Source organism: Glandiceps talaboti, chromosome 13 (assembly GCF_964340395.1).
Source record: "Glandiceps talaboti chromosome 13, keGlaTala1.1, whole genome shotgun sequence".
Classification (NCBI taxonomy): domain Eukaryota; kingdom Metazoa; phylum Hemichordata; class Enteropneusta; family Spengelidae; genus Glandiceps; species Glandiceps talaboti.
Window position 1 is genome coordinate 7,908,969 of NC_135561.1, and position 72,089 is coordinate 7,981,057.

At 35.7% G+C, this 72,089-nt stretch overlaps 2 protein-coding genes and 1 long non-coding RNA gene across 4 annotated transcripts; all 3 read right to left on the minus strand.

The window, feature by feature from the left end:
* Window positions 1-6,130: 6,130 nt before the first annotated feature.
* On the minus strand, window positions 6,131-7,313 carry LOC144444603 (uncharacterized). Its single transcript, XR_013481859.1, has 3 exons — window positions 7,300-7,313; window positions 6,585-6,688; window positions 6,131-6,162 (listed from the first exon to the last, which is right to left on the minus strand). It is a non-coding gene; the product is annotated as an uncharacterized LOC144444603 (long non-coding RNA).
* Window positions 7,314-11,137: 3,824 nt separating this feature from the next.
* Window positions 11,138-22,361, minus strand: LOC144444758 (organic cation transporter protein-like). Of its 2 annotated transcripts, XM_078134287.1 has the most exons (10): window positions 21,926-22,361; window positions 18,016-18,119; window positions 17,141-17,295; window positions 16,600-16,771; window positions 15,965-16,157; window positions 15,459-15,544; window positions 13,281-13,489; window positions 12,426-12,534; window positions 12,112-12,321; window positions 11,138-11,711 (listed from the first exon to the last, which is right to left on the minus strand). In XM_078134287.1, exons 1-10 carry the CDS (start codon window positions 22,310-22,312, stop codon window positions 11,642-11,644), a joined length of 1,695 nt encoding a protein of 564 aa, XP_077990413.1. In that variant the 5' UTR covers window positions 22,313-22,361; the 3' UTR covers window positions 11,138-11,641. The 2 variants fall into 2 exon arrangements, with proteins under 2 accessions (XP_077990413.1, XP_077990414.1); XM_078134288.1 differs by lacking the exon at window positions 15,459-15,544 and having other exon boundaries at window positions 13,281-13,506.
* A 21,170-nt stretch (window positions 22,362-43,531) lies between these two features.
* Window positions 43,532-50,502, minus strand: LOC144445027 (organic cation transporter protein-like). The gene is made up of 8 exons (XM_078134579.1): window positions 50,113-50,502; window positions 48,783-48,886; window positions 47,468-47,622; window positions 46,621-46,792; window positions 45,916-46,048; window positions 45,420-45,505; window positions 44,768-44,986; window positions 43,532-44,069 (listed from the first exon to the last, which is right to left on the minus strand). Exons 1-8 carry the CDS (start codon window positions 50,500-50,502, stop codon window positions 43,532-43,534), a joined length of 1,797 nt encoding a protein of 598 aa, XP_077990705.1.
* Window positions 50,503-72,089: the final 21,587 nt, after the last annotated feature.

Below are 72,089 nucleotides of genomic sequence, written 5' to 3' on the forward strand. Positions count from 1 at the left end.
CTGCCCAACATTGCAACACAGTAACAACAATTACTTATCTCATTTGCATTAATATTGTTGTGATTACATGTTATTTTTTATGAATAAATGCACGCAGCAAACTCGCCCTTAGTATCGAAAGATTTATATTAAAACAAAGAGAGAAGATTTTCAATTTTGATCGAAGAAAAGATCATATGGATTTTATCTTGGCGAATTCTCCAGCATGAATTTTCGGTAGAAAGCTGGTTGTTTCACACGGAAGTTGAAGCTAACCTGCTTTGACCGACGATCTCGCCATGCATGCTTTCAGAACAAACAGAACCACACGCGAGTATCGAACGAAGTAAAAACAAGATTTTAAATTTTGAAATAGTGAAGAGATCATATGATTGCCTGCAGATGCGATCTTACGGGCAACTACAACATGTAATGTGAAGCTTTTATAGAATGTTGTAGCATAGGTCTCACCATATTAGGAGTTTTAATAAAGGCCAACAACAGAGAAGGAATTGTTACTGATCACAGCGCATCACTGAAATGCCCATACTTCGATCTTTTTTCCCTGTGTTTTTCCAGCCAATGCAGTCAGCAGATCCACAGGAAAACACAAAATAAATATACCTATGTTAATTGCTACTTCAGTAAAGACAACTGCAGAACTAATCATGAAACAATTTTTTAAAAATTAAATTCGCATCGAATTTAGACAACATTTCCTAACCAGAAACAATTCTTTTCGTTTTTGTGGCCACCACTATCGAAAAATGGCAATAATAACTTATTAAAACTAACAGGTACATCAATAATATTTTCAGGACAGATGTGCTTAGGTATTGCAAATGTATGTTCCAAATTATATTGAATTTGAAGTGTGCATTCTATATATATAGCCTAATTACCGAAAACCACTAATTACACAAATTGGTCATTAGTATTCATGGAATGTTTATCAAAACCTAACCAGTTCTTGCCATTACCCTACGGAATTTGTCTTCAAAATTCCGTTTGAATTAAGCCAGCCTTTTTGGAGAAAGCGATGACACACACACACACACACACATACAGACTTTCACTCACTAATACATGTCTTCCTTACAGAAGAAATCCTTTTTAGAAAAGAAATCCTTTTTTGCAAACAGTAATTTAATAGTTTACTGTGTATATGTCATATCCTAAACTTACCAGTAGTACGGGATGTAGATGAGAGAAGTGAGGGCTATCACAAATTGAATCTTTCTCCAGTCACCTTTGCAACCAATTGATATCACTCCCACTATTGCACTGCCGATAGACCATCCATTAGTGCAGACGAGTACTGCCATCGGTCTGTATTTTGGAGATACTATTTCCGCCACTTTAAGACAAGACAATACAAGACAATACAATATGGTACGATACGATACGATACGATACGATACTATACTATACTATACTATACTATACTATACTATAATATACTATACTATACTATACTATACAACACAACACAGCACAACACAACACAACACAACACAACACAACACAACACAACACAACACAACACAACACAACACAACACAATACAATACAATAAATAAATACAATGCAATGCAATGCAATGCAATACAATACGTTCGTGGTTCGTACAACAGTTTAATAGTGGGTTGTCACCTCAGCACTTATGTTGATGGTGAACGACAGTCCCCTCCTTAATAATTAGGTATCCGTATGTAAATATGGACGTAAATATGAATGGACCAGGCCTAAACAACAATATAGACATCGTTGGAACCATCTGTAACTCCTTATGCAAATGTTTAAATTCCACCAATGAAAAATCATTTTCATAAGTTGTAAAATTTGAATTTGTTTGGTTTAGACACTGCAGTCCCCGGAAGTGTTAGACCTGTTATCTCACGTTTGACGTCATTAGTTAATGTTGTACGATGTTGGCATGCAAATTAATGTAATAAATCAATCAATCAATCAATCAATCAATCAATCAATCAATCAATCAATCAATCAATCAATCAATCAATCAAATTTCTATAGCACTGATTTCCAGAGAATGTTCTGTTCAGTAGCGCTGAATAGCTAAAGCCCACCATATGCTTTGGTGAACAAATAAGTTGTGTTTTGAAAAAAATCCAGGCTAGGGGCTTGGCGAATGTCAAGTGGCAAAGAGTTCCATAGTTTGGGGGCGACACATGAGAATAAACGACCTCCATAGGTGATTTTCCTATAATTTGTTGTTGCAAGCAGATTCTTGTTTATAGAACGTGGAGTGCGACACGGCGTGTATATGTCTGGAGAAGATTACAAATGTACTCTGGAGTTAAGACATGAAGGGCTTTATATGTCAACAGTAAAATTAATTGTGTAATCAATCCTGAAACGAACTGGTAACCAATGTAGTTTGATGAGAACTGGAGAAATATGCCATAGAGCCATACCAGTAATACCAAGGTTGGCTAGTCTGTTAAGTAATATGCCGTGGTTGATAGTATCAAACGCTGCTGAGAGGTCAAGAAGGATGAGTAGAACATATATTCCAGAATCCAGTGATAAGCATTTGTATTTGTTTGGTTCAGACACTACAGTCCCCGGAGGTACGTGTTATCCCTTGATCAAAATCTGACGTCGTTGGCTAACTTTGTACGACGTTGGCATGCAAATTAATGCAATGCGATATCGGTTGAAATATTGAAGTATCAAGTTAAACAATCGTTAACACAACATAAACTCTGTGCATTTTAAAGTATGACATTTACAGGAAAAACTGGCCTTATAATTAGAAATTACGATTCATTAACATATAAGGTCGAAATATACGAGGCAATAAAGTGGTAAACCTCACATTTGCCGGTTGTGGAGTCTAGCCTGACTACTTTCAAAGCGAAACTGGAGAACTTTTAGTTTTATTTGATAGTATTATTGATGATCCATGTAGGCCCCATGTATTTGATAGGACACTTTTATTGTAATCTTTATTTTTCCAAGACGTAACTGGAAAGGAGAAGTGGTATAAAAAAAAGCTGTATTTCAAATTAGGCGAGCCCGGTCGCCTCCTCCCCCCATCAAAAGTTTGTCGGGCAACACAGTTACGCATGGATTTCGTCCTCGTTCATTTTTTCTTCCGTAAGGAAGACATATATTTATGGGTGGAAGTCTGTGTGTCTGTGTCTGTCTGTGTGTGTCTGTCTCTCTGTCTGTCTGTCTGTGTCATCGTTTTCTCCATAGCGGCTTGCTCAATTCAAACGAAATTTTGAAGACGCATTCTGTAGGTTAATGGCAAGACTTAAGACTTGATTAGGTATTGGTAAATATCCTGTTAATATTAATGAGCAATTCACGTAATTAATGATTTTCGGTAATTAGGCTATATCTCAAGAATGCGCGCTTCAAATTCATTATAACTTGGTACAAACATTTGCGATACCAAAGCGCACCTGTCCTGAAAATATTACTAATGTAGCTTTTAGTTTTAATAAGTTAGTGGCATATTCTCAATTGGCCACAAAAAAGAAAAAAATGGTTTCTCGTCAGGAAATGTCATCTAAAGTGGTGCGACTTTATCACCATTTTCTAAAATATGACTGGCTCAATTCAAACGAAATTTATTGCATGTGTTCTGTAGGGTAGTGACAAGAACTGATTAGGTTTCAGTAAACCCCAAGAATATTAACGAGAAATTTACATAATTAATTGTTTTTGGTAATTAGGCTATATCGAAAGAATGCACACTTCAAATTCAATATAATTTGATACATGCATTTGCGATACCAAAGTGCACTTGTCCTGAAAATATATTGATTAGGTATTGGTAAATATCCTGTTAATATTAATGAGCAATTCACGTAATTAATTATTTTTGGTAATTAGGCTATAACTCAAGAATGCACGCTTCAAATTCATTATAACTTGGTACAAACATTTGCGATACCAAAGCGCACCTGTCCTGAAAATATTACTAATGTAGCTTTTAGTTTTAATAAGTTATTGGCATATTCTCGATTGGCCACAAAAAAGAAAAAAATAGTTTCTCGTCAAGAAATGTCATCTAAAGTGGTGCGACTTTATCACCATTTTCTAAAATATGACTGGCTCAATTCAAACGAAATTTATTGCATGTGTTCTGTAGGGTAGTGACAAGAACTGATTAGGTTTCAGTAAACCCCAAGAATATTAACGAGAAATTTACATAATTAATTGTTTTTGGTAATTAGGCTATATCGAAAGAATGCACACTTCAAATTCAATATAATTTGATACATGCATTTGCGATACCAAAGTGCACTTGTCCTGAAAATATTATTGATGTGGCTTTTAGTTTTAATAAATTATTGGCATATTTTTGTCAGCCACTAAAAAGGAAAAAATAGTTTCTCGTCAGAAAATATTGTCTAAAGTGGTACAACGATGCGCTTATTTTTTTTTTACATTCTCAACAAATGGCACAGTACATGTTGTGGTTGGCCAGGAGATCACTAACAACAATGAGCAAATAGCAATCAATGAGAAAAAATAACTTATTAAATATGTTCTATTGTATTTAAACAATTGTCTGTAGGAACGACAATCTCAAAACTTTGCCCTTACGGAAGACATTCAGTTAACATCTGGTTAAATTTGGATTGGTTCATTTCATTTTTATTATGAAATTACCTTCCCTTACCTTACCTTCCCTTTTGTAGATGTTGAATATTAATTAATATCAATATATACTAATGAGAGATCAGTGTATTTCCATAAGGATGGTTTTTGGTCACGTTTGTTCTAAAATTTTCATAAGTTTAATTTCGTCGGCTAAGAATATATTTTCGTCTGCATGCGTTCTAAAATTTGCATACGTTCACTTTCGTTTGAGTTAAATAATATCAATAGATTAATGAGGTTTTCGCTTTCTACATCACACTGTATTTGCATAACCACATATTTTCGTCTGCTTTCGTTGTAACGTCCACTTTCGTCGATGTTGACTATTGTCAATAGATTAACGAGGCTCGACTTCACCCTTACCATGAATTCGGCTGGTTGTGCAGACTATTACTTGTTCTGATCACGTTGGACGACATCCTTTATTTGACGTCTTGTTTCAGTGGCAGGGCGAAATATATAGATGTCTTGTACATCTGGTGAGTATATGTAAATTGGCTCTGATACATATATATCTGCTCAGACATGCAAATAATCCATCCTCACCCTGCCATTTTCATTACATCAGTAAGCTTATGATGATAAAATGCAAATTAGTTGGGAAAGGAAACAATGTCTTTCGTCCACTTACACTGAAGACGTTCAATAATGTCAAAAAATTCAATGAGGTTTACTTTGATTTATATTCATGCTTACGTCGTATTCGCATATCAATAGTTTTTCGTCTGCATATATCATTCCATGGAGGTATAAGGGGAGAAGGATTGTGCACAGAGTGTTAAGCCAATTAACAGGCATTGTCTTTATTTTGTTCTCAACGACTGTTTGAACTCCATGATTGTTGCCGCGATGCACAGTGTCAGTATTTGTAATTTAAACACACCCATATTGATTGATAGATGCCTATTTAAAAGTCAAGCGTGGATGAGGTTAAAAGTTGCTACCCATACGCAGTCAAATGTGTTAGAAACGGCTTCTCATGGCAAGCATTTTGGTATCAAAAACTTCGACATCAGAACATTTTTAGGCGAGTTTCTCCAAAAAAATTAAATTTTCAAACATGAAAGAGCGTCAATTTCGTAACATCGTAGAAATAAAACAGGAGGACTCCTAAGCTAGATATTTAGTGGACAATAAAGTTCAGAATGCATACTTACATGTTGTGCAAGTTGACAAGCTATAACATGTACACCCGTGATCATTCGTAAACGCTTTTATAGATGAAAACTACTATTACGACTGCATAAAATATATTTGTCAACAATTACTATATTTTTCCACACAAATCGATAACATATTTCCTGGTAATACATTTTACACATATTACTATAAAGTGTTAATGGCTGATAATTAAAGACACAAAGCGATTGAAAGTCCTTGTGTTATTTACCTAGAACACAACTCATACAGACAATTCCACCAGTCAGGACAGACATCAAAAACTGTATGATGATATAACTGTAGAAATTTGGTAAGAATGCAATCACCATGTTCAAAACGGTTCCAGACATCAGGCTCAAGTATAAAATGGTTCTCCTACCATATCTAGAAAGTTATATTTTCAAAGATGTATCTCAAACCAGTCTGATATTTTCACTGACGTGTGGCGCAATATTTCAAAATTAAATACAAAATATTTGTATCATAACTATAATTAGTATTTTTCAGTTTGTATTAAATCATGCACATTAATAGTGACAGCTGGATTTTTTTAATAAAATGCATTCTATTGTTAAAACTCACAATTATCAAGTATATATCTGTTTAAAATATATTATTGCATTGGCTAATCATTTTATATATGCATATACAAAGTGAAATTAAGTATAACTTTCTAGAACTCAAGTGTATGAATAGCAAGGTATCGTCTTTTCAATCTAAAACAGAACTATATAATATATAGTTACTATATTATAATCAACAACATGTAGGAAACAATAAAGAATTATAATCAAGATCAATCTTACATATCTGCAAGTTGACCGAGGGGAAGTGTTCCAACTACAACACCAACGCCAGCTGTAGTTTTTGAAAGCTGTTTCAACCAATCTTTTTCACATACCAAGTCAAACTATATGTATACAAGAGTAGATAAACTTAACATATTGAAAATACACAATGACAATAAACGTATTCGTCATTTGTATAGTATCAACCCTGTTTAATATTCATACCACGAATGTTAGTAGTATCATACCTGTTCGAAAACAAGAAATTGCCAATCCAAAGGATAAGACATACTCGATATATTTATCTTGTACCTTCCACAGAACTTGACGAAAACTTCCATTTGTACTTGAACTCAAATACTTTTCGAAAGTAACAAATTACTCCTAAATAAATTAAGACATAGTCAACCATGACTATGTCTTAATGACTATATATATCACCATGACTATATCACCATGACATTAACGCTAAACATGATACTCAATTCTGACAATATCGGTGTAGAAGTCGAGCACTTTTCAATAAGGCCATTCATGTACATACTATGTACACTTCCATTCAGAAAAAATACAATATCCAAAGAAATTGGTGTATTTCACTCGGAATCAAATAAATGGACTGGATGTACTTGTCCCATAAATGTCTGTTGGTACTAACCTTGGACGGTAAAGAGTAGTTTAACAAATGCCATTATTATAGAATGTGATTGATAAAATTATCGTAAAATCCTACCTCCATTATCTGTGTATTCGTAAATGTAGATCTATCATATACCCATCCATTATCACAGTCGACAGCACGTTTCCCATACGAACAATCGTCAACAGAACCGTTGAAAATGGTCATTTCAGGAACATTCACATCATACCTTGCACATGAGTCCCATTCTTGCACGTCATCGTTTGTGCCGTATGGAATGGTGCATATCTTCAATGTTGAATTCTTCTCGAAGATTTGGTTGTCATACACTCTACAATAGTGAGCTGTAGAGACGCTGTAAAATGTGTTACAGAAACTATACCAGGAGTATGGGATAAGTGCGAGGAACATGAAAAATACTTGAGACTTCTGGAATTTGCCAAAGCCTCCAATTGAGTGTAATATGTTGTCAAATTCCATTTTTTGTGATAATGCACACAGAAAAAGTAGTACACAATGTTGGGTACACAGGTGGTTATAACCCTAGATTTGATCCGCTATGTAAATAATGCTAGAGGTTTCAAGCACAATGAGCCTTTTAACCGGGTAGTTTCTAAATATAGTGGTAATTTATGTATATCAGACACAATTGATACAAGAGAAAACATGTCCTCCAGAACACACGCCAAAATTATGAAGTTTACTCTTGTTGTATCTAAGGGACCGGTCAGTTTCTGCGTCCGTGGGGGAAGGGGGGTTCCGGTGGATTGGGAGGAGGGGGGTCACCCTGTTTTTTTAATTTGGCAGTGGGGGGCCACCCTGTTTTTTGAATTGGCAGTTGGGGTTCATGCTGTTTTGAAAATTGTGGATAGGAGTCTCATTGTGTTTTGGATTGTGATGTAAGAAAAAAATCGGCCCCCTCGTTAATGAGGTATTCATATGCAAATTTTGACGTAAACATGAATGGATACGGCCTACACAACAATATATACTCGTTAGTGTTGAAAATTTTTAACATCATTGGAACCATCTGCAACTCCATATGTAAATCTTTAGATTCCGCCAATGAAAAATCATTTTCATAACTTGCCAAATTTGAATTTGTTTAAATTGAATTTAAGTATAACTTTCTTGAATTCAAGTGTATGAATAGAAAGGTAATGGGTAGTTTCTAAATATAGTGGTAATTTATGTATACCAGACACAATTGATACAAGAGAAAACATGTCCTCCAGAACACACGCCAAAATTATGAAGTTTACTCTTGTTGTATCTAAGGGACCGGTCAGTTTCTGCGTCCGTGGGGGGAGGGGAGTTCCGGTGGATTGGGAGGAGGGGGGGTCACCCTGTTTTTTTAATTTGGCAGTGGGGGGCCACCCTGTTTTTTGAATTGGCAGTTGGGGTTCATGCTGTTTTGAAAATTGTGGATAGGAGTCTCATTGTGTTTTGGATTGTGATGTAAGAAAAAAATCGGCCCCCTCGTTAATGAGGTATTCATATGCAAATTTTGACGTAAACATGAATGGATACGGCCTACACAACAATATATACTCGTTAGTGTTGAAATTTTTTAACATCATTGGAACCATCTGCAACTCCATATGTAAATCTTTAGATTCCGCCAATGAAAAATCATTTTCATAACTTGCCAAATTTGAATTTGTTTAAATTGAATTTAAGTATAACTTTCTTGAATTCAAGTGTATGAATAGAAAGGTAATGTCTTTTCAATCTAAAACAGTCAGGAACACAGAACTATATAATATCCAGTTACTTATATTATAATCAACAACATGTAGGAAACAATAAAGAATTATAATCAAGATCAATCTTAAATATCTGCAAGTTGACCGAGGGGAAGTGTTCCAACTACAACACCAACGCCAGCTGTAGTTTTTGAAAGCTGTTTCAACCAATCTTTTTCACATACCAAGTCAAACTATATGTATACAAGAGTAGATAAACTTAACATAATGAAAATCCACAATGAAAATAAACGTATTCGTCATTTGTATAGTATCGACCCTGTTTAATATTAATACCACGAATGTTAGTAGTATCATACCTTTTCGAAAACACAAAATTGCCAATTCAAAGGATAAGACATACTCTATACATTTATCTTGTACTTTCCACAGAACTTGATGTAAGCTTCCATTTGTACAACTCAAATACTTTTCGTAAGTAACAAATTACTCCTAAAATAAATTCAGACATAGCCAGCTATGTATCACACTGAAATTCAAGTTAAATGTGTATTTCATTCTAAACATGATATTCAATCCTGACAATTTTGGTGTAGATACCGAGCACTTTTCAATAAGGCCATGTACATACTATGTACACTCCCATAACAAAACTACCACCATTCAGAAAAAATACAATATCCAAACAAAATGGCATATTTCCCTCTGAATCAAATAAATGGACTGGATATACTTATCCCATAGATGTCTGCTGGTACTATCCTTGGAGGGTAAAGAGTAGTTTAACAACCGTTATTATTAGCTCGCGCAGCGGCAGCGAAGCTGCCGCGTAGCGACTCAGTGACTAGTACGCATGCGCGTCGTATATACTATGCGAAAAAATTGGCGGTTCTCCCAGGGATGCATTGCGGCGCGCAGTGACTACGCATGCGCCTTCCATATACTACGTGCATTCTCCACGCGCGCGCTACCGTATCATCGTATAGCATAGACGACATAACATCACCATGCATTGCAATATTGTAACAGTAGGCCTGTTGGCACGATTATCGTAATATTATAACGAGTATCGAGGCATCACTGTACCTCAAGGATAAATTGTTACACTATTTGGAGGTTTGTTGCACGGCGGTACGCGATACGGACCACTGATGACATAGCGCAGTTTAATTTCCGGGTTGTGGAAGTGTGATTTTGACATTTATATTATCGATAATTGATTTTTTTTACATGTTCTAAAAAGAATAACTACTTTCCTATGTCTGTTGGTACAGTAACTTTCCTAAATCATCGAGTTGAATTGAGAAATCGTGATGTTCGGCAGGTGTCTTTCTGTCTGCAATTACATGGTTTTTGAGTGGGTTTAGTTTCGCTGTTGGAGATGGTGGCGTTGTGCCCTTTGATTATGGTAGCCATGTTTGGCATACAGCTATAACTGACTTTGACATTGTTTCTGTTGAATATTTTGCGTAACTTGGAGTCTGCTGGGAAATGTTTTGGGATTAGGTTGAGGAATCGTTTGGTGTATATATATATATATATATATATATATATATATATATATATATATATATATATATATATATATATATATATATATATATATATATATATATATATATATATATATATATATATATGAAGTGGGTATGGTAAGGTATGTCCAGTACATGAAATGAGCATATTTTATAGGACACACACAAAAAATAAATATCAATCAAACAACTTTATTATCATGTATTTCCAAATTCATCAGTTCACAATTCTTATTTTATTATGATTCAGAGTAGCTTATGTTTTTAACAGAGTTCAACACACCAGTTCAAAATTCTTGCCCAAAAAATTAATTTTGCCCTTTTAGATCAGAATCTATATTCTCATTTGCATAAGGTTGACCATTCCAGGAAGTTACATTGCACATTTAATGAATTGGGCAGTTTCACAGATTGGGTGTAACATACATACATACATACATACATACATACATACATACATACATACATACATACATACATACATACATACATATATACACACACATACGGTGAATAGAAAGGTTTGTCTTTTCAATCTAAAACATTCAGGAAAACAGAACTATATAATCCATAGTTATTTATCTTATAATCAACAACATGTAGGAAACAATTAGGAAACATAATCAAGATAATTAATCTTGATTATTAAAGCTTTCTCTGAAGAATTGTTTCATATAAAATCCTTGGTCATGCTTCTATGGTTTGTTAAGATCGTTAAATGTGTATTAATTAATCAGTGGAATATCACATTATGGTGCAGTGCATATACAAATAGTTAATTAACCAGCTGAGATTAGCGTTTAAAGCCAGAGGTGTTTCTGTTAATTATAAAGTATAAACACTTGTAAAGGACATAAACCACATAAGGTATAACCTATAGCCATCTATCAAATATGTACATGTATTTAAGTCAGCCTTAACTTTCGAGGAGGCTGAATACACAGTATATCAATGTCTGCTAAATTCGACTCCTACTACTTGTCAATGTCAAAAGATACGTGAAGTATTCCCAAGTCATAATAATAACTTAACTCTTGAGTCTTTTTAATTTAGGGTTATCCAACTTAAGATATCACAAAAAAAATAAACGATCAGCTACTTAGTCATATAATACTTAAAGAAAACGTCAATGTTCCGATAAGCCATTTTTAACTTGCATGCTGTATACAACACTTTTGCATACATATTTCGAAGTTATGTCATGGGTGTGCTTATTGTATCATTGAGTAGTAACCTCCTTTCGTTGTTTCTCTCAGATCGTCTCCTATGAAGAGATAAAATAAAGAGAACTTGAATAAAGCAATACTAGGTAACCCACATATAATATCATATCATCATAATGATGATGATAATGCTACCGATAAAAGAGCCGTTTGAATAATGTGCAAAACATGCCAAAAAATAACATCAATCCATCAACACATACAGTCAATCCATCAACACATACATTATGGGAAGGTTGAGTGAAATGGTTTTCTGTACCAGAGACTAAATGATGTATTTCGTCATTACCAATTATACTGGTTACCATTGTTAGAAAATCAAAGATTGTACTATCAAAACATTCATTTGAACAAATATGTCATATTACGTAACATGAAGAGTTGGCAACAATAATGCTTCAGACATAGATTTGTTTAATGGAAAACATCACAACAACTTACAATTTTGATGCCTTTATATTTTGCAATGTTTCTGGAAGGTTGATATTTGAGGTTTCCGGAAGTAACAGTATAAATAAACCAGACAAGACACACAAAACGGCCATTATGATGTATGTTGAAAAATAGTATATATCAATAAGGTATACAATGTATGGAACCACCATTACTCCAATATCACATCCTTCAGATGTTATAGCCGCTCCTGCATTCCTAAAAGACCAATCAAAATGTTGTCATTTTTACTGTGATTTCAATGAATACTGGCAATCGAACAGAATGTGATCATGAATGCATAAAATTTCATATTTGCCTACCTTAGGGTAGTCGGGTATATCTCCATACGCACTGTCGCTGAGGTTAAATGTGCCACTGTTTCAGACATCTTTGCAACAGTAATAATGACAATTTTGATTATCACGTTGCCTGTTTCATCAATAAAAAAATAAAATACAAAATTGAAAACAAAGAATCCTTGTATTACTGAGTAGATGGAACCCTTTGTGTGATCATTATATCTAGATATGTTATTCTAGTCATGAGTTGTAAGGCATATAGGTAACTCTTGCAAGATGTAGCCTTTAGTGTTTCACTCAGGGGGAATCAGTATGCTTTTGACACAGAGCTAGCCCTAGTTCAACTCTAGACTAACAATAACAGAGACACAATAAACACAGCAGGATCCTTTACCCAACCACATTGAATATTGATAATCATTGTTGTTCTTTCACACCACAGTAAACCGGTTTCTAATGAACACATTACACATGTACTTCATAATATAAATAGCTTCAATTTTTTTTGGAAATTCTAACTGATAATCAACAGTTCAACTACTTCTACATCCCCACTGTACACCTCACCATATGATTGTTTCTTTTGCATTTGAGGTTGTCGGAATGTGTGTTAAAATGTCATGTTACATGAGTGAAAACGAACACGACACCACTTAATGAAACAGAACTAAAATTCATATGTGGACGAATTTGATGACCGAGATCAAATTTCGAGGCAGAAATCAAGTGCCTTGTCTATAGGCTTCGAGTTAATTCGAGTTAAAAGATATTCCTTCATACATGATTCCAACTGAGAACCTAGAAAGATAACATTTTAATGAATTTTCTCCTGGGTATGGTATCTAGGATTAGTATGATAAACTAGTACATGTATACCTATGAATGCAGTCGAGAACCATAACACACCAGTTAAAATCATCGTTGTGCACAGTAACCATCGTCTGGGAAGATAGGAAAGTAACCACAATCCTAGCAGAATACCAGGTATCTCCACTAAACATGACAACATATACAGTGTGTATATTTCGCCGCAGAAGTAATTTGAGTTAAAAGATATCCCTCCATACATGATACCAATTGAAAACCTGGAAAGAGAATATTTCTATTTTTGAGAGAGAGAGAGAGAGAGAGAGAGAGAGAGAGAGAGAGAGCGAGAGAGAGAGAGATTGAGAGAGAGAGAGAGAGAAGATTGACAAAACCTACGTGTATTAAAAATACACCAAATCTATGTTGTTTAATTGCAATTTTAATTGAATAATGATTCGTAAATACCTTCATAAAAGTAACAATACATTCATTGTTGAGATGTGACCTTTATCTAGCTCTTTTTGCCTTATTCTAATCTCAATTTAATAGCTGGACACACTTATTCTTACATGTAAAACAGTCGCTTTTCTTTCCCTTCTTAATATTAACTAGATTTCTATGCATACCATTAGAATGTACTTTAAAATAGTGATGATAATAATGTTATTAGCTCCGCTGTCAAAGACAGTCAGCGGAGCTATAGGGGTAGATTCATGTCTGACCTTTGACTGCCTGTTGTCCGTCTGCCGTTCGTCAACTTTTTTGTATTTCAAAAAAAATCTTCTTTTCCAAAACTAATGGGCCTACTGAGCTGGAATTTCGTGTGAAGGTGGCTTAAAATGGCCAGATTTAATTTTGTTCAAGATCATTTCACCAGATCATAAGTATGCAAATTAAGTCAATAATAGGACTTTTTGATAAAAATACTTTAAAGCTCTTCTTCTCTAAAAACAACTCAGCCAATTTAGCTGAAATTTGGTGTGAAAGTGTCTTAAAATGCCAAGATCTAGTTTTGTTGAAGAGAATTTGACTGAGTATAATTATGTATTAAAATTAGATCTAAAGTAGGACTTTTTGATAAAAATAATTTTAAAAACTTCTCAAAAGAAACTACTTGGCCAATTGAGCTGAAATTTGGTGTGAAGGTGTTTTAAAATGGTCAGATCTAGTTTTGTTGAAGGGAATTTGACTGGATCATAAATATGCAAATTAGGTCTGAAATAGTACTTTTTGGTAAAGATATTTTTAAAAAGGTTCATCTTCGAATAACTTGAGTTGAAATTTGGGTTGAGGGTAACTTAAAATGCCCAGATCTAATTTTGTTCCTGAAAATTTGACCGTGTCATAAATACGGATATTAGGTCTAAAGGGCCTATTCAGGAACATAATATGTGACATGGTCTTAGGACAGGAAAACAGTCCCTTACTCTTCCTAACTCCCTAAGCTGTACACATGCAATCCATTGTGCTGCTCTTGTCAGCACACTGGATTATTCAGCAAATATATACCAACATATACCTTTGACAATTTCTCAATTACATGGCTTATTAACTTGGGAAAATGTTAATGGGAATCTTGCCCAAGGATTTAGCTTTTCAGAAACAAACGGAAGCAGCAAGTCTTACCATTTGACCATTATGATTCCATACTTAATATTGTACCTCTGCATTTTACTAATCGAGAAAATGAATCAATAACATAATCATAATACTGGTGTTAAACGGTTTTATAACACATCATCTGCGTGAGTCGTGTTGCGATTGGTCAATGCCCTGTCACGTGGTATGCGTAATTTGAATACTGTTGCCCAGGAAATGACGGTCTATTGCCCCATAGTGCAATAGTTCCATGAATGAAAAGTCGAGTGGAGTATTGCCCGCCCATTGCGCATGCGTGAGCGTCTTCCTTGCAGACGACGGGTCTGTAGTGTCAGGTTTATTATAAAGGTATGAATGAGATGTGTTATAAAACAAATGTCGACTGACCTCTTGTTCGGGCAATAGCATACGTCAGTTCCCCCCTCGGGCCTGTCGATCACCTCAACATCAACCTATTTCCCTTAGGCTTCGCCCTCGGGAAATAGGTTGATGTTGAGGTGATCGACAGGCCCTCGCGGTGAACAGACGTATGCTATTGCCCTCACGGCCAGTCGACATTTGTATAATATCCACTCGTGTAAGCAGGACTATGACATAGATTAGAATGGTACATATATATGAGGGGAGTATAAAAATGCCTATGCTTACATATAGAAACACATATTAATAGTGTTTCTTCTCAGTTCAGAGGATCGAAAAATGTCTACCACTGTAGATCCAACAATCACCCCTATCTGAAATGAAAACACTTTATGAAATGGCTTACAGTTATAATGCAAGATATCTGAGGTGTTTTATTACTACAAACATATATATTAATTGAAATGTTTTTATGTTTTACAAAGTCAATATTAGATTTCAATGCAATGTATTGTTTGTACAGTTTCTAAATAAATACTCTCACAAAACATCACTCTGAATGTAATGTAATTCTTCATGCTAAACTGTACTCACACTAACACAAACACACACATCCATCCACACACAAACACACACACACACACACACACACACACAATCAAACACATACATACATACATACATACATACATACATACATACATACATACATACATACATACACACATCCATTTACACACACACACACACACACACACACACACACACACACACACACACACACCATGACCTACCCTTTCTGTGCTAGCATTTGCCATTTCTTCCTTGCTGGTATTTTCAACCTTTTTTCCATTCGTACTGTTCTGACTCATGATAATTTCACATTCGTAAGTTTTGTTATTCCAGCGAGCTATTTCCCGGATTACTTTACCAGCTTCTTCTGTTCTTTCTTTTTGAATTAGCCATCTTGCAGACTCCTTGATTATCCTGTATTCATGTGAAATAAGATGAATGCTTGATTACCAAATGATTAATATGTAAAAGGTTGAATGATTGCATTACACAATTCAAACTATATGAGACTTTTTAAGTCATTTCCATATGTCTGCACAGATCAAGTTTGTAGTTTGTGATCAACAATGAATGACATGTTAGTTTTTCCTTTGAAAAATATATTAGCAAAACTGTCTAATATGGGCCAAATTTCCCAAACTCTAACTTGCAATAACTGTACCAAATGTCATGTTATACCAATTTATATGTACACAGACGACAAAAACGCACACGCACACGCACATGCACACGCAGGCACACATGTACAACCACACATGCACATACCTCACAATTGTTTCCTTCTCCTTACAAAAGGATGGCCCAACTTTTTAACTGTTATTCAGCAAAGAGTATTTTAATAGTATCCTCAACTTACCAATAGTATGGGATGTAGATGAGAGAAGTGAGAGCTATCACAAGTTGAATCTTTCTCCAGTCACCATGGCAACCAATTGATATCACTCCCACAATTGCACCACCGATAGACCACCCAATCTTGACGATGGTTACTGCCATCGGTCTGTATTTTGGAGACACTATTTCCGCCACTTTAATACAATAAAATTCATATAAAGTACACAACTATGCGAAATAAAATACAATACAATGCAATACCATACAATGCAATGCAATACAGTGCAATACAATACAATACAATACAATACAATACAATACAATACAATACAATACAATACAATACAATATATGCGTACCAGCATAATTGCATGCGTTCATGTGTGCGTACGTACGTACAATAGTTTATTACGACTGAAAACATATATTTGCCAACATTTATGATATTATTCTACAAAATTGGCAACACATTTCCGGGTAATACATTTTACACATATTAGTATAAAGTGTTAATGGATGATAATTAAAGATGAGGAACGGTTGACAGTCCTTGTGTTATTTACCTAGAACACAGCTCATACTGTTAATTCCAGCAGTCAGGGCAGACATCAAACACTGAACGATGAGAACACTGTAGAAATTTGGCAAGAATGCAATCACCAAGTTCAAAACTGTTCCAGACATCAGGCTCAAGTATAAAATGATTTTCCTACCATATCTGAAAAAAGTTATTTTTTTCAAAAAATATAATATTTTATTTCAAATCAGTCTGATATTTTCGAAATATTTCAAAAAGTAAATATCAAATGAAATATATATTCTTCACTATGACACATTTGTACCATAACTATAAATAATATTATTTTTTTACTTTGCCATAAATTATGCAGATTAGTAAGGAAGTTGACTTCCAATAGAAGTATTCTATTATTCTCATCTCGTCAAAACTTAATGTTCATCTTAAATAAAACTCAGAATGACAAAAAAGTAGCTGTTTGAAAAACGAAATTCCATTGGTTAATGGTAAAATTAAGTATAACTTTCTAGAAATTAGTATGTATGAATAGAAAGGTATTGTTTTTTCAATCTAAAACAGTCAAGAAAAAAATATGTATATAATATTTGGTATCTTATATTAGTATCAAGACGTGTCGGAAACAATAGGGAACTTGCAATCCAGACTGAGCATGCTCAGACTCAAAGGACTCTGGGATTATCTGTGGTTATCGTAATACCTAATCTGGAGCTACCAATAAAAAACCTCCAACAATTTTCAGGGTAACTAAGAATTGATCATTCGTGGTTGCAAACAATGTAACAGTATTGTTTACACTATACCAATTCATTAGTATTTATTGTCATATTTCCCATGATGCAACATTCAACATGGCGGGTTTGCAAGTTCCCTATTAGGAAAGATAATCAAGATAACTCTTACACATCTGAAAGTAGACCGATGGGAATTGCTCCAACCACAATACCGATGCCAGTTGTAGTCTTTGAAAGCTGTTTTAACCAATCATCTTCACATACCAAGTCAAACTATATGTAAGCAAGAGTAGCTACACTTAAACCTTAAAACCTTAAAACTTAAACGATATACAGTTTGTACTACTTTCTGGTACCATTCACAGCAGACGAAAACTTGCATTTGTACAAGTCAAATATTTCTAGCCAGTATCAAATGGCACCAAATAAATTCATACGTAATCAACTATGTGGCACCCTGAAATTCAAGTTTAATTTGATATTTCATTCGAAACGCATGATGTTTCAATCCTGACAATATGGACGTAGATACCGGGCACTTTTATTCCTTATTATTCCCATGTAATGTTAATACTCTGCGTGTTACGATATACTATCATACCTGCTCAAAAACACGAAATTGGCATTGCAAAGGATGCGATATGCTCATTATATGTATCTGGTACCTTCCACAAATTTGTCGAAATTTAAACATGCCTTTGTACTACTCAATATACTTCTCTTAAGTTACAAAATACTCCTAGTAGTAAGCTAATAAGCTTTCTCAACCCTTCAAACACCACTCAGCCTAACTACCATTTCTGTTTTGGAAAATAACTTTATATTCACTTTATATTAATCATAGCTAAACTTGAGTTGATCTGTTCGACAGCCTACATTTACAGAGCACCACATGTTGTAAAGATCAAGTTCGTTGCATATTCCTTTCAGTCTGTTGATAGTGGTAACATTAAACCACGAATTGTGAGAAGTGTGTTGCACCAGCTGTATTCTTTAATATTAAGAAATATTCACACTATGATTAAATTCAGCCACATCTGTTCCTGTTTATACTACACACAACACATTACATTATTAAAACAATATGCAAACTGAATGCCTCTCGTAAGCTTAATGAATTTTCAGTTAATAAATGGTTGTTGGCCTTCATTGTTGATATACTGTAAATTCTTAAATCATAATAGTATGTACAATGTCGGAATAGATAGACAATGGTATGCAAAAAACATCAATTCAGCCTTAGAATTGTCAGGATTCCCAAAAACATCAAACTATTTTTTAATTATAAAACTGTAAACTATGGCAACCTATCAAATTGGTGCCAATACCAAACCACCAGCCCACGTCCTCAGTTTGCGCACATATATGATGTGCGCCAAGTCAGATGAGATTGTTGTGTATGCAGTGGCACTGTTTCCAAAAAGTCAGTGTACATGGTGTAACGTCTTCTCTCAGCACTGGAACAATACTTAACAAAAATAACAGAACCGTGTTCATTGACTGAAATTTGTGAATTTCATTGCTGTAAATGATGATTTTTGAGTGCTACTGGTTTCGAATTTAACATGTGAATCTGCCTGCAATCATGTCATTGTATTTGCAGTAAGGTTTGCGATCAAGTCGCTGTGCCTGCAATTACACCATGTTGGACGCATCGGGTACAAGGCTGTAGGCCGCTGTACTGTAACGTTTTAGCCGATGCACTTGTCAAAATCAACGTGCATAAGTCCCGGTTGAAATTGGCAATTTACATGCAAGGAGGTATTTTTTACTTGTTATTGGTTATAACCAAATTTGCCGAGTTTGATTGGTTTTGTACAACAACACAGCTGAGAGATCATGTCACGTCACGCGTCAGTCATTGCACAGAGGCCTACTAGCTATGTCTCATTTGCATATGTAAAGACACTCTTCTGTAATCAACGTTCCTGTCAATCTTCTTTACGTATGCAAATCCTTGTACATAAACATTCAGGAATGAAACCATATAAAACACACATCGCGTTAGAGTTCATGTCATTTTTTTCATTTCAAATTTATTAGTGGAAAAAATAAACGATTTTCAAAAATGATGGAACATATCATGAAGCTTCATAATGAGCAAAAAAAGGCCAAAATTCACCAACGAACCTGCATCTCATCCAGGTCATATTAACAACAAATACGAAAACAAGACTGCGAAAAACCAACCAAGGATAATAAGTCTAGGATTTTAATTTCTGTAAGACGTCAGCAATGGAATTCCATTGAAACATGTACTGTCAAACAATTCAAACAACTTACCAAAACAAAGCGAATAGCAACACCATGTAGAATCACCTATCGGTTGCCTCCCCCAACCAGTAAACTTCAAACAAATGTGGAGCACTAAAAGAAAACTTTGCTGACCTCGACTATCTAACACCGTTTTTAATAACAAACTTCTTATGAAAGCCGGTAAAGAATCGAGATCCACTTGTGATTTTATAATTTGTCTGGAGAAGATATACCCTTCACCTCTTCTGTGATTGCCCTACACTTAAACCACTGTGGAACTACATTTGTACGTCTTCAATTTAATACACATATACAAAATAGCGAACGCTGAACGTACAAATACATTTAATCGTGCTAAGCACCTAATCTACACATTCCTGGACAAGATGGACAGATGCACGCACACCATCTTTAATTAAATCCTTTCGCTAGCACTGTTTCTATAGCAGGCGACAAATCTACCAAAACCAATACAAGACTGGACCTCATTAATTACTACAAACACCAGGTTAAAAAGGAAAATAAGTTTTGAACACTGACGACATCAACACAACGAAGATTTCTTTATGTTTAATATGATCTTTGGGCAAAATAATGTCCTTACTAAATTGACAGAAGACGAACTGATTTACGAAGTGACCTTGGATGACACACAAACAAACTGCACCCAAACGCACTAGCGGATTAGTTTACTTAAATATAAAGCATAGTATAATGTAAGACCCGCCGGGTCATTCACTAGACCATGACGTATTTCTATGAGAGTATAAGATCTGCTGGACAATAAGAAGTCTCACTCGTGTTTAACTCGAATACATGTGCAATCATGAGTCATCCCACTGAGCAATTGCAACCCCGGGGGTACTCCCACCTATCGGGTATACCTATATGTGCCGCCCTTTGGGATAGGGTTTTTCACCCTCTGTCTAAAATGGAGACTGTCTTTTTAGAGCTAATGAGTCTAAAATGGGGTCCACTTTTCACAATTTTTTATTTTGTTTGGTCTAAAATGGGTCCTGGACTTTAATGAATTCTCGGCTAGTTCGGAATTTCCGGGAATTTCCCCGGGAATCGGTGACTATGAGATAGCATGCGCACCCCCTGAAATTATTGTTCTTATATATCGCCCCACAATGCATTGTTACGTTAACTACGCATGTGCAGCACTCCATTCATAATTCAACATTTGTCTAAGAAATTGAAAGGAATAAAATGAGGTATTGGTTTTGGGTCTAAAATGGGGTCTGGGGTTGACAGCATCGGCCACACACCCCTACCAGACCTGGCCAGTAGTACACCCCCCGTTGCAACCAATTAACTGGAATTAACTTGTGTACTGCTGAGGGTAGCGCGATAATACGTATGTCAGTGTGTGAGGTGATGACTTTCCTTTTGAGGACATTTCACTATCTACCCGACACAATGACTATGCAATATAACACAATGACAAACATGAAACGAACTTGGCCTTTACAATATGTGGTGCTTTGTAAATGTAGGATGTCGAACAGATCAACTCAAGTTTAATTGTGATTGATATAAAGTAAATATAAAGTAATTTCCAAAGCAGGCATTGAAGTTAGGCTGAGTTGTATTTTAATGGTTGAGAAAGCTTATATGAAAAAAGGTCCAAATCCACCATTTATCTTAATACTCTCCTAATACATCCAGACATAGTCAACTATGTGTCACCCTGAAATTCAAGTTTAATTTGGACGTACTTGTCCTATGAATGTCTGATGGTACTGCCCTTCAAATATAAACGGTACTTTAACAAACGTCATTATCATAGAATTTGAGTGACAATTATCGTAAAATCCTACCTCCATTATCTGCGTATTCGTAAATGTAGATCGATCATATACCCATCCATTATCACAGTCGATAGTACGTTTCCCATACGAACAATCGCCAAAAGAACCGTTGAAAATGGTCGTTTCAGAAACATTCACGTCATACCTTGCACATGAGTCCCATTCTTGTACATCATCGTCTGTGCCGTATGGAATGGTGCATGTCTTCAAGGTTGAATTTTTCTCAAAGACTTGGTTGTCATACACTCTACAATAATGAGCTGTAGAGACGCTGTAAAACGTGTTACAGAAACTAAACCAGGAAAATGGGATAAGTGCGAGGAACATGAAAAACACTTGAATCTTCTGGAATTTGCCAAAGCCTCCAATTGAGTGTAATATGTTGTCAAATTCCATTTCTCATGATAATGCGCACACAGAAAAGGTAGTCGGTCGATACACAGCACTGGTACAGGCCACGTAGGTCAGTGTGTGGGGTTATGACTTTCGTTTTAGAGGACGTTTCACTATCTACCCGACATAATGACTATGCATTATAATAACACAATGACAAACCTGACATGAACTTTGACTTTACAATATGTGGTGCTTTGTAAATGTTGGCTGTCGAACAGACCAACTCGAGTTTAGTTGTGATTACTATAAAGTGAATATAAAGTGATTTCCAAAACAGGCATTGAAGTTCGGTTGAATGGTGATTTAATGGTTGAGAAAGTTTATATGAAAGAAGGTCCAAACCCACCCACCTTAATACTCTCCTAGTAAATCCAGACATAGCCAACTATGTGTCATCCTGAAATTTAAGTTTAATTTGGACGTACTTGTCCCATGAATATCTGCTGGTGCTGCCCTTCAAACATAAACGGTACTTTAATAAACGTCATTATCATAGAATTTGAGTGATAATTATCTGCGTACAGGCTAGGTACAGGCCAGGCATCAACTGATTCTTTTTTATTCACATTCAGATCAAAAGATATGAATCCGTCATTATATTTGGTGCAGCTTTTCGATTATTGCCAGGTTATTTATCCCAGCGACTCCCCATTAGTTAGCTGTTTTCAAAGTCTCCATGCAACCAGTGTCTTCTGGTCTTGGAATCAGATTTGTCACATTAATTTCATTCAGGAAAAACACGTTTTGCCAACTGCAGGCACTTTTAGAATGTTGCACATGACACACACACATGTGGGAAAGTAGTCACATTTCGTGCAGTTTCAGTATTTATTGATAACACAGACCGTTTTGCACAACTAAACTATACCATTGCAATATGTTTGGGGCAAGAATGTATGAAAATGGCTTGGCTAAATCAAGTGACAGTTGCTCGTTCAAGAACAAAATGGGATATTAGTCCAAGTGCAACCTGGCTGTTGAACATTATCTTGGTGTACTTTTTTTGGAGCAGACTTATTTTCATGTTCACATTCAAGCTATCACAGAATGACTGAATGATGACTGCCTGTCTGTCTGATGATTGCAGTGAAAACTGCTGAACAGCATAAATGTTTTGATATACTAATAGCTATTCACTGACTGTCTCAATTCCGCTCAAGAATTTATTCTCCAACTCGAGACTGTTGTTATAATCATATGTCTACTTTTCTCCGACTTGAGTTTTTTTGTTGATGCTGTTTTTGACGTGCAGTGAATGTTAATTTCAATATGATCCCAGTGCCAACTTCACGTACATGATTCACTCTATCACTCGTGTAGAGAAGGCTGGAAGGGGTGCAGAGCATGACTGGTAAAGAACAACTGTGATAGCTCATTGCGCTGTGAGCCCCCATTGTCTACACTTCGATCGCGTGGAACGTTTACAATGGTTGTTACTCAGTGCTCAGCCGAGGTAGCTTTATTGAGAACTCTGACTCAGTTCAGTACCTTTCTACCAGTCGGGTTAGCCTGTCCTCGTTTGCAGCTCGTCTGTTACTGTTTAAATTTCGTCAACCCATCCTCCCTCCCATTTTCACAAATGTTTAGGAGGGTTATTTCCTTTCAACCTTTTGATATAGTTTACACATATATGTACTATTCCAGGTATGTCATTATCAACATAGTAGTGGCCCTTTTGGCAGCTCACCACTAATAAAAAAGGTGTTCCTGCCTCAGACTGCCAACCCCTGGGTTAGTGGGATTTTTCGGTTTCCTTCTAACAATATATACAATTAAAACATCATAACATTAATCATAAATGGTAATATGAATCTTGAAATGAAATAATTGGGAGAAAACGCATTATAGTGCAAGGCAATGGCTTGATTTTCGCCCATTTCTTTAGATAAATAGATAAATAGGATATATCACTTTCCAGTTCCGTTGTGCCAGCAATCGTGAGGCACCAGTCACTGTCAAAATGACAATACACCACCAGAACCTCTTTGAAAACCACTGTACCTTTATGTAAAATTTAGCTTCCTGTTTTAAAGACAGCATTTACAGTTTAGGACAAATTTACATCATTGATGGCACTACTATTTAACAATCTCTGTATGTATCATAATTTCATTTGTAAATTTCCACTTACTTGTAGTTATATCATGTCTTCAACAATTACGCAACTAAATTTGTAGTTTGGGCCGATGGCCTTGAATGTACAAAAGACTACACCAAATGTCTTTTGGTCAAAAACTTGATTAATTGACAAATAAGAGTTGAATCTAACTACCAAAGTATCTGCAAACGTACTGGCATTGCTTATTACCTGCATTAGCCTGGTATCGTGCAGGTTAGATAAAAACAACATTGTCTAGATATCCACCATCCTTGGATTTACATTCGAATTGCTTATATTTAAAAGCATATCTCAAAACTTTTTATAGTTTGCTATCGAAAATAACATGGTCCCAATACTTCATGCTACTGTTTCCGGCAAACAAACATGGAATATGCCAAATTGTCCCTGAATGACGTTAGTAGGCACATTGTATGACATCCATAAGGATATTGTACAGACAAAGTATTGTTTCATTCTAGCAATATATACAATTAGAACATCATGACGTTAATCATATAGGGTAATATCATGGAATGAAATAATTTGAAGAAAACGCATTATAGTGCAAGGCAATAGCTAGCTTTTCGCCCATTTCTTTATGTAGGAAAAATCACTTTCCAGCAATTCGGCGTTTGCAGTTTAGGACAAATTAACATCATTGATGACATTACTATTTAACAGTCTCTGTATATTCATAATTCTAAAAACGTAGAAACACCGACAACAAATAGTGAACATTATTGATATGTGGAACCATATTTGATGAGTTAAGCAAATGTGTACTTTGTCCTGAATTCTGCACTATTACACTTGCAAGTTAATTTAATTCAGAATTAGCAAAAGTGATAACCAGTACAACAATTTTACATTGCTGCTGCAATACATACTCTTATAAAATAATCTTCAGTGATTTATACAAGCTAACACAGAATTACTCAAAGAAAGTACCATGATCAGTATCCTAATTGAAGTGGTCTTGGCAATATTCATATTTCTCAGGAAGTGGATGAAGATATCATTTATTACTTTATGAGTGATTACTGTGAGTCATTTAGTAGTGATCTCCTTTCGTTACTTTTCTCGTTCAATCGACACCTATAAGAGAAAACAGCAATACATTATGTGAAGTAATTCTAATCAACTCGGCTATAATATCTTGGCATGACAATGCTATAGTAAATTATAAGTCGCTACAACTTTACAAATCGACAAAACATTCCAAAAATCAAGCCAAACAGTCAAACAAGATTTACAATTCCACGAAACGTGCAAAAAAGTTTCGGTATATATATATCAATGAAGTAATCATGGAAAAGTGTTATGAAGTAAATTTAAATTTCTTTATCAGCAATGTGTGTGTGTGTTTACTCATGTGTGTAAAATTATTATTGGAAAGCCAAAGACGATATTACATGTCAAAAATAACTTAATTGAATGCTATATTAATTGGAGATTAAACAACAATGGTGGCTACGGACATTGACTTGTTTAATATAAAGGAAACGACACAACAACTTACAATTTTGATGGCTGTACATTTTCCAATGTTTCTGGAAGGTTGATATTTGAGGTTTCCGATAGTAACAATATAAATATACCAGACAAGATACTCAAAACGCCCATAATGATGTATGTTGAATAATAGTATATATCAATGAGGTATACAACGTATGGAACCACTATTAGTCCAAAATAATATCCTCCAAATGTAATACCCATTCCAACGCTTCTATAAGAGATATGAAAACGTACAGTGTTTCAACATATAAACTGATACAAATCACGCACAAAAGATATCCATTCGAGGAATTAGATATTTGCCTACCTCAGAGTAGTCGGGTATATCTCTATACATACTGCAGATATGACAGAAAATGCAATCGTTACACACATCTTTGCAAGAGTAATGATCACAATTCTCAAAACTCCGTTATCTGACAATTTAAAAAAAAATGTAAATACAAAGAAGGTTAACGCATAGCAGAATAGCCGATAGCTAATAATTTCTTATCAACTGATGAATACATATCTTGAAGTCAGCCAAAAAAGTCATATATATAGATACAGATATAGATATAGAAATATATATATATATTTTATCAAGATTTCAACACCAGACATTCATTTAGTTATCTATCAATCAATATAATGATACGTCTATAACTGAATCGTCACACAAAACATGCTAATTTATGTATGATAAAGCAAACCATACATCCTACACGAAACACACAAGTGAGCATTTCTCTTCTTAAAATTCCGTATCTTGACAAATCCGTATACCTATGAATGCAGATGAGATCCAGAAAGCACCAGTCAAGGTCATTGATGTGCATAACAACCATCGTCTGGGCATATAGTTGAATAACCACAACGCGAGCAGATTAGCAGGTATTTCCACTAAACATGACGACATATATAGCGCGTATACTTTGCCGGAGAAGTAATTTGAGTTAAAAGACATGCCTCCATACATGATACCAACTGAAAACCTGGAAAGAGAATAATCTAATATTGAGTTTTCTTCTGGGTATGGGCTATACTACATTAGTCTAAGAATGGTCAACGGAGTAATATCAATGAGACTTGGGCCATTAATTTGGATGTTTAATTAATAAGACTGCTTTTACAATTTCATCTTATAAAAAACTATGTGAACCAACATGGACAGAGCCCGATTATTGCAAAACATGAGTAAAGGTTCTTTACTGCATATAAGAATTTAATTTGTCAACAAACTAGGCAAACAGAGGTTATCACTATGTAAATCCAGGCTATGCATACGTCTGTCGCTTCCCTACATATTGAAACTTAATTAAATAGTTAGATTACTTGCGCTTACTTTTGATTTTAAATGGTGACCTAAATCTACCCAGTTATTTTACAAGTCACTTGCTTTAAAATATGTTTTATGTTATTTTTTGAGGGGTTGGGTTGCTTCATACTGTTTTCTGAAGTAGAAAAACATATCAAAGTTGTTTTATTAATCCAAATACCTAAATAAAAACATAAAACATCCTTCTACATTTGATTTCTTTAAAGGGGATGGGGTAATTAGTTCGAATTTTATATCTAAAAAAAAAAAAAATTTGATCATGGCTTACTACTTGAAAAATCAGTGTCACACAACAGATGCCAAGTCCTTATTTACAGTTCAACGAATTGCAAAATCATAATAAATGACGTGCAAAATGTTTGTTATTACATGTACAACAAACATTTTTACACATTTGTTGGCTTTTTTGCAATGTATTAAATGACAAACATAGACTTAGACAATGTTGTTTAACATTTATACCATGATAAAATAGTTTTATCAATTAAAAATCCAAAATAAATACCCCAATTCTCATCCATGTGACCACTTTAAAGCCTGGTTAAAGTTAAAAAAACAAAAACATTACATAAACCTGTACATATTGATTACAACTCCCTCAGTCAACTTGTTTGAAAGCTTTCTATTAAATTGAAAAAGGAAACAATTACGTAATTATTTGTTTGTTTTATGAAAGTAATACTAAATTACTTCGATAGCAAAACATAATTTTGTATAGTGAAAAATCTTTGCAAATCAGTGCCTGATAGAAATATTCTTGGAAGGGACATACTAATAAACTGTATACGTTATGTACACAATTTCATTTCAGTTCCTCATAACAGTAGTTAACAATTTGACTATTATGCATAAATATCCTACTTTGTCGGGCCAATTACCGGGCCCTATTTACGTTCTTTAACCTTGAAAGATTAAAAAAACACATTGCTATATGAAATGCAATATACCCATCTCTTGTTTTTACAAGACAGGGGTCATAAATCGATGGATACGCATGTCGAGTCAATATTTTACTGCGATATAACAATATCTTTGCTTACGTATAAAAACACATATTGAAGGTATTTATTCGCAATTCAGGTGATCGAAACAGATCCAATGCAGTCATTCCCTTGGCTTCCCCTATCTGAAATGTTAAACCAAAAGGATAAGCAACAAAATAAATTACATTTGTATTCTATTAATATCGTGTTTAAGAATAAGTTTAAAATCATACGATTCATTTCTCAAAGCTATAACCTATAGCTGTGGTGACTAATTATATGATACGTGAAACATCGACTTGGCGATTATACATTTACGTTTCGTATAAATAGTAAAGTTTGAAAGGAACTCTTGTTCTCTCATATCTCTCTTTCGAAAGAATAGGCGGTCTATATATGTCTAATAACCACACACACACACACACACACACATACATACATACATACATACATACATACATACATACATACATACATACATACATACATACATACATACACACACCTTTTCTGTGTTAGCATTTTCAACTTCTCCTTTGGTAGTATTTTCACATTCTTTACCAGCTTCACTTGTATGTGGCATGTCAAGTTCATATTCATAAGTTTTGTTATTCCAGCGAGCTATTTCCTGGATTATTTTACCAGCTTCTTCTGTTCTTTCTTTTTGAATTAGCCACCGTGCAGACTCCTTGATAAGCCTTTATTCGTGTGAAATAAGATGAATCTTACTAATCTACTAAAGTGTCAATATGGATTATAACTGGGTTGGTTATTTTAAAATTTCAATTTACAAACAACTTTACTATTTTTGTACTTGAAAAACAAGAACGTAAAATAACATATATACCAAGTCCTCTTTTGCAACCCAATAAATTGCAAAAAGCTGTAAAATGTGTACCAAATATTTACTATTGTACATACAATAACAAACATATCATATACATATTTATTTAATGTTTTGCAATTTATTGAGTTACAAACAAGGACTTGGCACAAATGCATATGTTATTTCACATTCTTTTTTCAAGTAGAAAAACATAGGAAAGTTGTTTTATTAATTAAATATCCAAAACAGATACTCAATTCGCATCCATATTATGGCCACTGTGAATACATGACAATATTTTCCATACAGATGTTAACGGGTCCCTAACATGACTTGACCAAATTCCAGTTGCCAATCCTGTATATAAATATTCATACTTAACTTAGTGATGCCATATTGATAAAAGGATATTACTAGAGTTTGTTATTCATTGAGAAAATTTGACAGACAGGCAGACAGACAGACAGACAGACAGACAGACAGACAGACAGACAGACAGACAGACCTATAATATTACCTCCTAATTCGATGGATAAAACCTGAAATCCCAACTCACTGAGTGTGTTATTTCCTCTATTGTTTAAACTTTTACTATTCTAGAAACTTACCAGTGGTACGGGATGAAGACGAGGCATATTAGTGCAATCGCTAATTGAACCTTTCTCCAGTCGCCATGCCAACCAATTGACATCACTCCCAGTGTTGTACTACCAACATCCCATCCAAACTTACAGACGATTGTCACAAAAGATGTGTATTTTGAAGACACTATTTCCACCGCTTGAGCATCACAGAAAGAGAGGGCGGACAGACAGACAGACAGACAGACAGACAGACAGACAGACAGACAGAGACACAGAAAGAGACATAAGGAGACAGGTAGAGAGACAGAACTTTTCAATATTAATTCAACTATTACTACAGAACTTATGATTCACGTGATTATAAAGTACGACAATCTACAGTATGATACGTGCAACAACTGCATTGAAATAGAACATTTGCACAATACAGTTGCAATCTTTAAAGTCGGTTGTATATGTGGAAATTCTACATTATGTTGGTAACTAAATATGTACTACCAGTGTCATAAATTCATTTTTAAAAAGTACAATTTAACAACCTTCTGAGTGGTATTTACCTAGAATATTAGACACACAGTAATATCCACCAGTCAGGAATGACATCAAAAACTGGATGGCAATATAACTGGAAAAGGTGGGTAAGAATACCATCACAAGGTTCAAAACTGTCCCAGACACCAGGTTCATGTACATCGTGGGTTTCCTACCATATCTGGAAAATGATATGACAAAAAGGAATGGTGTAAGCATTACCTACTTCGAAAAATGTGGACAGGTACACAAAACTTTTGAGTTTTTTCCACAGACATTATTTGTTATTTGTGGAACTTACCCTACTAGCATATTTAGATTTCCTATTCTATGAACTAAGACATCGTTGATTTTATACTTTACGGGCTTAAGATGTAAAGTAAAAAAAGGGTACATTCAGTTTGTTTCAATACCTAGAATTCTCAGTACCTGCAATAGCATTTGATTCATGCTGGACTGTCAAACTAGCGGGTTTTCACCTAAGCACTTATACTATCAACTATGATCCCCTCGTTAATGAGATATTCATATGCAAATACGGACGTTAACCTGAAAGGAACACGACCTAAACAACAATACAGACTCATTAGTCTTTTGACAATATTTAACGTCATTGAAACCATCTGTAATTCTATATGCAAATCTTTAGATTCCACCAATCAAAAATTGTAGCATTGCTCAGACACTGCAACAGTAGCTGGCGGTTTTAGAAGCAGGAGTTCTCTCAACTTGAGAACATTGTAGCGTCATTGGCTAACGTTGATAGACTCTGGCATGCAAATTATAATGAGATGTCCATTGAAATATTGAAGTATCAGGTTAAACCATCCTTAACGGACAACAAACTTTGCACTCTAGCTAGACAAAGAGTAGAACTGTGTTGATTGGCCCTTAAGGGCATTTAGAGACTTCTCTCTTAGATCCAATATTTTACTAACTTAATAATTAGAAAGTACGAACCATGAAAAATAAAAGGTCGAAATGTTCACGGAAACAAACCGTTAATCCTCATTCGACATGCGTTCGTAGGTCGCCCAGCCTGGTTGCTTTCAAAGTGGAAGTGAAGAACGGTAATGGTGCTACTTATGTTCTGCTTTAATACCATGAATTTGACAAGACATTGTTTTGTGGCAACCATTATTTGGGTACATGGAAGTTAAATTTAGCCTCTAATTTTTCCCCCACTTTCAGTTTGAACCGCCTGCATGGGAGTTGGAATTCCGAGCAAATTGGGGTATAGCCTAACGTAAGAGTTACGGATGGACAACATTAGGGGGCGCCCCGAGGCAGTATGGCCTGCGCAGTTTCCCCGACATCACTTCGATCGTTAAAGGAGATACGTTTGCAACGTCGGACGATTTGGTATATAGAAATCCGAAAGAATTTATTGCGGGAGAAGTTCACAAGCACGTACCTTACTGGAACGAGTTGACTGAATGTATTCATGATGGATCTGGTATTGTAGACTGGATAAACAATAAAATTATGATTTCAAAGTATTTTGTCCCCTTTGAAGGAGAGTTCAAGGGTATCAAATATGCTCATGAAAAGCCTTCCCCAAGAGCTTTCCAGAACAACCCCACGTGCCAACAACATGGCTCATTTATTGCTGAGACTATTGCTGATAGAATAAAATCGGGGGCTGTGTCGGTATGGGGTATAGTAGGACGTGATCCACCCCCTTACATAGTAATGCCCATTACAGTGGAACCAACGAAACCGAGAATGTGTATTGACATATTTGAATCTTTGGACACGTAGCATACCGTTTCAGTTAGACAAATTAGTGGAGGTCACTAGGTAAGGATGACTACCATTTCAAGTGTGATGACAAAAGTGGATATGACCACGTTTTGTTGGATCAAGAGGAACGTGCATATGTAGGATTTCAATGGGCAGGGGTGTGGTTTGTAAACAACACACTTCCATTTGGTTGGAAGTTGTCGGCATATGTATATCATACCATGAAGCACTGTGTAACGAATTACGCTAGATCCATAGGGGTACCTTGTATACAGTATATTGATGACAGGCATGGAGGGGCTTTACAGACAACCGAGGATAATAAAGCTATAAAATGGGATAGCCGACAGAGGGCGCAAGTGGCAGCATACCTGGTATGTAGAATAGCAATTGAGGCAGGTTATTGTTTATATATCTTGAGAAAAGTGTGTTGTACCCAGTACAATCATTGGTTATGCTAGGGTTGTTAGTGGATTCAAAAACAGTCCTTCGCTATACCAGAAAATAAGAAAATAAGATTTCTAGATTTGATAGAAAGTACATTATCAGAGAGGATGGTGGTTTTGCTGGTACTGCAGAAAATTATGGGCAAATGTATCTCTTTAATTTTGGCAATACCATGCGCGAGATTATATATTAGACAGATGGCAAATGCGTGTGGAAAAGCCAAAAATAACGCCAGATAGTTGATCCCGATTAGAGGGCAACTCCGACAAGAAATAGAGCAATGGAAAGCTATCATAGAACAAGCAGGAAAATTCAAGTGGCCAACAGAGAGCCACTTAAATTTGAAGATGTACACTGACTCCAGTAATCATAGATGGGGAGCAGTGGCGCACATTGATGGTGAAAAAGTTGTTATCGTGGCGACTTGGGAGGAAGGTGTGAAAGATGTACCAATAGTTAGAAAGGAGGCAGAAGCAGTATATAGGGCACTTATTGCCATTAAAGACCACATCGATAATAAGCGTGTCGATGTGTTTGTAGATGCATTGCCTGTAGTACAAGCATGGCGAAACGGGTTCCCTGGGGCAAGAGCTTACGGCCTTAACGAAATTCTGAAGAAAGTGTTCAATTTCGTTTTCGAGCATAATGTACGGCTTACAATGACTCATGTGGCTTCAGCTGACAATGAAGCCGACTCGCCATCACAGGATACTTCACTGTCAAATGCGATGCTGTCCGACAGTGCTTGGCATTGGGTGGAAAGTAAGTATGGTCCACATCAGGTGGATGCAATGGCAGATTGTTCAAATAAAAAGCTGCCCCGATACATAGCTCAGTTTTATCAGAATAAATGTGAAGGCGAACATCTTTCAACATGACTTTAGTAGGGCTGATAAAATATATGTGTATCCGCCATTCAGTTTAGTACGTACCCTCGGTCTTGAAGCATGTCATTGATCAAAGCTTCAATGCAACAGTGATTGTGCCGAGAGACCGTTTTCTGACATCGTATTGGCCACTAGTCAGTCGGAGAGCTGTGAACATAGTGAAGATAGCTAGTAAAGGGGAAGTCTGAATCATTCAAGCCTCTTCTAGTAAAGGCTACATAGACCACCCCTTACCGAGTGACTTATATGTCGTCACCTTTGACGGGATATCATAGAAATAGCGCCACCTAGAGTTTGTTATAGACGGAGTGCAAATAAAGTGAGGAAGCAGTAGCTATGTAAAGAAGGAAGAGAGAGGGCAACATACTACATAGTTGTATTTGGGATGATAATGTGTACAGTAATAATTAAAATTCGTTAATAAATAAAGTGGATAATATCGTAATTGTATTTGTTGGCAGTGGTTTTATGAATGTTGAGAGGTTAAATTGATTTTTTAGGCAGATTTGTTGGATTTGACGACCAAGCCAAATCATGTAAACTGCGCATCAAAGATGTTGACCTCAAGGGTGGAAGCCGACAGTCAAATCAATGTTGAAAGCATCGATCACAGAATACATGAGTTACTCGGGGAAAAATCAGATTATGAGAAACAAAAAGATAAACCCATTCAGCAATTCGAGGATTTTCTAGGAAAATTGCCGACACCTAAAGCAGTAGATGCGGCAGCTCCGGAAGATGTAGTAAGGTTTTTGGTTTTCAAAGATAACGATGCCAAGACGCAGGTACACCATCATAATTGTGTATATCTCGGACGGTCCGGCCAGATGTCATGTGATTGTCCAAAACGACTGAGAGTTGGTACAGCCAAACATATGGTATCAAAATTATCAGCTTATTTTCAAGCAATATGTTTAGGAACTCAGTTGTGTGTAGCAAACCCAGCCTGTTCGATCATGGTCCAGCGATACATCAAAAAGATATCTGAAGAGCAAGCTAAAGCACATGTCACGGTTAAGCAGGCAAATCCGTTGTTCTTGCATAAAATGATAGTTGTATTTGACCACATTCTGGCGATAATGGCGTCAACCTCATCACCAACACAGGCATATGTATACGCGAGAGATTTAACTTTCTTAAAAATGCTATTCTTCTCAGGCGATCGGACAGGGGATCTCGGGCAGGTAAAGTCACAAGAAATCCTCCGTTTTCCTGATAATTCAGGGTTGATTTTTAATCACACATTTGGCGAGACCTTAAGAGGTGCAGACACAAATATGTTTGCCATTAAGAGGTGTCGAGACATACGCCTATGCCCAGTCAATACTTTGACCAGTATATCTAGTTAGCTAGCTAGGTAGGTGTATATTTAAGCACAGGATATCTATTTCGACCAACAACACCAACGGGAAATGTCTTGAAGTCTATAAATGCACAATATAAACGTTTTCTATTTGACAATGATTTTGCAATAAAATTGTTCAAAGCAAATATTGCATCCACAGTACTCAAGCCAGGCATAAAGCCAAACTGGGCATCGGTAATAACATCTTGGTTCGATGACAATGTAAGCAAACGTTGATTGATTACAGTTGTGAAAAGTTTACCTAAATGACTTACTAAACTAATACCACGATAATTGCTGGGTTCTTTGGCATCACCCTTTTTAAACATTGGCACAATTACTGCCGATGACCAACTTTCTGGAAAAAACTTTATCTAACACACAGTTAAAGATCTTAACTAAAATTGGAACAATAAAATCTTTACATTCAATGAAAAATTCATTCATAACACAGTCTGGCCCATGGTTCTTCCCACGTTTTAACTTGCCAATAGCATTCTCTAACTCGTCCTGTGTAATATTGACCTCTAGTTCATCAAATGCAATGTTGTGTTCATCGATAGCATATTCTTCCGCAGTCTCAATGTCAACTATAGACGACTGTAGTTGTTTGAAGTACTCTGAGAGCGTCCCCAAATTAACACCTATACTACCCTTCTTCGAACGATAGAATCTTTTAAAAAATTCTGTAGGATTATGTTTTTTCAAATGAGCTAGCATATCTCCTTCAGTACGCAAATAATATCGCTTACGCTTAGCTTCTATAAATTTATATTTTCGTTTCTTTTCGTTCAAAAACGTGTGGTGCTCAGTAGTCTTACTCCTGTTGAATTGGTTGAGTGCACGTTTGTACTCTCTGTAATATCGCTTTAGCTCATCATTAAACCAATGTTTGTCAGGTACATTACGAGAAGATATATTTACATCAAAGGTATAAACATTGCTATCTGGTGTTCGAGATCGGGTAGCATAGGATTTACAGAAAGGAGTGAATATCCTACTCAGCACACTAGTGAAATTATCAACGTTACTATTCATGGTAGCTTGTGAAACAATCCCAGCTTCATTGAAAGAAGTGTGAATTTTATCGAGATTCACTCGTACTGCCTCACGACAATGTGGTGCAAGATTAGCGTTCCAATGGTACACTTCACGAACTTTCCCTGTACTGAGTTCGTTGTTCTCTACTTGTGGACACAAATAGCTGACTGCCAATTCCACATGTAGGGGCGCATGGTCAGAATATTCATTAAAGTTACACACAATAAATTTACTAACAATAGGGAAAAATGCTGGTGGGGTCAACCCATAGTACACTCATTCAACATGCCCCATTGAATATAAAGTCATTACTAGTCTAGTGCCACCTGTATGTCTACCATTCAAAATCCGCAAACCAGTAGACTTGCAGTGTGGATTAATCAGTTCTTAGCAATTAGAAAAAATTGATAAAACATGATGGTATATTTACAATCAACAACAAAAATAACTATGAATGGATGTATTCCACATAACATGTACACTTACATATCAGATAGCTGGCCGTAAAGAAGTGCTCCACACATAACACCAATACTAGATGTGGTTTTTGAAAGTTGTTTCAACCAATCATTTTCACATACCAGATCAAACTATTAGGTGCACAGAAGAGAACAATGGAAGTGTAAACCAAATCAGTAATTACTGAAAATATGTACTATGCAAAATATTAATACGTCAATAGAGTGGCTGTTACGATATATTTACTATTTCAATTTTGCACGTAAGCGCCACTAGAAATGGCTGGTGTCCATAATGCTGAAAACAATGATATAATCAAATCTAAATTGCCAACACATTGGAAAATATCAAATGAATATATCTCGTTGTTTATGTAGTTGTGTGTGTTTACAACAGACGAAACTGTGCTCTTTGACTACCAAGTTTTTTTCTGAGACTGGTGGAAGAGAATGCTTTCCAACATGCACAAAGCCTCGTAGGTGCTGCCCCAAGGAAATACAAGTCACGTAAATATCAAGGTTTTTTTGAAAGGGTGTAGAAAATACAGTTTAATCCTACCTCCATTATCTGTGTATTCGTAAATGTAGATCTATCATATACCCATCCATTATCACAGTCAATAGTACGTTTCCCATACGAACAATCGTCAACAGAACCGTTGAAAATGGTTATTTCAGGAACATTCACATCATACCTTGCACATGAGTCCCATTCTTGCACGTCATCGTCTGTGCCGTATGGAATGGTGCATATCTTCAATGTCGAATTCTTCTCAAAGATTTGGTTGTCATACACTCTACAATAGTGAGCTGTAGAGACGCTGTAAAACGTGTTACAGAAACTAAACCAGGAGAGTGGGATTAGTGAGAAGAAAATGAAAAACATTTGAGTCTTCTGGAATTTGCCAAACTCTCCAATCGAGTGTAAAATATTTTCATATTCCATTTGTCCGGATAGAGATATGAAGATGAAGTAAAAAATAATATGGTATACTCAATTGTATACATGGGACACTTTGCAAAACTTGTTATTACAGTTATGTCGAACCTTTATTTGGTCAAATCCTAAATTTAGCTTAATGCATATAACCCAAATATTCATGTATTTAACATGTTTACAAAATTTTGCATTCATCCGAGACAATATTCAACAAAAATAAAACATGTCACTCTACAAATGGAGAAACAAGTCAACAGGTCATCATATTACAATATAAATGATCTCAAATACGACATGCACATACATGCTCTTAAGTCTTGCATCTATTTACGGGTCTATTTTACCACGGAGGGGATGGATTACAATTGAATACAAAATGCAAATGACTCGAATGAAAAGCTATATCAATTCGGATTTAGTCGAGATGTAGGCTTTCTTAACAAAATGTGCATCTATTTACGGGTCTATTTTACCACGGAGGGGCTGGATTACAATTGATTAAAAATGCAAATGACTAAAATGAAAAGCTATATCAATTCGGATTTAGGCGCGATGTAGGCTTTGTTAACAAAATGATATGAATCTACTAGTTTCGCATATCAGCATACTAATTAAAAAGTCTGAGTTGCTATGTATTAGATTGAAGCGAAACAATTTGTCAAGAAACTCAACAGAACTAAGTAAGTATGTATGGTTTCTTAAGGATAAAGAAATTGACTACGACATCACGTGGAAAATTATCGCGCGCGCGAGACCGTACAACAGCTCCAGTCAGAGATGTAATCTCAGCATAACTGAAAAGTACATTATAATTTGTCAACCTCATCGCAGCACTCTAAACAAACGGAATGAACTTGTTTCGTCGTGTAGGCATAGACATAAATCATTATTGCAGAACAATTAACTATGCTAATACGCTATGTTACTAGGTAGCTATTCCCTGTTAGGAACATTAGAATAATATAATTTAACGGTAAGGAAACGCAGATACTATATTCCATTCTACCCCTGATGAGTGAGGAATACACACCTCACGAAACAGTTCTGTAGGGTCAATAGCATGTTTTTTTGTTCATATTTTCAAAACATATATATATATATATATATATATATATATATATATATATATATATATATATATATATATATATATATATATATATATATATATATATATTTAGTGGTGGATTGTTTGTGCAAACCATCATGTAAACCACAAACAATCCATCACTAATAAGAGCTATCAAAATATGTCTGGAAGTTAAAGGGGACCTCTACCTGACAGAAAAGCTATGTTTACTTCAGTATAGACACATTATATATACTGAGTATATATATACAATATACATAAGGCAGACATCTTGATGTATTACAGCCTTACGTTAACGGAATACATTTATTTTTTTTGCATTCAAGTCAGATGTCAGGGTAATTTATTTTAACACCTTTAGCTCGGATTATTATTATGTAAGTGTATTAAATGCCTATCACTTGATAAGTTGATAAATAAGACAACATTGTCTAGATATCCACCATCCTTGGATTTACATATACATTCGAATTGCTTATATTTTAACACTTTTTATAGTTTGCTATTGAAATTAACATGGTCCCAATACTTAATGCGACTATTTCCAACAATTTGAAAAAAAAGGAATATGCCAAATTGTCCAGGAATGACGCTAGTAGGCACACTGTATGACATCCCTGAGGATATTGTGCAGACAAAGTATTGGTTTCCTTTTGGCAATAGATACAATAAGAACATCATAACGTTAATCACAAAATGTAATATCATGGAATGAACTGATTTGGCGAAAACGCTTTATTCTGCAAGGCAATGGCTAGATTTCTTCCCATCTCTCTTACTTGTTGGAAAAAATAACTTTTCAGTTCTGTTGTGCCAGCAATTTTGAGGCACCGGTCACTTTCAAATTGACAATAAAGTCCCGATGTATTTATGATACAACACCACAAGAACAATCTCATGTAAAATATAGCTTCCTGTTTTAAAGACAACATTTCCAGTTTAGGACAAATTTACATCATTGATCGCATCACTATTCAACAGTCTCTGTATATTAATAATTCTAAAAACATAGCAATACCGTCAACAAACAGTACATATAATTGATGTGTGGAACCATATCTGATTTTAGCAAATGTGTACTGTGTCCTTTCTGCCAAGGAAATACAAGTCACGTAAATATCAAGGTTTTCGGAAGGTTGTAGAAAACACCATTTTATCCATTATCTGTGTATTAGTAAATGTAGATTGATCATATACCCATCCATTATCACAGTCGATAATACGTTTCCCATACGAACAATCGTCAACAGAACCGTTGAAAATGGTCATTTCATACCTTGCACATGATGAGTCCCATTATTGCACGTCATTGTCTGTGCCGTATGGAATGGTGCATATCTTCAATGTCGAATTCTTCTCAAAGATTTGGTTGTCATACACTCTACAATAATGAGCTGTAGAGACGCTGTAAAACATGTTACAGCAACTAAACCACGTATATGGTATAATTGCGATTGCTATGAACATCACCTGGGTTTTCTGAAATGTTCCAAATTCTCCGATCGACTTTAAAGTATTTTCAAATTCCATTGAGCAGTATAGATGGACCCAGACGAAGCCGTTAACATGTTTATCGATATATCTCTATTAGGCCATTGCCTGCGTTATTAGACAGCTGATTATATAACAACAGAGGAGGGGCATTTAACGCGTGTCAGCTGTCATCAATGTATTCTTCAAGTATCATTAAATAGCTGACAGATGTGAAGTTGACAAGTCCTCAATTATGCTGGTATATTGATAAAATATTCATGTAAGTCACGTGGTCACAAGTACGGATATCATGGACAATACACAATAGACGAACAAATACCTCCCCAACCATACATTGCAAACACAAACTGCACCGTATGATGTGGGGTTGAGTGAAACCTAAAGATGGACGTGTTATGTGTGTGTGTGTGTGTGTATATATATATATATATATATATATATATATATATATATATATATATATATACAGGTTTTGAAAATTTGAACCAAATTATATGCTATAGACCCTACAGAACTGTTTCATGAGGTGCGTAGTCCTCACTCATCTGTACAGCATTGTATTATATCACAAGAGAATATTATTGTTGGTCCATCAACTAAATGGTATAATTTCCGAATCTACCCCTGATGAGTGAGGACTACGCACCTCATGAAACAGTTCTGTAGGGTCTATAGCATATAATTTGGTTTCAAAACCTGTATATAATTCGCTCTACTACCCGTATTGAGCACTTTTATGTGGTTTTATCTACATCCAGTCAATTATATATATATATATATATATATATATATATATATATATATATATATATATATATATATATATATATATATAGTCAAACACAAACACACGGACAGACAAACACACGGACAGACAGACAGACAGACAGACAGACAGACAGACAGACAGACAGACAGACAGACAGACAGACAGACAGACAGACAGACTGATAGATTCATCTACAGTGATATGTCCTAATTTATATCAGGTACACCATAAGGCCATATGTTTACTTACCTTTCATCATCTCAACTCAACAGAATTGTACACAGTGTTCCCACTATATTTACCAGAAACCTTTATTTCAATGTTTGCCCTGTCGAATTTTTGTATTATTGTAATATACATATAACATTCAATGACTTTATCTCACAGCCATAAAATCAGCAGATTTCTATGAAAGAAGTCTAATCATAATTCAAATATTTCTATATTTATTATGTATATGCATACGTTCTGTTTTAAGTTCGTTGTTAAATTCATCCGATAGATGTATTAAAATTACATGAATTGAATCATTTAATTGTGCAATTGGAATTCTGTCTTCATATTGTATTTTTTGATCTCTTTACGATTCGGAAATTATACCATTTAGTTGATGGACCAACAATAATATTCTCTTGTGATATAATACAATGCTGTACAGAAACACCACAAGAGTATATCATGGATTTCACAACATCATTGCAATTATGAAGTATGAAGTATGAACGGTCATTTCAGGAACCTTCACCTCATAACTTGCGCATGAGTCATTATCGATACCGTACGGGATGATGCATATCTGAGTTTATGCTGAGTTCTTCTCAAAGATTTGGTTATCATATACTCTGCAATAATGAGCTGGAGAGACGCTGTAAAACGTGTTACAGAAACTAAACCAGGAATGGATTACTGAGAAGAAAATGAAAAACACTAGAGTCTCCTGGAATTTACTTTGTTTGGTCAAATCCGTAATTTAGCTGTATATTATCCAAATGTTCATGTACTTAACATGTCTACAAAATTTTGCATTCATCCGAGACAATATTCAACAAAGGAAAACATGTCACTCTACAAATGGAGAAACAAGTCAACAGGTCATCACATTACAATATTATTATTATTATTATTATTATTATTATTAATCTTTATTTATTAATCTCGATAACTCCATAGGTTTTTAAACCTCTTTTCGTGGAGGTCGAGATACATCAAAATACAAAATAACAACACAATTAAATACACGGCAATACAGTGCACTACAAATATTCAATACCAAACAAACACTAAAAATTGACATTGGTGACAATCAAAAGAGGAATAAAATTTCAATAGACTGTTTAAAATACATTTACAGATACAATAAGTACAATTGACTTAAAATGATTCATCCACATACTTTGTAAATAAGAAATTATAGCAATCCCTCTTAAAAACATTAACTGCATCTATTTTACGCAAATGTACAGGTAGATTATTAAAATCTTTGGCTCCTCTTACTGTAAATGACTTTTTAAAAAACTCAGTTTTGGCTCTAGGTATTTCTAAAAGGTGCTGATCAACTTAGTCTTTTACAAATGATATCAAATACGACATGTACATACATGTTCTTAAGTCAACCTAACTGTACACCTATTTACGGCCATCCGACCATCTTGTTACGCAATATATACACAAACATTTAAGTGAGTGTATATATCGACCTTGGCAATCCCAATTTTATCAGTCGCCTGATGATCGCTGAGGAAGCGTGAAACTCTGAGTAACGACTTATAACATCCTTAGTCTTTTACATTATGATGTCTGTATATATATGTTGCACAAATAATATATCAATTTATACCAAATCGACTTTTGTTAATTCAGGGAACAAATAAGTACAAATTTTGCGAAATCACGAAAATATTTATAAGAACGGGTTACATATAAATAAACGCCTAACCGCTTGTAAGTAATATATAATTTAAGTAAAAATTAAAAATAATCGAGTTTTAGTAAAGTTGATTGGCCGTTTAATGTAGCATAACCACTATAGCGGAGAAATAATTATAGAATATCATGTAATTAGCGTTAATTATTATTAAGTAGTGACCGCTTTTCGTTGCTTTTCTCATCCGATCGACTCCTACGAAAAGAAAAATAACAATAAGTGAAGAATGAGTTTGGAAAATAATGTAGCTTTATTGGGTTTTTTTGAAAATAATGTTTTTTATCAGATTAGAAATATGAGAGAAAATATATACATGTGTATAAACACACAACTTTACATTTTCGGATTTCTATTCACTCCTTTTCTGTCAGGTGATTATTTTCTTTTCCAGACATTCTGACATACGTTGTAGAACTAGTCAGTTCTATCCGTCGCATGTGTGTGTATATAGTGATGTGTATACTATTGTAACTTATCAAATCAAAAGTTGATTCGAATAGAAACGTTTTTAAAAAAATACAAATACAAAATCCACAACCGAGTCTTAGATATCGACGAATTCATAAACATAATACGAAAGTTTTCCTTTGCGTTATCAAACCACAGTGATAGCTAAAATCATGTTAATATTTTGAAATTTTACTCAGTCAACAACCAGAGAAGACATATACTCAATCGAAAAGAAGTAACAATTATGCTTCAGACGATGGTCGTTTTTTAAAGTAGAAAAAATCGCAACAACTTACAATTTTGATGGCTGCACATTTTCCAATGTTTCTGGAAGGTTGATATTTGAGGTTTCAGGAAGTAACAATACACATACACCAGACAAGATACATATCACACCCATGATGATGTATGTTGAGTAATAATATATATCAATCAGGTACACTATGTATGGAACGAACACTGATCCCACATAGTAGCCCAGGAAGACGAAACCAATTCCTGCGTTCCTAAAAAAAAAAAAAATTACATTTTGCGGTGTTTCAACGAACAAGCAAACAACAACGTACATTGTAAGACATTGAGGTGAATGACTAACTGTTTGTCTACCTCATGGGAGTCGACATAGAGGTGAATGATTAACTGTTTGCCTACCTCATGGGAGTCGACGTTGAGGTGAATGATTAGCTGTTTGCCTACCTCATGGGAGTCGACGTTGAGGTGAGTGATTAACTGTTTGTCTACCTCATGGGAGTCGATGTTGAGGTGAGTGATTAACTGTTGCCTACCTCATGGGAATCGACGTTGAGGTGAGTGATTAGCTGTTTGTCTACCTCATGGGAGTCGACGTTGAGGTGAGTGATTAGTTGTTTGCCTACCTCATGGGAGTCGACGTTGAGGTGAATGATTAGTTGTTTGCCTACCTCATGGGAGTCGACATTGAGGTGAGTGATTAACTGTTTGTCTACCTCATGGGAGTCGACGTTGAGGTGAATGATTAACTGTTTGCCTACCTCATGAGAGTCGACGCTGAGGTGAGTGATTAGCTGTTTGCCTACCTCATGGGAGTTGACGTTGAGGTGAATGATTAGTTGTTTGCCTACCTCATGGGAGTCAACACTGAGGTGAGTGATTAACTGTTTGTCTACCTCATGGGAGTCGACGTTGAGGTGAATGATTAGTTGTTTGCCTACCTCATGGGAGTCGACGTTGAGGTGAATGATTAGTTGTTTGCCTACCTCATGGGAGTCGGGTAAACCTCCATAGATACAGTGGTTGCCATTAGAAATGCCATTGTTATACACATCTTGGCTACAGTAATAACAGCAATGTTCAAAACGGCATTAGCTGAAAATCAGGAAATACAAACAACCTGGCGATCAGAACTACAATCTCGAACGTTATAGAAGTGCTAAGGTACGATCACCCTGTCCTTGCATTCATGTTGGTATGGATTCACAGGGAAGTTTATGACGTCGAAACATTGTTTATGGCACCTCTTTACGCTACATTTACATGGATACCAATTTGATGATCTGGGTGTGGACGGTCAGTCAATTATTTCTTATATAAACCATCGATCATCCAATCAATCAACATAATATTATATATCTATATATTATAGCCATCCATCCATCGACCGATCCATCCATCCATCTGTCCGTCCGTCCGTCTGTCCGTCTGTCTGTCTGTCTGTCTGTCTGTCTGTCTGTCTGCCTGTCTCTCTGACTCTCTGTCTCTCTGTCTACATTTCTCTCTCTATCAGTCTCTCTCTGTCTGTCTGTCTGTCTGTCTGTCTGTCCGTCCGTCCGACTGTCTGTCTGTGTCTAGCTGTCTAGCAATCAATAAATCACTCGACCAACCAATCTTACGATATTTGTTTTCATTCAATCACCGCAGTGCTCAGACCTGTTGAGGAAGCTAATATTCGATTTGGTCATTAATTGAACGAGCACACCGATCAATATCTCTACCCTCCTTCTTGAAATACAATAGTGTGATAAACTAACACGTGTATACCTATGAATGCAGACGAGGTCCATAACACACCAGTTAAAATCATCGTTGTACACAGTAACCATCGTCTGGGAAGATAGCCAAGTAACCACAATCCTAGCAGATTAGCAGGTATTTCCACTAAACATGACAACATATACAGAGTATATGGATTGTCAGAGAAGTAGTTTGAGTTATACGCCATCCCGCCATATAACATACCAGTGGATAACCTGTACAAACAGTATTTTGAATGATTTATTGTTTTATATAACTTTACTTTATTTCAAAGTTACAATTTCTCTATTATAGGGGTGTTATTTCTCTATTATTAGCAATACATACATTGCTATTGTATGTATGTATGTATGTATGTATGTATGTATGTATGTATGTATGTATGTGTATGTGTGTGTATGTATGAATGTATGTATGTATGTATGTATGTATGTATGTGTATGTATGTATGTATGTATGTATGTATGTATGTATGTATGTGTATGTGTGTGTATGTATGCATGTATGTATGTATGTATGTATGTATGTATGTATGTATGTATGTATGCATAATATATATAATCGCTAAATTTCTTTTTCATGTACAAGACCTAAGTGTAAACGTCTAATGACAGGAGAAATAATGTCTATACAAACATCCATGCTTACATATAAAAACAGAGATTGGTTGCATTCATTCTTAATCCGGGTGATCGGAATATATCTAGTAATGTAAATTTCGTGACTTCTGTGACCTGAAATGTTAATTTGAAAATATGATTAGTTTTGGTTAAAACATTATCATTATTATTATTATTTCAGTAAACAAATGCAACTTTTATTGAAACTGTTTGACATCAGTAGTGCAAGAGTGTGTTAATATTTGTTTGTGTTTAAATCAATGATAAATGTTAATGATAATCATAATATTAATAATAATAATAATATACTTCTTGCTCTCTTATCACACTCTCAAAGTTAACAGCTTAATATAGTCTTTGTGGTTTTCAGTCCTTTCAATTAGGAAGTAATTGTTCTATAGAGAGGTCTTTCGTATTCACAATCTCTCTATTGTAGGGATCGGAGAAGGAGTTTGTTCTATTTAAGGGCCTCAAAAAAGTAAACCAACATTGTTTCTGGAAGCATTTTTAACTTTACTCCTTACCTCATCCTTATGCGGCGTTTCAAGTTTATATTCACAAACGTTGTTATTCCAGCGAGCAATTTCCTGGATTATTTTGCCAGCTTCTTCTGTTCTTTCTTTTTGAATTAGCCATCGTGCAGACTCTTTGATAATGCTGTAATAATATGAAAACAGATATTGGGTTACCTGACCATTTAAAAGCTTAACTAAAGAAAAGATTGTGATTAACGATAAAGTGACTTTTTTGAGTGATTACTAGATTAGTTTCACAATTTATTTTGTCTGTTTGTGCAGAGTTGTTTAATCTCTTCTACATTTGGTAACCCTAGTAGAAACTGACCAATTGTACGAGGATAAAGACGATGCTTGCCATGGCTATAGCAAATTGTTTTATATGTCATGTCCACATATAGCTAGACAAAGCGATTGCCTTCCTTTACAGGAGGTCAAATGAAACCCAGCTAGTTATATTGTTTTCTTCAAACAGTGATATTGTAATCTATTGTATATACATTTACCATTCTAGAATATTGCTAGGTTTATCTTAACTTTTAGTCGGTATTTTTTTCTGTGTTGTTCAATTTTTATTGTCAGTAGCTTGACCTGTTTGTTTGTGCTTGATATGATTACGTGTAATGTTTGCTGTATTTTTTAAGAGTCCGTAAATGGGACTTGCTCCCTTTGGTCATTCTGGAAATAAAATATAAATTAAAAAAAGAAACTTACAAGTAGTAAGGAATGTAGATGAGAGACGTGAGGGCTATCACAAGTTGAACCTTTCTCCAATCACCATGGCAACCCATTGATATCACTCCCAATATTGCACTACCCATGGCCCATCCAAATTTGCAAACGGTCAAAACGAAAGGTCTATATTGTGAAGATACTATTTCCACAACTGTTTAGACAAGGAGTGACATTAAGTATAAATTACAAGTAACAATCGCAGTAGGTGTCTTTAGCACAACTGAACTGAGGTTCATTAGTGGTAATGGCGTCTTGAAATGTGTGTGTGTGTGTGTGTGTGTGTGTGTGTGTGTGTGTGTGTGTGTGTGTGTGTGTGAATGTAAATGACAACGTGAAAACCCGCCTGACCGATTGCCTTGAGATTTGTTGGAGATATTACATTGGGTGTCTAGATAAAGAATTGTTCAAATGGCAACGATCTGATCAGTACTTTTTAAGTTATATCCAAAATAGTGATTTTCTATCGAAATCGTCACACTTTCACAGTGGAAGTCTATGAGGTATAGTTATATAATGTTGCATAATCACTTGGCCAAAGTCGATGGGATGTTCCATAAGCCTGTAGGGGTGTTTTCTTGTTTGAAGTGTGCTTATTAGATAACAACTTCATACTGAACTATCAAAGTCAAGATTGTCTACAAGATCTTAATATATATAATTGTACATAATGCATAAATTAAAAACTAATGCACTTTTTCAGTTCTACGAATCGTCGGGTTAATTTACCAATAATACAGTTTAGTGTTTACAAATAACAAACTGAATAAAAGATCATTAAAGCATAAATATAGAAATAAGAATACTATTGTTAATTGGTAATATTTACCTAGAACGTGACCAACAACATAAATTCCCCCAGTAAGGAAAGACATCAGGAATTGAATGACGATAAAACTGTAGAAGTTTGGTAAGAATACGATTACAGAGTTCAAGATAGTTCCAGACAGCAGGCTCAAGTATAACGTTGGTCTCCTACCATATCTGTGAGGTACAAAACAGTCTGTATTCTTAATTAAGGTAGATTGCACCATGGGTACAAATTTCCCTGAAAATCACAGAATTCTAATTCGAAAGCTTACTACTGTTTTTTTTTAGAATAATGAAAGAAATACTGGGATCCACCGTCTTGTTTTCGCAGAGTTAATACAATATTTGGCGGCCACATTGGATTCAAAAATGACTAAATGTTGATATCAATTTGACCTCTATTTCAAAACTTTACATGGTGACCCCAGATTTTTGCCATTGGTATTACCTGAAGACAACATGGAGTCTTCTTGAACAAAGTAACAGTAAATGTTTAAGAGTTATTTCCACGGCGTATTTCATGTTAAGTTTTTAACCTCTTCTAAATTTGGCACTGCGAATTCCTATATAGAATAGCAATAATCAATTTTCTTAGAAGTGGCCAAATCAAAGAGGATTAGGAATTTATTTTGGAATTGTAATCTATAAAACAATTTTATCATGCATGGCTCTCTACTTGAAAAAATCAAGTCTGTATTTGCAAATACATACAAAAGCTAAACAATGTGTAAACAGTTTGTTATTGTGCAAATATATCAATTAAACTATTCTATTGTAATGTTAACGTCAATTCTATGATATTACAATATGCAATTCCAGACTGCAAACAGGACATTGAGAATGCAGTGCCCTCGCTCAAATTGGGGAAATCATCACCTCATAGTACCGTTTCTTAAGAACTTTATGCCTTGGTATTCTCTAGAAGTGTAAATCAGAGATTTCTTATTGTTCAGATGTCGGGAAAGGTAGCACTACTCTATGATTAACTGAGTAACCTGTAACATGTATATATACCCAAAGATACATACACACAAAAGGAAGTAGAGCGCCAACATGCCAGATTTTGGAATGGCCTCCTCTATTTCGGAATTGTTGAGTGTATAGTATGGATGTCCTCGACATTTTTACGGGTAGTGAATTATGTCATCGGATAGTTTGTTAGTTATATCGTAATACCAGGTTTGAATTGTCAATTGCAAGTACGCTACAGTAAGTAGAATACCGCGAGTTCCTTTTAAATATGCAGCAAAAATAAAGCCCAACAAATATATAAACTCATGTTATGTCCCTTTAATCTGTATATTTAAATTCAACATTTTGAACTAAACACTTACACATCTGAGAGTTGGCTATAGGAGAACGAGCCTAACATAATACCAATACCATATGTAGTTTTCGACAGTTGTTTTAACCAATCATTGTCACACACCAGGTCAAACTACAGGTACACAAGAGTAGAGTGAGCTTATGCCATGTCAGTACAGAATACACAGAGTAAAATGAGATTATTTCATGTCAGTCATCGTATGATTAAAATCAGTTACTGTTTCCAGCGTTTATATATTGTAGAATTCACTATACTGTGAAAAACGTGGCTCGTACTGTGTGTTATGCTTTCCAACTAAACTCAAATAATGTGTCTGCGAAGGTCGTTTTAGTAAATGGTTGAAGTATATAAGACCTTTCCAAAATTGCAGTGTGTAGTTAAGTGTAAATGAAACATGATGGATGGATGGATGGATGGCTGGCTGGCTGGCTGGCTGGCTGGCTGGATGGATGGATGGATGGATGGATGGATAGATATATAGATAGATAGATAGATAGATAGATAGATAGATAGATAGATAGATAGATAGATAGATAGATAGATAGATAGATAGATAGATAGATAGATAGATAGATAGATAGATAGATAGATAGATAGATAGATAGATATATTGAATGAATGAAATAATACAAAACATTAGAGACACTTGCATACATCACCGGTTGGTTTGATACGACGATGCGGATGTATACAGTAGTTGTATCAAAATCTTTCATTAACTTCTATCGTATAGATTGTCCAGATCTGTTGTGGTTATGGGCAGGGTGTATATGCAAAAGCAGACACCTAGTTAACTATATGTGTCAGTCTAAATGTTAAGACTATGGAAGTCATTACTCCAGCCAATTCGAGCGACGACTGTAGTGTTTTAAAGTCGTATCTTAGATGTATGATATACTAGTACAGTGAATTTCCCAATACCGTGCAGCTTTTCTGTTTGATATAAGCATGCAGAAACCAACAAGAAACTGCATATGCCACACTTCAATATCAAGATGGCATTTGTTTGCTACATTTAGTCTATATGAAATGAACCACATCAATGTCCATGCAGACATTTGGGTGCCAATGTTTTCTTAGTATCAAACAGTACAACGGTAAAATGTTCTTTGCGGTGTTCATTTGATGTCAATATGGTGGCGGTGGCATGTGTAGTTCAATTCACTTAGACAAAATGTAGCAAGAAACTGTACTCATACAATATTGCTATCTTAAAATGTAGCATGTACATTTTCCTATTGGTTTCTGCGTGGTTGTACATTGTATCAAACAGAAAGGCTGAACTGTTTTGAGAAATTCGCAGTAAATAACAAGTGATAATAAGCCATGAATCCTACCTCCATTATCTGTGTATTCGTAAATGTAGATATGTCATATATCCATCCATTATCACAGTCAAGAGTACCTGTCTCCCCATTCAATTGCAAGCAATCACGAGCAGAATTGTTGGAAATTTCAGAAATATTCACCCTGTACCTGGTACACGAGTCCCACATTTTCACGCCAGGTTTGGAGGTGGCATATGGGATGGTGCATATCTTCAATGTCGAGTTCTTCTCGAAGCTTTGGTTGTCGTACACTCTACAATAATGAGCTGTAGAGACGCTGTAAAACGTGTTACAGAAACTAAACCATGTGTATGGTATAATTGCAATGAATATGAATATCACCTGGGTCTGAAATTTTCCAAATTCTCCGATCGACTTTAAAATGTTTTCAAATTCCATTGAGCAGAATAGATGGGCACAGACGAAGCCGTTGACAATGTTAATCCTTAAAGTCTCTTTTAAGCCATTGCCTGTATTACTAGACAACTGAGAGTATATGTCAACCGTTAGTTGCCATCAATTTATTGTTCAAGCATAACTAAACAGTTGGCGGATGTGTGGATGACCAGTCCTCAATTATGCTGGTATATTAATCAAATAGTCATGTAAGCCACATTGTTACAATTACGGATATCATGGAACATACTCAACAAACGAGCAAATACCCCCCCACCACCACCACCACCACCACCACCACCATATATAGAAAAAAGAAACCGCAACGAATGATGTGGGGTTGCGTGAAACCTAAAGATACTACAGACAGACAGACAGACAGACAGACACACACACATACACATTGCTAGATTCATGTAAAATTATGTCATACAATTTATATCAGGTACACCATAAGGCCATGTGTGTACTTACCTTTCATCATCTCAACTCAATAGAATTGTACACAGTGTTCCCACTATATTTACTAGAAACCTTTATTTCAATGTTTGCCCTGTCGAAGTTTTGTATTATTGCAATATACATATAATATCCATTGACTTTATCTCACAGCCATAAAGTCAGCAAATTCTATGATCATAATTCAAATATTTCTATATTTATTATGTATATTTATACGTTATGTTTTAAATTCGTTGTTGAATTCATCCGATAGATGTATTAAAATTACACGAATTGAATCATTAAATTGAAGTGAATTGTATTTTATCATCTTTATTTCACATTTACTTGATATCATTTTATCTTAATTTATAGGATGTGTGTCGCTAGTTTCTGTAAAATATCCTGTCAAGAAATCTTTATACCAATTATGATGATCAATTTTTTTTAAGCAACGAATACCCTAAGGTTTGTTTAATCCGGGGTTTTAAGCTGTTGGCGCCCTCTGGTGTTTTAACCTGTTGGCGACATATTCGCACGAGCATGAACGAGAGTAGATATGAATAAAACCAAACGATATACCATACCGGTACCGGTGGTGATTTATTGCTATTATATAATATCATAACGGTATGGAGTTGGAACGAAACCTTCAGAAAATGGGAAAGCAAGCTGTAGTTTCGAGTTGAAATAAGGTGCAGGTATAGTTATATTCGAGAATGTGAATACTGGTAGAATTTGTTATTATTGTCATACCGTCTAACACGGAAAATCTCACGACACTTCAAGGACAAAGTCTCTAAACTTACATTTAAATGTCAACTATAGATCGTTCACTACAGTGAGTGCAGGGAAAGTATGTACTTTTGTTCATTTTGTACTGTCGCAAGTTCATTTGTGAATGGTCTACATTTCGTGGCAGAATTACTTATATGATCTGCCTCGCTGTGTCTGCTTTTTATGTGGCCAAGAACAGCGCAATATGCCTGTGAGCTGCCCTTATTATAATTAGGCAATAATTTTGAGGAAACATGGAACAATTCTTCGAGTTTGGAAATGTCATTTATTTCCCCAGCACAGCTAAGGAAAATATCAACATTCGGCATGGACGACTATGTGTTGCACAGGAGATTGATGGTATAGATACTTGATCCCAGATCACCTTTATCAACAAAAGTTCGACATCTTCATGTCCTTTCACAAACTTTTCAATACATTTATTTTGTTACAAAACATAGTGTGAAATTAGCTTTTCAAATGAAGTTGTTTTAAATCATGACGAACAGTTCTTATAGCTCCGAGGTCAACCAAAGCTTTGTCGTGTGGACACAGTGCCAGAAGATGTAGACGAGGATTGAGTATTGATTTTGGATTTTTAAACAATTTTATAATGGCGTGAAAATGAATATGAAACAACATAGACCAAGTGTGTGATTGTAACTCAATAAATTGCAAAAACACCTAAATATAAATGTGTAAAGTTTGTTATTGTGCGTACCTTTTTAGCTTTTTTCAATGTACACAGTTACAAACACAGACTTTGTATATGTTGTTTCACACTGATTTTCAAATAGAACGCCTTGATAAAATTGTTTTATACATTATCAATCCAAAAGAAATACCCAATCGGGTACAAATTCGGGGTATGTATCGTCGGCAACACCAATATTTGATTAGTTGGTATTTTCTGTGCACCCCTATTACGGAAACGAATTTAGTTTAACTTTAACTACAACGTGACATGGTGACAATACTTGGCATTAACAAACAGGGAACTTGCAAAACCGCCATGTTGAATGTTGCATCATGGGAAATGTTATAATGAATACTGATCAATTACAATTGTAAACAATAATGTTACATTTTTTGTAACCACAAATATTCAATTCATATTCACCATGACCATTGTAGGAGGTTTATTTTATCAGTAGCTCCAGATTAGGTATTACGATAACCACAGATAATCCCATAGTCCTTTGCGTTCCCTATTGTAACAGCTGTGACGTCACTTATTTATGTATGTATAGATTTCACTTAAGACATTATACTAAACTAATCATATTCTCATTTAAAACTAGTTCATCAAATCATACTTCATTTTTTTACTCATTTCTACCAATTGCAACCATCTAAACATCCTGTACGTTGCAGGAACTATCTACCATTTACTTCGTGTCCATAAGCTTATTTTTTAGAAATAAAAGCGAAGAAATGGATACACAGACATATCAGTTTGTGATGCACATTTATTGGTTTTTGGAGTAAATAAAATGAACCTTACAGCAATCTAAATATTTTACCCCCAATTAAATAGAATATGTTTTCAACGACAATATGTCAACCTAGCTTTACTAACTATTAATGTCATTGATTCAGATGATATATTGCTTATTAGCAATACTCTTTAGTATTCAAGCAATCTGATGAGAAAGGTTATTTAGTGCAGACGGCACAGGTAAGTTCATTTCCATCGACGTAAGGACCACATGGCATTGACCCTCCAGTCACGCAACGACTCTCAACATGGAACAAATGGCAACCGTGCGCATAAGTAGCAGTATTCGGAAGACGCTCTGCGTTGCCATCTACGCATATGAAATCGGAGTTTCGACGTGCTGCAACTGTTCGAGAGGCCATGAGATAACCGCTGTATTCCTTGGTCCAACTTTCAGGACATTCATTTCTTGCTGGCACCATAAGAACCGTACTACGATTCGGTATTCTACATACAGCACACGGTGGATCATGGTTATCTACGTGTTTTAAAGATCCAATCGTTTCTCTGTACTGCGAATGATAGAGAAAGGCGGTGGCCGTTCCTACGCCAGCCACTGTTGCGTCATATATAGGGGTAAACGGCATACACAGAAATTGCGTTCCACCTCCGTCTTGGGCCCAGTGGCTACCACCAACAAAACCTAGTTGTCAAAGTGTAGAATTGTTCATTTGTGTTAATAAAATGCATCTTAAAACATTTAATTTTGATTGTACCACAGACAATTGAATGTTAGTAACAAGCAGTCTAACACACTGTAACATGTTGTTTTTTAAATTACAATTATGACGTCACAATATTCAAATATATCATATTTCTACATTTTCCACAATCGTTAGTCTCCTTCCTAATTTTGAGATTTGGGTTGCGAAATAACTTGAAGTTATTGATCTTAATGACCACGTTTACAATTTATCTAGAATCCCCATGTCATTTGTTTATTTCTACTGAAAGTTTCCAATGTGACATGAACATCACTTGGTCCGACACAACATGAAGAAGATGCAAAAAAAAAAGTCAATAAGAAATGTTCCCAACCAGATATTCTTTGCTTGGTTTTATAGTTGATGGTAAATCATCATGAGGTTTTCAAAGGTGATTATGATGAAGAAATATTCTAAGCCTTGGTGAAGTGTGCATAACATAATTAACAACATTATTTTACAATTCTATAAATCTCCACATGATATTTAGACAGGATATACACCTCGTAAAACAAGTCATTTACCTGTTTCTGGATCAAAGAACATAATAAATGCAAATTATTCTCAATCATTTCCTAAATATAATAAATGTCATTGCACGCCGAGCAATTTGAATAGAAATTTATGGTGCTGTTCTTATTTTATTGGAAACAGTACCGGTGGTAGCCTTGACATAAAAAATGGAGACATTCTAATCCATGTTTATATCATATATGCTAATTACTTGGTGGAAACTTCATCCAAAAATAACATGTACTTGTCATTACCACGCGACATGTGTGTTCCAACTTTCACTTGAATTGAGTAAGGCGTTTGTGAAAAACTCAAGGCACAGACACATTCACATTCAACATACACACACGTACACACACATATACCCCCCCCCCACACACACACACACACATACATACATACATACATACATACATACATACACACACACACACACACACACACACACACACACACACACACACACACGTACGTACGTACATACGTACATACATACATACATACATATAAAAACTTTCTTCTTAAAACTTATTTTGATATTGTAGAACTTACCCTTGTAAACCAACTCTGCAGAGTTAGGACAGGTTGAACGCCCATATCTTATGTAGGTAGACCCTGCTTGAATGTTTATCACTGAAGTGACGTAAGATGAAATCAATATTAAAGTTGTCATATGGATCAGGAATGGGTATTTAATTACTTTCAATGTGAAACAACATATGCCAAGTCATTCTTTGAAGCTCAATGAATTGCAAAAGATCAATATATGTGTAAATTGTTGTTATTGTACATACAATTTACACACTTTTAAATATTTCGTAATTTATTTAGTCACAAACAAATAGTTGGTAGATGTTTTTCCCATTGATTGTTCAAGTAGAAAAATGTAGTAAGTTTTTTTATAAATAAACACCAACTTCTCACCCATATGACCACTTTAATATACCTGTATTGTATTATATTATATTATATTGTATTGTATTGTATTGTATTGTGTTGTGTTGTGTTGTGTTGCGTTGCGTTGCGTTGTATTGTATTGTATTGTATTGTATTGTATTGTGCAGGTGAATAGCTACAAATAAAATAAAACTTTGTACTGCACCAAAATACTTGGACAAATCCTAGCTTTCGACCTGAGTCCTCAACCCTCGTCTCTATTTAGCAATGGTAAACGGTTCTAATGTTCTGATATATATATGACTTCTTTGATTCCCCTAACAAACCAGTCTGGTTTCCTAGCCAGGATGGAAACATTCTCCCTGTCAATTCTATGTCCAGGACAGTCTTTAAGAATGTGTTTGGAAATTTCCAATGATGCACAACTAGGACGTCAGTGCTCCTGAAATGAGATTTCGATGTTCCTTCCGTTTCACCTATGTAGTCATCTGTACTGGCTGAGTTGTCAGAACCCTCACACATTATATGATAAATAGGACCACATACTTCACCAGGTAGAATTCAAACTTTAGGACGTACCAACAGTTGTCTGAGAGTACTCATAGGTTTGTAATGAAGCTGAATACCATATGATCTATGATCTATGTATGTGTTACGTAGACTGTTATCAAACATAACTCCATTGTTTTTAAATGATAACTTTAATAATGACTTGCAGAAACGCCCAATACCTTCGTCCTGAAACAGCTGTTGCAGTTCAATAGAAAAGAAGTGATCTCCAGTAATATAATAGTAGTATGATTGACTCATACGGGTAACTTTATATATATGCACGGGACAAGTTCAGGAACTGACGCAAGACTAAAGACAGAAGAAATATTAATGAGACACTTCTCTAAAGAATAAATTAATAAGAACAAGTTCCGTGTCAGAGATATACCGTGACGGGTATATACGGGTAGCGGATGCGAGATGTAATCCAATTAGAAGTCTTGAAATGGTTCAAGGCATAAAGTGTTTAATTTAATTTAATTTAATTTAAGATAACTGTACACCTGCCTTTCACCGCTGGGAGGATTTTGATAGTGCCATTCTCTGCAAATTCACTGATAGCACGACGCTCCTTTGTGGTGATATTTTGATCTAACTTCAACTGCTTGGGTTTGTTCAGTTCTCTGAGGACATTTACCCTCTGCTCAACTCGTTGGCGTTGACTTTACCACCTGTCTGGGACAATATTCTGAAGTGACGCATGCGTAAACAACGCGTGACTGCACAGAAGACCTGAGGACTCGGGTCTAAAGCTAGGATTTATCCAAGTATTGTGGTGCAGTACAAAGTTTTTAATTTATTTGTATCCGTATAGTAGTGACATGTTCAAGTTCTCAAAACTCGTCAGGAATAGTCGGTTCAATAATAAAATAACAGTAATGTTTAACATTCCGTACGTAAAGTGTACTATTTTATACAAGAATGACATTTCTGTTGTTATCCATGTCAATGTACGGATTATTGCATACTGATCCGGCGTTGCACATCAGCTAAACACATGTGCATGAGGTAAATACAAGAATTTTAGTACCAACCCCGCTGACAAACTGTTTGTGCTTCACCAACGTCACAATACTCTGCCCTGCTTCCGGGATCGGTTGTAAAACACCATGGTTTGTTTGCTCCATCCGGGTTCCTACAGTAGTTATGGTTACCAATACCAGCATATTCATATGCATCAGTAGTGAACCTATGATTGTGTGGATTTCGGTTGGTCCAGCGCTGGCAAGTACGTTTTGAAATTGTCCTAGAAACAGTGCCACGATAGTCGATGCCGTTCACTTTTGTATAACATTCATTTGCTGAAAGTAAGTAGAAAGTTTGTAAAATTATATATACTCAACCAGGCAGATTTTTAAGAGAATCGTCTGTTCGCTATTATATCATGAGATAGAGACAGACAGAGAGACAGACAGAGAGAGAGAGAGTGTGTGTGTGTGTATGTGTGTGTGTGTGTGTGTGTGTGTGTGTGTGTGTGTGTGTGTGTGTGTGCGTCACAAATAGGCACAAACCATCGTTGACAGTAATTCGCGTTGGGAAAAGTGGCTGAAGTATGTGAAGGGTATATCGTAGTCAGGTTATTAACCCTAAACCTACCACAGCCATTATTCTTCTACATGACGACCTAAAGAGTTCATTTAGTATGCAATTTATGCTGAGACACGTACTGTAGGTAGGAATTCAGGCAGTGTTTTTATGATAGGTTTACACTTCATGCAGTTGCTCACTTTTTTCATAACAGACAAATAGTCCTCATGATGCCAGCTCAGCGACAAATAATGTTCTCTTTCAAATTTAGATGCCACACAAATACACAGGTGGGTGCGTGTACGCAATCTTTTCTATTCGTGTAACCTAGAAGGCATTCTCCTTCCCAGAGCAAAATAAAATGCTACCTCTGCCGGGAAAGTAACTAGAACTTAGAAATGTATGTAGCATGGAGTATCACCGTTGCGGGTGTCATGATTAGTAAGGGCCCCAATACGTAGTATTCTCCAAAGGGACTGGTTCCAGTGTATATAGCGCCCTCACACTCACTACTACCTGGGCTTCAGTAACCATCTGTCTTAATTGGAACATTTTTACTTGTGTATACCTCATTTATTTTCCTTATTAAAAATCATACATCATAAATTAAGTCTGCGTTTCTTTAAGTCGTAAAGGTTATGTTTTTATTGGACCTACAGTCATATACTGAACTATTTAACGTGGCCATAGTAACCTATCGTGATCATAGTATCGACGGGGTGTTCTTAACTTTACAATCCCAGAACAAACTTATAAATTAGACGCGTTCATGTATGTTACACGAAATAACATATTAAACAGTCCCCTGTAGTAAATATTAATTCATTTATATTGATTCTGTATTGACAAACGTCGTCTCAGAAATGATTATTCAGGACTCTAATTCGACAGTTCAGGTTGAAATTGAGATAAAATTAGTCCGATGCCGTACAATTACAATAGAGGACAAAACAAAAGTATAAATTTGATAAATTAAAACGCACGATGATTGAAAGTTAAAGACGTTTTATCAATATCATGAACCTACTACCATGCACCGTCATGTATGAACAACGGAACATCTTATCTTTCATATTAGTTTTTAGAGAAATTCGGAAGAGGGAATAAAGGGATAGTTATTGAGTATGTATGTACCATATGGTGTTCAGACAACTCTTTGGTGTTTAGATCCATTTGCATATTGATAGGTTGTACTGGCAGATTAGTATTGTGTATTTGGAATCAATTTAGCGCAATTAGATTATTAAGAAGAACAGAAACATAGTCATAATTTCATAGTCGTTTCTTTTCACACTTTATCCATCATAATTCAGTGTCGACTGAACTACTGCACATTACTAATAAAGCAAACAATCGTACATACCACTTCGCGTGGTTGAGGATGCCAATAGGTTTTCAACTTCTTGAGATTGAGCAGCAAGCTTGTCGAGTTTAGTTGCCACAGATTCGTCAAAGTTGTCCTTTTTTCCATATCTTTTAGCTACGATAGATTCGTTCATATTATCCATGTCCTTGAGTTGATCACCAAGGGTTACATACACGTCATCTAGGCGACGATTCTGACTTTGCATTTTATTTTCGAGTGTTTGTAACCTAAACTAGGAAAAGTGAATAGTAAAAAACAAACATTTTTCTTATAAATGAATACCTTGATACCTCTAATATACACACGATATTGTGTATGTATTTGTACAACGTCTACTTTGTAAAGGTGGCGTCAGAAGATGATCGATGTAGAATAAACAATATACGAAGTTTATCAAATTTAAAGATAATTGTCAAGGCAGGATGTAATTGTTTTTTGCACCGTGACTTGTCCTTACATACATATGAAACGATCACCAAGACGACGTACAGTTGAACCTATATATAAAAAGTCACATTTCTGACATGTAATGCAATACACTACATTAGTACTAATACAAGTAAATCTACTCGTAACAGGCACACTGTTCTTAGGGCCAAACACATGATTAGTATTAATAATTAAACGACATGTACCACATCGAGTACGATCGCATGGAAATGAACCAGCCTTAACTTCCAATTCACGTTGTTCTGTATGGACCACCATATCTCTAAGACTGGTATCACGACGCCAAGCTTTTAATGGTACTTCATGAAACAATGAATTGGTAACCCTATTAGAACGTAAGATATCAAAATGCTTGTATATAATGTTTTAGTGGAAAGGGGGTGGTAAGTAAGAGCTAATATGGGACGATCGTTGTTACTCTTCTGATCATGTGATTTGATACAAGCTTCCCTAGACAAAGATGATACTTTATGTAAAGCCGCACTGGTAACAGACATAGGATAACCACGTTGATGGGAGTACGTGCAAAATTCAGCAGACCTTTCTCTGAAATCCAAATCACTACTACAAATACGACGTAAACGAAGAAATGTGAATAGTGAATGGAATCTTTACACTTATTAGGATGTGATGAACCATACTGCAAATATGAATGTGAATCAGTAGGTTTAGTATAAATAGATGTAGCTATATCATCACCATCAATCCTGAGGGAGATGTCAAGGAAATTGATAGTTAGTTCAGAAATATCATAAGTATACTGAATAGCAGGATTAAAATTACATTTGTAGTTAATAAACTGCATAAGGTCCTCAAGTTTGAGTGACGCTGCACCAACGCCGTCATCAATAAATCGTTTTGGTTTTTTTATTTGTTTTTATTTGCGGGTTCTCTGAAACTTTACAAGACTATATAAAAGGAGTACAGAAACTTAAAAGCAGGATTTAAAGTGGTACATGTACTTTGACAGAGATGAAGAAAAAAAAATAAGAACAAATTACACTGTGAGGCCTGACCATTTGTCAATAAGTTTTCCATATCTGTCATTTCTTTTGGAAATATACAGTTCAGTCTTCATTGTCATTTTAATATTCAAAATAACTAAGTTTAAGGATGGTATAGTTTTCTTAAGTTTGCAGTCAAAAATTGTTTTCTTTACAATCAGTAACAAATGATTTAGGAGTAATGAGAAGGCAGTGTTACCTAACAGAATTTGTTTAGCTGATAAATTGTGTGGGGCTCCAGTAAAAGAGCCCCCACAACATGGTAAAGCTGTTCCAGATACACCTGACACTATCACACTCAACAAAAAGGTGTAATAGAGTTTTTTTCTGTTTGTTCACAAAATGTACAAAGACTATTCTTTGTTCGATGAGGATTCATTTTGTATAATCTTATGTTTGTGAAAATCAGATTATGCACCAATTTCCATTGGAAATCTTGAAGTTTGGATTCCATAGACACTTTAAAGGGTAACAAAAATATTTCTGACCATTCTTTATATCTTTAATGGAGAACATTTGTGAAAAATACAGTAGACTCTTTGCAGGTATGAAATACCTGGATGATATGTGCTTTCTAATATCTCTAACTTTACAGCTAGATAAACGAACAAATCTATTTCTTAAGAAAAGACCAACTGGTAACTCTGGTCGAACTAGTAAAGGTTTACACTCCTTCCAATGAGATGGGATAGTGTCAAGGATACCTAGCCAAACCATAAAGTGGTTTAAGTTACAACCAAGCTCCTTGAGATCAGTTTGATTTTTAAATCTAGAATTCTCTCCAAATATGTCAGCTAAATAGACAATACCCTTCCTATACAGGTACGAGTTAAAAACTGGTTTGTTATTTATGAGAATATTGACATTATTCCAAATAATCTGCTCAGCTGGGGAGGTGGAGGAAAACGGGCTAATTTCTTGCCAACAGTGCAACATGCGCCTATAGAAATATGGAAGCCAAACAGGCAGATACTTCACATTATAATTACATCTGAAAATTATCTGACCTCCAATATCTTTAGTGAAGTAAAAGTAAAAGAGTTTCCAAGGATGATTAACCTACAGTGAGAAAATGTCGATCATGCTGAAACCACTTTCCTTTTTGTCTCCAATTAAAGTATTCCTACTGACCCTGTCTGGGCCCTTCCATAAGAATTTATGAATAATGCTATTGATCTGTTTCAAATCACTACTTTTCACATTAATTAAATTGAAGACATAAAGGAATTTAGGAATAATCAGAATTTTGATAATTTGCATTTTGCCAACCAATGTAAGTCCACTTCTTTTCCACAAATTTGTCACAGAGATTATAGACTTCAAAGGAGATGTAATATTTTCTTTGCATGCCTCATTAGCATCATAAGAAAAGTTAATTCCAACAATTTTGAGGGGGTGTTTTGGCCAGGAAATACCAAAAGGATGATCATACCGGTTCCTCCACTTCCCCAACCATATTGCTTCTGTTTTGCCATAATTAACCCCAGGACCAGATGCGAGCTGAAAATCTTTTAGCAAAGAAAAGAGATGTGAAGTAGAATTTTCATCGGCCAAAAAACAAGTAAGGTCATCTGCAAATGCAGAGTTCTTTACAGTTTCTCCCATTATATTTATACCTTGAATAGAAGCATTTTGTTCAATAGCAACAAGGAGTGGTTCCAAACTGAGAATAAAAAGTGCAGCGGAAAGGGGGTCACCCTGACGCACACCCCTTTCTATATTAAACAGGCCTGTACTGACACCTCGATTTAGGCCACACACAACTAGATGGTTTGGTATAGATAGTTTTAACCCAATTAATAACAGAGGGGCCAAAATTAAAGGTACGAAGAGATTCGAACAAAAAGTCCCATTCTAAGCTGTCAAAGGCTTTTTCAAAGTCAATGGCAAGAAGAATACCTGGAAGATTACGATGTTTTGTGTACTCCATGAATCCCTCAATAACCCGAACACAGTCCCCAATAGAGCGACCTTTTGTGAAGGCTGACTGAGACTTGCTAATTACGCTTGGCAAAACCTTTTCCAGACGTTTAGCAATGCATTTAGCACCAATTTTGTAGTCAAGGTTTATATAGATCAGGTAAGATCCCTTGATACGAGCTGAAAATAAGGTGTTCTTGATGAGACATAAATAAAAATAAATTTCATCGGTCGTTCACTTCTGCTAAGTTAAATTTGCCAACAGCTTGTGATAGAATATTCATCACATTTGTTTTCAAGCTGGGTTGGTCAACTACATGATTATTAATTGATAACCCCGCCCATATTTCATTTAGAATCAGATACGTGGCAACTCTTATCCTATAAATCCCGCTAGTAGATGCACCAGTGGACAGTTGCTGTACGGTTGGGCAACAGAAGATATGGAGCAGCTATTGCTTTTAGTTTGTATTGTGGCGATCGCCTTTACGGTAAGGTTCTCTGAAAATAATATTGCGTACTCGAATTTTGCAAACTACGACAACAATTGCTTGTTACATAGACAGAATCACTTTTCTTCTGTAACCCTAATGTTCATTTTTACGATGTAAACTACTAAAAACATGAAGCTAATACTTGAAAAACTGCCACTAGCTTTCATAAAGGTGAAGTAAAAAGCATTTGTGAATAGATGTTGATTATTTGTATATAATACATGTAATTATTTTTATTTACATTTATACTAATTTATAATCAAGAAGTGTGAGTTCTAATAATGACAAGAAAGACTGGCCGAGGAGTATACTAACACCTGCTGAGTTAGAAAACGGATCTTGACAGAAATTTGCGCCTTGCAAAATTTCTTAAAATGAGAGCATGTAACATCCAATGCACTAAAAGCCTGTTTCTGGCACTTTTCATTTTGGTATTAAATATAAGGTGAAACGTTTTTTTTGCGACGAGAAACATATATTTTACTGGTACTGGCTTCATAAATTATCCGTGGAGAATTAAAGGGGGTGAAAATATATCTTTTAATTTAACTTCCATCTGTCATTCATTAATATTTGAATTTCATGTTGGTGATTCACGTTAACTAATTATATATACAATAGGATGCTGTAATGTTAAAGTCGAGAAGGATCTACTAAACATTAATAAAAACTATCTTTATTGTAATGCACATTTCAAATATTTTTATTCCCATATTAATAAACTCATTTACGTTTATTTTTGCAGGCTACCACCTATGGCGCAGGAGGTATGTGATTTTACAGTCAAACTCTGTAATAAATTTTGTAAATCAAATCGGCTAAGGGTGTGCATTGCTATTCATATTCATAGCTCTTTTATTATTAAAAAAAAGTATCAGGTGGTTATTTTTAGCACTCCAATTTTCAGTCCATTACAGTGTTCTGCATGTCTAGTTTAGCAGGACTTCATACTCTGCTGTCCAGTGACTTGCATAGTATAGTGTTCTTTATTATGGGTTTAGCAGAGTTCGACACCCTGCACAATCTGCTGTCCATTCACTTGTATAGTATAGTGTTCTCTCTGGTGGGTTTAACATAGTTCAACACTCTGTTGTACGTTCACTTGTATAGTATAGTATTCTCTCTGGTGGGTTCAACACTCTGCTGTACGTTCACTTGTATGGTATAGTATTCTCTCTGGTGGGTTCAACACTCTGCTGTACGTTCACTTGTATGGTATAGTATTCTCTCTGGTGGGTTCAACACTCTGCTGTACATTCACTTGTATGGTATAGTATTCTCTCTGGTGGGTTCAACACTCTGCTGTACGTTCACTTGTATGGTATAGTATTCTCTCTGGTGGGTTCAACACTCTGCTGTACGTTCACTTGTATGGTATAGTATTCTCTCTGGTGGGTTCAACACTCTGCTGTACGTTCACTTGTATGGTATAGTATTCTCTCTGGTGGGTTCAACACTCTGCTGTACATTCACTTGTATGGTATAGTATTCTCTCTGGTGGGTTCAACACTCTGCTGTACGTTCACTTGTATGGTATAGTATTCTCTCTGGTGGGTTCAACACTCTGCTGTACGTTCACTTGTATAGTATAGTGTTCTCTCTGGTGGGTTTAACATGGTTCAACACTCTGCTGTACATTCACTTGTATGGTATAGTGTTCTCTCTGGTGGGTTCAACACTCTGCTGTACATTCACTTGTATGGTATAGTGTTCTCTCTGGTGGGTTTAACATGGTTCAACACTCTGCTGTACATTCACTTGTATGGTATAGTGTTCTCTCTGGTGGGTTTAACATAGTTCAACACTCTGTTGTACGTTCACTTGTATGGTATAGTATTCTCTCTGGTGGGTTCAACACTCTGCTGTACGTTCACTTGTATGGTATAGTATTCTCTCTGGTGGGTTCAACACTCTGCTGTACATTCACTTGTATGGTATAGTATTCTCTCTGGTGGGTTTAACATGGTTCAACACTCTGCTGTACATTCACTTGTATGGTATAGTGTTCTCTCTGGTGGGTTCAACACTCTGCTGTACGTTCACTTGTATGGTATAGTATTCTCTCTGGTGGGTTCAACACTCTGCTGTACATTCACTTGTATGGTATAGTATTCTCTCTGGTGGGTTCAACACTCTGCTGTACGTTCACTTGTATGGTATAGTGTTCTCTCTGGTGGGTTCAACACTCTGCTGTACATTCACTTGTATGGTATAGTATTCTCTCTGGTGGGTTCAACACTCTGCTGTACGTTCACTTGTATGGTATAGTATTCTCTCTGGTGGGTTCAACACTCTGCTGTACGTTCACTTGTATGGTATAGTATTCTCTCTGGTGGGTTCAACACTCTGCTGTACGTTCACTTGTATGGTATAGTGTTCTCTCTGGTGGGTTCAACACTCTGCTGTACGTTCACTTGTATGGTATAGTATTCTCTCTGGTGGGTTCAACACTCTGCTGTACGTTCACTTGTATGGTATAGTATTCTCTCTGGTGGGTTCAACACTCTGCTGTACATTCACTTGTATGGTATAGTATTCTCTCTGGTGGGTTTAACATGGTTCAACACTCTGCTGTACATTCACTTGTATGGTATAGTGTTCTCTCTGGTGGGTTCAACACTCTGCTGTACGTTCACTTGTATGGTATAGTATTCTCTCTGGTGGGTTCAACACTCTGCTGTACATTCACTTGTATGGTATAGTGTTCTCTCTGGTGGGTTCAACACTCTGCTGTACGTTCACTTGTATGGTATAGTATTCTCTCTGGTGGGTTCAACACTCTGCTGTACATTCACTTGTATGGTATAGTATTCTCTCTGGTGGGTTCAACACTCTGCTGTACGTTCACTTGTATGGTATAGTATTCTCTCTGGTGGGTTCAACACTCTGCTGTACATTCACTTGTATGGTATAGTATTCTCTCTGGTGGGTTCAACACTCTGCTGTACGTTCACTTGTATGGTATAGTATTCTCTCTGGTGGGTTCAACACTCTGCTGTACGTTCACTTGTATGGTATAGTGTTCTCTCTGGTGGGTTTAACATAGTTCAACACTCTGTTGTACGTTCACTTGTATGGTATAGTATTCTCTCTGGTGGGTTCAACACTCTGCTGTACGTTCACTTGTATGGTATAGTATTCTCTCTGGTGGGTTCAACACTCTGCTGTACATTCACTTGTATAGTATAGTGTTCTCTCTGGTGGGTTTAACATGGTTCAACACTCTGCTGTACATTCACTTGTATGGTATAGTGCTCTCTCTGGTGGGTTTAACATGGTTCAACACTCTACTGTACATTCACTTGTATGGTATAGTGCTCTCCATGTGATTTTTACACTGTAGCAGGGCTTCACATCCTGCTATCCACTGACTTGTATAGTGCAATGTTCTCTATGAGGGATTTTAGCATAGTTAAACACCCTTCACACCCTGTTATCCGTTGAGCTCTATGGTGCAGTGTTCTCTATGAGGGATTTCAGCAAGATTTAACTCCCTGCTATCAATAACTCAGCAATCATTGGTTATGCACACTTCTTTATATTGCCAATGTCCTCATTGAGTTCTCTTCATTCACATGGCTCTGTTAAGTAGCTGTGTTACATACATAATAACTTGATAGCTAACTGACTTGCAGACCATATGTCCTGAGACAGCTTGATATAGTACATTGGAAAAGGGAGTGATCTCCGGTAGCATAATTAATTCTTTGTAATTAACTCTATACAAGTTCAACGGCTGACACAGAACTAAAGACAAAAGAAGGGTAATGAGTCAGTTAGCCATCAAATTCTTAAGTATGTAACAGCTGTACTCCCCCACCCCACACCACCCCCACCCAACCCCCACAATAAATAATGTTCATACTGTAGTAGCTCATAATATGCATTGCGTTGTTCTGTTATTGTTTTTCTTGGCTATGACCAAGAAAGCTTCCTATGTTTGATGTTCCATCACATCTATCAACCCTCTAATAGTTTCCATCAAAGATGAACACTGAATTCATTTGTTTTTGTAGCAATTGGATTTTCATCGACATTGCCAAAAGTGCAGCCAGTGTTTGAATGGTTGTTTTCTTTGCCCCGATACCCGTTGTTGGTGATTTAATTGGTGGATAACCAATATCGTCGTTTTATTAAATTGTAATTGTGATGCCAAACTAGTGCATCAATAGGCTACATGGGCATGTTAAATGTTGTGTGCATGAATACATGTCGTATTACCCCTGCCAACAGCGTAAAAAGTAGTATATTAATAGACATTCCAATTTCCAAACTTATAAAAATGTTTTCTTGATAGAATTTGAATGAATTCATATCTCGTTAATCGACAGAACCAGCTCTGATAGGTGTGACGAATGACAACAAAATGATGGGTAGAGAAGAAGCAGATGGAAAATGGAGTTCACCACAAAGTGATAGTTGCTGCATCACCAGTGTTGCATTTATGCCTGACGGTTCACTCGTTGGTGTTGGTGCAGACAACCAATTGTACACCAAACCGGGCTATAAAGTGGGTAAGTGGCTTGGTCCTGTAGCAGATAGCGGTGACGTTATAGATGTTGCAGTAATGGATGATGGCACTCTTCTCGGTATTCAACCACCAAAGATGAAATTGGTATCTCGCGATGGCTTGAACGGGAAGTGGAAGCTTGTTCCAAAGGGACTGGGCGTGGTTCGTGTTGATGTCATGCCGGATGGTCGTATCATTGGTGTCGCTAAATCAGGAGCTCTTAAAATTCGACAGGGCTTGAAGGGTTCGTGGTCCATAGTTAAAGCTATGGGCGTGAAAGTGGATGACATTGCTGTTCAACCCAATGGTAAATTGATTGGCATTAGAAAGGATACGTGTACTCTTCATATGAGAGACATGAATGGAGAACCAGGACACTGGACAGCAGCTTTCCCAAACTCTGACTGTGCCAAGTCAATTGTATCAGCTGGAAATATTGGTAAGAAATAGTGTTCATTTTAATATATGTTTCAATGTTGTTTTTGTTTCATCGATTAATTATTTAAAGATTAGGTTTGAATTTGGTGAATAAGCGCACATTCGTCATTCTCTATAACATACAATAAACTTTCAGGGTATTTCTCTTTTCATTTGAAAAAGGAATACCATAAAACCTTTAACAAGATGTATACACTGTAACATTTGATGAACATTACACGTACAATTCCTTGCCAAAACAGAATGAAAACATATTTTATAGTTCTGCTGTAACACTTTGCCAAAGATAAACACATATGAAAGTTTGTCATCCATAATGGCAATTTTCATAATGAAAATATGGTCCATAATACAGTATTAGATGTACACGACTGCCAATAATGTCGTGATCAACAGAAATATTTTATTTTTATACTTGTCCCCAAAGCTTTTCTAACGCTCTGAAAGGAAAAGGGTTTTATGAATTTGGTCATGATAGTGTAGATAACCAAGTTTACATTTGTCTCTATGTTACACTCACTTTCAGTTGAACCGGTAGAACCACATATTTTGACGACACCAGGGGTCGTGCCACCAACTACAGAGGCTCCCGGTAAGTTTTGCTACAATATAATTTTGATAGTTTAGATGGTTTAATATCTTGGACCCTAGTCATTCTTTTTGTACATTCTACCAGCAAACTTTAAACTGGAAGAAAGATGCATCTCTCAATATTTTTTTAAAGAATGCTAAATGAAGTGTAGCAAAAAAAGATACAACTTGTCATCGATGGGGCCTACGAAACGAACAACAATAATAATTCCCTAAAGCTGACAAATTGGTTGAATGTGTAAATAAAATAATATGTAATGACTGATATAGTTAGTGCCTGGAGTGTTCGCCACCAATGCCTTTGCTACAAGTAACACCTTATTAGGAGATAGCCGTGTAAACTATCATGTAATGCCTATGCTCTCATCTGAGCCTGTGTCTCCATGTGACGCTATATATGTGGCTATGTACATACATGCGTCAATACCCTTCACTTCTCTAGTGGCTTCTCCAATTATGATAACCATGTTTGATTCGGAAGAAGCAGTGCAACTGCCAAGCTACAATCTAATGTACCAGCAATAACAGAACAGCAAAAAATACCACCATTTATGCAATTGCACAAACAAGACATTTTTTGAACAATGACCGACAAAAATCTTCACTTAGGCCAAATAAAAAAAAAAGTTGTTTGGTTCCGGTTACCCAACACCACCTAGTTTTTCACGTCGACCCTAAACTTTTTGTTACGTATTCGAGAAAAATAATAATAAAATCGCGAAAATCGTGAAGTCTCGCAAGAAACAGTGGGTGAGGAAACTGACATCAACTTAAAAATACAATATAAAATTATTCTTCCAATCTGTAATTGCTGTACATCTGATAGGAAGAAATAATCAACAGAGAGACCATTTGGAAAACAATGGAAAACAATGGAAAACCTGAACTAGACACTCATACATGAAAAAAATATAATACAATAAAATAAAAAATCTACCTACCCCACCTATTTTAAAATTGAATGTAATCGGAACCAAATAATTGTTTACGCCCTGTCTGTGAATTGTTTCTTCTACTGTACGTTCTTGTATTTGCTATTGAACTTATAATTGCATTTCTCTGATTTTGAAATACCACTGAAAACGACAGAGCCAACGCCACCACCACCACCACCAACAACGGAAGCTCCGCCTCCACCAACAACGGAAGCTCCGCCTCCACCAACAACGGAAGCCCCGCCGCCGCCGCCACCACCACCACCACCACCACCACCACCGACGGACAAAACTGGTATGTTTGAAAAAGAATGTTTTAACGTCATATATACAATAGTTTGGCAACAGAACAGCTTTATTTTAAACATGAACTGAAGGATGTAAGAAGTTTAATAACTGAAATTGGGGAAACATTAAATGTGTATTAAAGATAGTAACCACATGGATATAGCTTTCATTAAAATTCTATATTTGATTCCTAAACGCTAATTCTTTTTACTACTTGGGACATTATAAATGCTTATAGCAAACAACATAGCTAAGTAATTTTTGTAAAAGTATAGTCAGTATCCTATACTAATGCATGTTTTAGAGTATATAAGTTAAAAGTTTGTCTCTATCATCAATTTCAATTCATTAAATTGAAAGTTGATCTAACTGTTCCCTCCCCACCTATTGTTACAAATTTGCATCGTCAACAAAAGTACTATAGCATCATTTGTTTTTCCAAAACGCCTTAAATGCTATAACTGTATAATTATAAGTGCCCGATGTTCGCCTAAGTAATGATACAGACTATACTTGCGACTGGTATCTCCTTACGAGGTGAGAGACATTGCTCATGTGTGCGCGCAACATTCGACCGACTCCTTACACCCGTAACCAGTTTCGAACCTACGTACACTGACAGTTCATGATTTACCAATAAAACAGGCATAGTTCTCGTTAGAATCATTCAATGTGAAATGAAACGGACGTCTCCAACATCCATGTCATCGTCATAGACAGGTCCAGAGATTTTTCATTTTGATGCATTAGTATATGATATGTCTTATAATTTAATATAGCACCTAACTACATCTCTAGTTTTCACTCTTGAAATAATTCTATATCAATATTAAATGAAACATTAAAGTGGCCATGTGGATAAGCCTTGGGAATTGATTTTAGATTTTTAACTTATAAAACAATTTCATCATGGCTTCCTACTTGAAAAATCAATTCTTTACTAACTGTTTTATACAGTGTTGGGAATTATACGTTTGTTTATGTCATGTTTATGATTGGTGTACCATTTGAACAGTAAGCTCGATATATATAAATGCAATGTTGTTATATACAAACTTTACAAAACTGTAAAGAGAAGACAACAATACAATCAATTTTGTGTAACATATTAATCATCCATGGTATCTTTGTACTTCGAATTAATATCAAGATTTTAAATTTTGTGTGTATTTCATTTCAGGCAGGGAGATGTTGGCATTAATGATTGAGGATGTATTTGAGATTTATTCAGCAAAGTAGACATGTTAATGACAGGAGTATCATTTGAATAGTACGTTCGATGGCTACAAAAGGTTAATATTCATGTAATGTTGTTATATAAAAAAAATGTAAGGTGAAGAGAATAATACAATCAACCTTGTATATCATGTTTATCATCCAGGGTATCTTTGTACTTTGAATTAATATCAAGATTTTAAATTTTGTGTATATTGTGGTTTAACAGTCCTGTACGGTGTTGGATCTGATAACAAAATCTATAGTCGTAAAGGTATTGAAGGAGTCTGGGAAGGTCCTATTGCCGATACTTGTTGTGTGATGGCCATGACTGTTCTACAAGATGGAACCATTGTTGGTGTAGGGATGGATAATCAACTCTATTACAAGACTAACATCAATGCACAATGGCAAGGACCAGTTGCAGGCAGTTGCTGTGTGACTGATATAACCACACTTGAAGATGGCAGACTTCTAGGTGTTGATATGGGAGGCAAGCTGTGGACACGTCCTGGTGTTCACGGTAGCTGGAGTGGTCCAGTAGCATCCAGCTGTTGTGTGAAGTCTGTGTCTGTCTTGCCAAATGGTATGATTGTTGGTGTTGGGATGGGCGGTAAACTATGGACCCGACCTGGTGTGGAGGGAACTTGGTCTAAAGTTGATAATGATGGTGTGGTATCTGATGTCACCGTTGGTGCCGATGGTACTGTGCTAGGTATTGGCCAATCATGTGGTCTGTGGAAGAGATCAAGCTATACATCGGCATGGCAGGGTGAAATCGCCAATAGTAAATGCGTCAAATCAGTTTCTTTCGTCGATAAATGTAAGTATGATTAATTAATTATCTGATAACTAAAAGTTATTGATGTCTGTTGGAAGTCAGTTTCGTCTTCTGCTTTTAAACCAAGATGCGAATTAACTCTATTGTGAACTATTGTGTAGTAAAGTAATAATAAACGACTACTGTAAGTTACTGCGAAATACTTCAATTTCCCTTTGTCTGTAAATATGAGGCGGCCATTTTATTTGTTTTAAGTCAACATTGACAAGCTAAATCCACATGGCAATAACGCACATGGTCTATACTTTGCACAGGTAAATAATCTATTACACATATTACCAAAGCTACTTGCTTTCTACAATTTCGATATTGTCGTGGTCAACTGATTACGAATCAGATGTGGATAATTTACATCTTCTTAAACTGTTTTTTATATTACTCTCCTTGACACAGCTTTCTTGACACCGGAACCTCAACGCTCCCCTGCAGGTAGGTTATTTCATAGCATTCTATATGTTCCAATCCTATTTCATTTCAGGAAGGAAGATGTTGGCATTAATGATTGAGGATGTATTTGAGATTTATTCAGCAAAGTAGACATGTTAATGACAGGAGTATCATTTGAATAGAAAGTTCGATGGCTACAAAAGGTTAATATTCATGTAATGTTGTTATATAAAAAAATGTAA

What these genes read in the sequence shown, in the direction of transcription:
- LOC144444758 (XM_078134287.1), bottom strand. Translation starts at nt 22,312, where the DNA reads ATGGAATTTGACAACATATTACACTCAATTGGAGGCTTTGGCAAATTC. An exon ending in ATATACCCGACTACCCTAAG is followed by an intron (nt 12,322 to 12,425) that starts GTAGGCAAATAT and finishes TTGGTCTTTTAG; the next exon opens with GAATGCAGGAGCGGCTATAA. An exon ending in AATATAAAGGCATCAAAATT is followed by an intron (nt 11,712 to 12,111) that starts GTAAGTTGTTGT and finishes ATCTCTTCATAG; the next exon opens with GAGACGATCTGAGAGAAACA.
- LOC144445027 (XM_078134579.1), bottom strand. Translation starts at nt 50,502, where the DNA reads ATGGAATTTGAAAACATTTTAAAGTCGATCGGAGAATTTGGAAAATTT. An exon ending in TATAGCCAACTCTCAGATGT is followed by an intron (nt 47,623 to 48,782) that starts GTAAGTGTTTAG and finishes TGTACCTCACAG; the next exon opens with ATATGGTAGGAGACCAACGT. An exon ending in ACCAATCTCTGTTTTTATAT is followed by an intron (nt 44,987 to 45,419) that starts GTAAGCATGGAT and finishes CTGTTTGTACAG; the next exon opens with GTTATCCACTGGTATGTTAT.